Genomic DNA, 72,089 nt, shown 5'->3' with positions numbered 1-72,089 from the left:
AATCTAACAAGGATTCCAATAGTTCTGCTTCTAACAAATTAAAGTTCCATGAAAGAGGACTTTCCTGATATCGTTGTCCATCAAGACTTCTCATTAATGGCTATTTACAATTATAATCCTAAACATGATGCATGTCTCAATGCCATTGTCTTTGACAGTTTGTTTCTTGTTGAGAGTGGTGCTTCTAAGCGTATATTTTCTCAAAGAAGTTTGGTCAAACATATGGAGACTGCACAAAGTGTACTCTACATGTGCCAACAATGCCTCTTACCTTGTCAAAGGTATTGGTGAGATAGTTTGCTACAAGAAGTGGTGAGAATCTTAAATGCAATTTTTGTTCGAGGAATTAAAGAAATCTACTTTTTGTGCCCGCTCTAGCAAGGGGGGGTCATAATGTTGAATTTACACATGATAAATGCATTGTTTTACGACAAAGAACAGAACAAACATGATCAATAGATTATGCTTACTTGGATATTTATCCAACAGTGGTTTGTGTAAATTGGACATATAAAACAAGTGTGTTGTTGCTTGTTTGATAATGTAATGAAAGATGCCCAATTGTTGCAAGCACTTCTAATGCAATAAGGGATACACAGTTGTGGCATACTAGGTTTGGCCACACTCTTATTGGTGGTTTTATGACATGGGATGTTAGAGAATCTTCCTTAACTTGATCTACCACCAAGATATGTTTGTGAAGAATGCATTCTTGGCAAACTTGCATGCCAACCTTTCCCAAAGAATGTAGCAAATATAGCTGATCACAAATTGCAGTGTATACATAGTGATGTGTGTGGTCCAATGATGAGAACTATTTCTTTGGGAGAAAACTTATATTTTGTTACATTCATTGATGACAACAGCAAGTACGACCGGTATTACCCTATGAAGGAGGTATTTTGTTGCTATAGTAAAAAATGAAACTAGCTTAAAAATATAAACTCTCCATTTAGACAGAGGGGGGTGACATATGTCCAATGCATTTACAGATTTTTGGGTACAAAAAGGAATTAAGCATTAGTGTAAAAATCCTTATACACCACAACAAAATGGTATTGCTGAGAGATAAAATAGGACTCTAATGGTGGAGATGGTTAGATGTATGGTTAAAGGTCAATAGCTCCCACACAAGTTCTGGATAGTAGTTCTTTATGCTACCTATATGCTAAACAAGTGCCCCACTAAAGCTTTAAAAACTATAACTCCTTATGAAATAAGGCACAAAAAGGCTTGATTAGAGTCTAATTGCTTTAAATGTGAGAGAAATGAGTGATTTTGGACTATGACTAGTGTTTTCCACTCCCCTAATCACTACCTATGACTCACTTAACTCAAATTAAGCTCATTGTTTTGGCTTTTAAAAATGTTTTCCTCTCTTTAACTCTTCACTAATTATAAAATAGTGATAATTATTGAAAACTTGAAGATTTATAACACTTTATTTTGATTTTTTTAAAATTTAAGCACACATATAAAATCAAACAACAAACAATGAGAAAAACACACCAAAATAGCAAAAAATAAGTATTTTTTTATCTAGAAAACACAAAAACATTAAAAGATAGAAAATCCTTAGGAAAGAATTATTGAGAGCTCTATTTGATACATTATGCTGCTCCATTTCTCCAAGGTTTCAACATAATTAAAAAAACAACAAAAATTAACTTAGGCAGGTTGGTGGATTTGCATTCTAATAACTAGGTTACTTTTAGTATAAGCTAGGATACTTCCCCAACAATGATGCCAAAGATGTTCACCAAATACTTGTGCCTTGCATGAGGGAAAGAAAGGAAGGAATGCAAGGGACTTTACCGGAGGTTTATTACCCTAATCATTGAAGATTCCATCTCTCATAGAGAAGCTAGGGTCCTCTACCATTAGTGTCACCCCATTGAAGCTATGCAAATTGGTAAGCCAGCAATGAGGGAAAGAATGCATGTAGGAGTGAGTGAGATACGGATATGGAGAGAAAGAGGGAGAGATAGAAAAAAGAAAGCACACACCACAATCCATAAGCATACAATCCAAAGAGCAGAGTAAGCATGTAAGTTACTTCTATCACACAAGATAACTACATAAGTAGATGTAAGCTGGCATGAGAGAGTTGTAAGGGTTCCTATACTTAATAAATGCTTTTAAGTGCTACTCTATTCTTCAGTTCCTCTCGGAGTTGCTCCTCCTTTTCTTCACCAATGTAGCCATAACTCTACCAAGTACCGATAGGGCGACTCCAATCTTCATGTTCCACACATAGATCTCCCGAGTTGATGGGCTCATCCGCTTAGAAGCTTGTCCCAAAGATTACGGGGCTCTATTGTAATTTTGAGATGCTCTTGCACAAATCCTTGCATGCAGCTTCAAGGGTATCCTTGAGAGTAGGTTTGGGGTGTTTGATTAAGACATGATGAGTGAGGGTAAAGGATAATGAGAGTAAGAGAAAGATAGATAATGAGGGAGAGAGTGAGAATGAGGGTGGGTGTGGTAGAGAATGATGGTGTGAGAGAGAGAAGAAAAGAGGGAGAGATAGGGAGGGAGAGAATGATAATGTGAGAGAGGGAGACTATGAGAGATGGGAGTGAGGGTGAGAGTAAGAGCAAGAGCAAGAGCAAGAGCAAGAGCAAGAGCAAGGAAGTCATATATATAAATAGAACATGTTAAAAGCAAAAAGTGATTTACGTGGATAATTCCTAAAGTTAAAAAAAGTAATTGCATGGATAAATTATTATTGATAATATATAAAATGGAGATATCAACATCAACATTAGAAAAAAGATAATATATAAAATGAAGATATTCCAACCATTGACATTAATAGAAAAAAATTATTTGTCATTTTCATTTGAAGCATTGTAATATAACCATATTGATTGTCCTAGAAAGATTTTAAAAAAAAGTGAAAAGTATATATAACTTCTTAGAGAGTTGATAGTGACATGTTATCAAGGACATTATATACTAGCAATACCAAGGACATTATATACTAGCAATATCTAGGATGTTATATACTTTTATGTGAGTTTAACTATATATAGCCCTTTCTCAAGTAAATTTGCAAGAAAACCAAACGTTCTAAAAAAATAGTCTTCTCATTAATATTGTTATCAACTTAAATACCAACTAAAAGGGCTTCTTTTCAGATGTGTTGAACATTCTGATTAGGTTCTTCTTTTTTAGAGTGAGTTGATATATAGATATATTATGGTTCACATCTAACCCAAAAATATGCAAAATATAGGTGGTTGCATGCGTAATATGATCTTTCAGTCCCAACCCTAATTTAAAAATCTAAACATGTACATGATGGATTCTTTTCCATAGTCACCCTGTACTACGTAGTAGTGATTCCTTGATCTCAATTATAAATACTTCCATCTTTCCAACCTTAATGATCAAATTCTCAAAGACTATAGGTGTATTCAAAATTACTGAATCTATTCTCTTGGCTGCCATATGTGATATGCCACTTGTATACCTTGTTAACTGATGGAATGCATCATTTTCTTCTTGGTGTAATCCCTATTGCAACATAAATCCTCTGGCCTCCAATGCTTAGATCTCATCCAAAGTAAGGCTTATACCTCTTCTAACTAGCCATACAACTGGGGGTCTTACATGTGATTGACAAATGGTATTACACACCCTCCATGTGTGACCAATGCTATTGTAGTAAAACCACATGAATTGACATCTCTACCCTCCTGACCACTCTCTCATACCATAGAAAGAAGGAGCTAGAACACCTCACTCATAGTTTTTGATGTTATTCTTGAACTTGCCACCATCTTGTCTACCTAACCATCCTTGGCAAGTGACCTTGCTATTTAGAGGTGTTCGATGTGTACCCACATTGAGTCGTGTATATCATTCTCAATAATTCCCTACACCTCATATTCAGTTGCAAATCCTTCTTCATTGTGTAGTTATAGTAATAGGGGATGGAAAGCCTCCTACCCTTTTTCTTGCATACCTGGTTTTCTATGACATACTCTAGACGATGTGATGAGTTATCATCCTCAAGGTTTATAATTGTTGGTTTTTGATGTCGAGTAACTGTAATGTTATCTCACCAATATAGTTTGACTGTGCACATGCATTGGTGTTCCAGTCACACTGCTTCTCCCACTAATCTACTAGTGGTTGATGGGCTTGGAGCTTTTGATGATCTATCCTTGTTTATTAACTTTGTTATCATAGAGCCTACTCCATGATATTCTTTTGCATGAAGGCTTGCTTCTTTGTGGATTGCAAGAGGCTAATAGCAAGATTTGAAATAGCAGCATCATGTAAACTGATGGTTCCCTTGAAACCCTCTCCTGCCAACCAACTTGCATGTTTTGTTTCAGCTAGATTGGTGGTTGGCATGTGTGACAAAGTGGCATCATCTACATCCTATAACAAAAGATTAAGTAAACATGCGAGGATCCAAAGTGTAAGCTCCATCCACATCCTATAACAAAACATCAAGTTAACATATGAGAATCTAAAGTGCTCCCAAAGTGCAAGCTCGTTTTGAAAACATAAAAAGTAATACTTACTCGTACAAGGTGCTTCCTCCAATGGGAGTATCTTATATACCACCAACTAAGTCAGCAATCCATTGCTGGTAAGTTTCCATCAGAGACTTTGTTATTCATCCACCATGACCTAATATACTTGTACTTCAAAAAAGCCTCTTCTTCACTCAATACACAATGCCATTGGCAGTAAAGTTGCTTGTGCTCGTCCTGAAATTCATTTACTACACATTGAACTGTATGGATATTTAAGCTTTGTTCCCAATGAAATCCACATGACCGCTCATGACCTTCCAATTTGTTTTCTAGTCCATTGTTGTAGATTATCCTTACTACCCTCCAATTAGCTCTTACCTCATCAGCCATAAAGCCATAAAAATCTGGTTTGGGAAAGCCTTTGTGTAGCACATCATTGATCATCTTCTAGAATAAAACTTGTGCATTTGTGTCTTCTTCTTTCATTTCATAAGAAGCAATTGTCAGAAGACCATCTTTTGTTTAATGTATACGGTTCACTAAGTCTAAACCTAATGTGGGTCCTATGGGTTGACATTTTAAATATGTAGCACCTCTTTGACTCATCCAAAGCTTCGTCTGGAAAATGATTACCATGGAAGAACTCAAAAGTGCATTGTCTCTTCAAATCTAGAATACTAGACTCTACACCTTACACTACTGTATCGTTGATTCTAGAATCATGTACCATCCTTCTAAATCTACAAGAGAATTGGATAACTTAACAATTTATGTAAAATCATGTTGAGAATCACAATCATGCAATAAACATGTATACGGAGTTAAACTTATCTTTGACATTGAACCAGGGGATGCATGTGTTCCAATAATTGTGACAACTCCATGTTGCTAATATTTGATCCATCCCTCATATGCTTTCTAACAACTATATCCAATACTAGTTGTTTTGTGATATCCATTTAAATCTTCCTTGGACCACTTGTAACAACCTCCTACATTGTCTCTTGTATAAGTATTCTTATCTTTTGCAATGCTTGCCTTGATGTGCCTCTTTGCACCTCATGCAAATGTTTCCCTTATTGTATCATTAGTCTACTCATATATAGGTCATTGGGTATACAATGGTACACTATAACTTCACACATACTTTTGCATACAGGTCTGGCCTTATAGTAGAAACAAGCCAGAGAGCCATATCCATCCGATGTTAAGACAAGCGAGGGAAGCTTTTATGTGAGCTTTCCTATTATTTAAAAAAATATAAAGTCCCAGTAAATACTCTTATCAACAATTAATGTTTATTGAAATTGAAGCAAGGTATAAAGTTTTACCAATCCATGATGTTCTATTCGGTGTGCCGTTCATAGTTCTGCTTCCGCACAAGGCATAAATGCACTTAAATAAACCTCCATAGGTACTCTTTCGGACTACTTTGAGAAACTTTACGTGACTCAACATTGGTTTCACCCAGCAATGCCCATCATGTGCTTGCTCCATTTCTTGCATTAGTGAGGATGAAGAATCAAGCCACATTGTCAATGTAAATTTGTCAAATCTCATCCACTTTTTCAATAAGTGTACAAGAAAATAGCATTTTGTAAAGAACACTTGCATGAGATTCCATAGAGAGTAAGTATTTCACCACACTCTTATAATAGGGTTTCTCAATATGCTTTATAAAATGCACGGGATTCTTCTCTTGTGAGATTAATAATTGGTTACATTGGTGTGCTTATTGTTTTGTTGCTTGACTCCCCTACTACTAATGGAATAGTAAGGTGTTCTGTTGTTATATTTTTATCAAAGATATAATATGGTTCTTCTCCAATGGGTCTAGCTGATTGGATTGGTATAAGATGATCCACACCATTCTCCTCCGGTTTGATTGCAAATACCTTCAACCTAGATTGAGTAGATAAAATTTTAAAATAATCATTAGATTTAGAAATATAAAATCGCCCTTGCAAAGTCCTAATAATAGGATCATATTCTAAACCCGATACAAAAAGGTGAAATGTTGTGTTCTCCATCTCAATAAACAAGAACATAAACCAAAAAAAGAAAGAGGAGAAGGAGATCTGTGTTTGAAAGGTACTATACCACCTACTAATAAACAAAAACACAAATCAAAAAGAGAGGAAAAGGAAATGTATTTGTAAGAAGATCTTTGTTTGTAAGGTCATATGACCTAGAAGTGCACAATGAAAAAGAGAAAATGAATTTAGGTTTAAAAGAATGGATCTAAACATATAAGTCAATTTTTTTTAAAATAAATATATAAAATAATATATTATTAATGATAATAACAAAAATGTCCAATCATTATAAGTGATGTCATCATTATGAGAATCTAATTTATTTTTAATGAGAATATTTGATATCAAATTCATACATAACTCATGCATTTATTATTTGAATTGTGAATATAATTTTCTAATATGAATTTGAAAAAAATATTAAATCTAGTATCTTATAATATATTGCTTGTTGTGATCATTGTATATCAAATTCAACACTTTTAACAATCCAAGTCTCTCTGTCTCTGTCTCTCTCTCTCGCTCTCGCTCTCGCTCTCTCCCTCTCATCATGGGAGGGCCAAAGAACGATAGGATAGGGGGAGGAGGTGTATGCAACCAACCAAGAGGTGAGGCGTGCTTGCGAGAGAGAGCAGGGAGGTAGAAGGCACCCACGGGTAGGGACGAGGCCATCCGCCACCACCAGTCGAAAGGGGAGAGGGGGTAGGGGGAGAGGGCGAGAGGCATACGAGATAGAGGGCATGAAGGCAGAGGTAGAAGGTGCTGGGGAGGTGGGGCGAGGTAGAAGGGACCAAGGGGTGGTGGTAGGGGCATCCGACGACAACCAGCCGAGAGGTGAGGGGCGCTAGTAAAAGGGCCGAGGGTGGCGGTAGGTGCAGCCCCCATGAATATGGTCGATGGCCACCATATTCGGGGCTTGATTCGACCGCACCTGAATATGGTCGTCGACAGCCATATTTGAGGTGCATGAATATATGCGCGTCAAAAATGGTCGCATGTGACTATTTATGCGTCTCGACGCGGGTAACCATATTCGGGGTGATATATATATATATATATATATATATATATATATATATATATATATATTTATATATATATATGTATGTATGCGAGAGGAAGGCAAGCATACACTATACATTGGTAGTGAAACTGTTGCTAGGATGGTACATAAACATCCATCTGTTAATTCAATCCGAGAAAAAAATAGTAAGCTTGCTTCTGAACACATAATAATATCTTTTCTAATAACAATTGAGGTGTCACCAAAACCAATAAGTGGCTTTTCTTTACGTCGAGACTTTGGACACAGGGAAAAATAAAGACATCGGTTAGTAACCCTGTAAAAATGGGATGGGCCATTATAAATTCGGAAGTAAATGAAGAATATATTAACCTCTTCGAAGTCCTTTAAGGTAATGCTACTATCCCGGACACCTTCACGATTCGAGGAATTGATTCAAGCATAGACTGCTACATGATGATCGTGAAGCTACCCACTGGTGGTCCCGTGTTTGGTATTGACACATCGAAAGAGTATTTCACCATAGTGTTTATGAAATACATTATAGAGGGTGATGAGCAGTATTTATTTGACCTTGCATCCACTGTTCTTAATGACAATGATGCATTTATTGTCATCGGGTCAATCTATCAAGTGACAAACATGTGCTCCAAGGTAGATGCAAAAGGATACAAAATAGGGTGCCTCCTTTTTGTACGTTGTAATACTGAAGTGGGGAGAATTCGTGGATCTATAGTGAGCCATTATATTTTCATGTTATTTGCATGGTTTAATAATATATGCTGATCACATTTGTAATCACTATGATTGTGTCCCTTGAGCAGGCCTACAGTCTCATGATTTTACAAGCCTCCTAAGAGAGCACAAGTTTAAGCATCCCAAGCTGGATTTTGTGTATGATACTAGCCATTCTACCCTTTGGAAGAAATTAATAGATGGAAGGGCTTTGCGAGGTACGACTTGAAGGGATTTAAAAGTACCCATTTTAGGAATGTAGCATTTGATGGCACTACATTCGTACTAATATGATGGTGATATTTGTAGGAGGGATGCAACGAGGTAGAGAGCTATGGACAGTAATTCTAAATACCTTTGTAAGAGAATCGGATTTAGTGCTGACCTATATGCTGGTGGTGGAGGTTTTGCACAGGAAGCTCATTCAAGAGGATTGCATGTAGTTTGTGTAGATTTCGATGAAGAAGTAGTTAAATGTACTCTAGATTGTAACACAATATTTACTTGATTGTAAGATAGTATTGACTTAATTGAAATTTATGTTTGTAAAAATCCTTTTCTTTTTCTTGATCTCTCTGAAATTCAATGGTATCGTAAACCATACCTCTGTCTCTCTTCTATTAGTGTCAAGAGATGTGGTTTTTGTAATGATGATATTGATCACTCTTCGATGATTTCTTCGTCTTTGTCCTCTTGAATGTGAAAATCATTTAAATGAATTCGCTTTGGCAAAATAATAATAATGTGGTCTCTTGACATGAGAGTAAAAAAAAAAACCAAGAACAAATGTTGCATATAACTTGTATACATAAATGAACGTAATATGTTGATCAAAGAGAGAGAGAGAGAGAGAGAGAGAGAGAGAGAGAGAGAGAGAGAGAGAGAGAGAGAGAGAGAGAGAGAGAGATGGTAGGATAGAGCAAAGAGAGGGAGAGATATAGAGATAGTAGTAGATAGAGGGATTAAGCAAATATATATATATATATATATATATATATATATATATATATATATATATAGAGAGAGAGAGAGAGAGAGAGAGAGAGAGAGAGAGGGAGGAGCTATGTTGGAGGGGAGAGGAGCTAGGCTCGGCTGGGTTGGGCTGGAGGCCGGGAGATGGTAGGAGGGGATTGTGTTGAGTTAGAGAGAGAGTGTTCAAAGTAGAGAGATAGAGGTATCCAAGAAAAGCTCCCTCCACCAAGGTCCCTCATTGATAACCCCCTAATATACTCCAATAGTTTACTCGAATATACTTCAATAATTCACTCTAATATACTCCAATAATTCACTCTAATATACTCCAAGAATCAATCTTATTGAAGGTAAATCATGCAAGTTACAAAAGCACAAAGAAGCATGCCCATTTTCAAGGCAAACATATTGAAGCATCATCAAACTCATTGAAAGAAGCCTTTCAAGGTCCACATAGCAAATTATGTTACCCAAAAACCTTATTACTTTTCATCACCCTCATCTAGCCCCCATCACTCTCAAGAATTTCATTAATGAAGAGTTCCTTCTATTCTCATTCCTTTTCTTAATCTTAAGTAATTCCCTCCATTCTCATTCTCATTCTCATTCTCATTCTCATTCTCATTCTCTCTCTCTCTCTCTCTCTCTCTCTCTCTCTAGCCATCTCCTTGTCTTATTTTGTCCTCCTCCTCTGTCTCTTCTCTCTCCTCCTCCTTCTTCTTGTCTCTAAAATGGCTTTTCAGAGCACCACCTTGTCCCCTTTAAGCTCAATTAGAGTTAATACTCTTCAAAGCCCTTGCTGAGTTGCTTTCTCATATCATTAGCTGCAAAGTGCTATTAGCATGTGGCCCTAGGTATGGACCACCAACTAAGTAATTCTCATTCAAGAACCTAGTTAGTCACACTCATGACACCATTCGATTATACCCAAGAAGGATGATGTAGAATGATGCTTGATATAACTAGATGCAACAATTGGCTTATCATGTGTTACAATTACAAGTTAATTGAATGTATAAAATTGATTAGTGCTTATCATGTGTTGTGACAATCGACTAGTGGCTTATCGTGTTACAATTAGAAGTTAACTCAATGTACAATGCTCTTGCTTTTATATGTGTGTTTTTGGCAATGAGAGTTCCTTCATTATGTGTTCCATCTAGTTATCTTTAAATTCTTATTCATAGGTCCAATCAATTATCTCTATGTGTGTGTTGATCTACTCTCTGTGTTGATGCCCCTAGCCGCCAATACTTTTGGCATGCCCGCGAGACCCCCAGGCCACACATAGCACTAATTGGGGAGCTTCATGATCTTGGTGGAGCATTTAAGGCACTAACAATAGCAAATATTTTCATCGACAATGGCATCAAACCATGGAACCAAAGCGCATAATCCTTGCTCTCGAGGTACACAATAACCATGTTAACTAAACTTTAGTTGCATGATGCTATTACCCTGCTTACAACAAAACACTAGAACGATGGAATGAGTTGACCCCAGAGGAGTAAACTAACCTACTCTAGCTCACCAAAACCTGCTATCATCTCAACAGACTAAGAAATTGGCTAGAGTTAAACAAGACGACAGAGCTGAGGGAGGCAATCCAATGCCTAGTACTTATGGTGCAGATGAAGAGGCAGTATCAAAACCTGCTTACCATGCTAATGAGTTGATTAAGCTAAGGGAATTAATGAATAAAATTTTGTATCAATAGGTTGGTACCACGAGACCTTAAAATGACACTGTGTAGGCCTATACACTGTGTAGGCCTATACACGTGTACTTCAACTAGGAGGGGGGAACATTAGATAGGCATCAGAGTAGGAGATCAACTATGTAGAATGGTAGCTTAGGTTGCACAATTGATAGTTATTTAACATTAGTGGGAAATATAAAGTATCAATATTATAATGGAAAAACCCATTGTAAGAAAGACTATCAATTTCACGGATGCAAAAGATGTCATGGGCAAGGGCACATACACAAATAATGTCTGTTTAACATATTAGAGGAATATGCAGCATCACGAAGAACATATGCAAAGCTAGTACAAAGCAAAGAATGAACTAAAGCTTTTTTAGAGTTCCTAAAAGAAGCAAGGAACTAGCATCAATAGTACAATAGAGGAAACCGTCAATCATATGCAAGTATCATCAGAATAACAGAATTGAAAAGCAATGTGGAAAGACTCCCGATAATAGAAAAAAAGATAGCAAAAATTATGTTAGCATGGATGAGATGAAGAGTTAGGTGAAAAGCCAGATGAAGAATCAAATGAGGAAGATGAAGCTAAAGATAATGACAAAGCTGAATCCACACTTAAAAAACAAGAAGATAAGAAAAACAAAACCCTCGTTGAAGTGTGCATTATTAGGAAGCAAGCCAAGGTCTCTAAAGTTCTGCCAGTAGGTAAGTGATGTCCCAAACCAACATGGCCATGAATTAAACCAAGAGAAGGAGAATCAGAATATGATAGGAGTTGAAAAGGGCATAGGAAGAGTAGAAAGGGAAGAAGATCCAAGAGAAGTCTTCTCAAATCTACCTAACTCCAAGACACACAGTTTTCAAATTTTGGTTTTTAATCATGGGAATATGTGGAATCAACAACGGCGGGCACAAAGGGAGGATCACATTCATCCAACACATCTATAAAAAGTAGACCCACGAGCAGTCTCAATCCATCATTTAGCACAACTAAATCAAACTAACGGGTCAACATATCAAGCAAGCAATTACATTCCCTTCAAAGATGAAGTGACTTAGATTGTGAGTGAAGATTCCCATGGTCAATAGCACAATCAGATCAAACCAATGGAACAACATATCGAGAAGGCAATTACATTCCATTTAGAGATGAAGTGGGATTGTGAGTGAAGATTCCCATGGTTAGGATGTGAGTGAAGATTCCCATGGTGAGAACTTGCAATGCTATCCAACTATGCAAATTCGATTGAGGAACCAAAACCACAAACTGATGAAAAGTACACTACAAATATAGATGATGATGCAATTGGCATAGAACATTGAAGCATCGAGGATGCCCATAAACATAGGAAGACTCGCGGTCTGACACTCACAGAAGAAGATGCTTACATATTGAGGATTTATGCCCAATGGAAAATCCAAACTGGGGTGCCTTCTCACCAACATTTGCACGAAAGGAAAATATCAGACTATAGCATTTCTGCCTCCAACCTACAACATCGATGGATATGGAATATGTGATTTTTCAAATACAGCACCGCAGCCATATGATTGTTCATACCGACATCTGCCTGCAGCTAAATTATAGATCAGGGAATCTGCTAAGATGTGAACCAACAACAAAAATGCAAAGCATGTGTTATAGAAAGTCGTGTATAATGGTTGGCCTAGGAAGGGTACCAATTGCTGGCCAAAATCTAATCTAGAGAAGCATATAGAAATAGTAGCCCTATAAAGTAGATAGCACCTCAGAACATCTCTTCAGATTTTACCACTCATTTGGCACTTTAGAGTTTTCTCTGGTAAGGACAACTCATATTACTGCTGTTCATCAACAAACGTTCTTAAAGTCAACCTTGACATACAACACGTGCACTCAATCATCTTATATGATTTAAAATGGCATGAATTGTGTTTGCTATAAGCCATATTTTACACTCACAACCATTCTAGGGGAGGATAGGTGTTGGCATAGGAAAGCACCTAAGGATGCGAGTGCCACACAAAGCTATGGACCATTACCTAAGTAATGCTCGTTGGCTATATAAACTTGTAAGGCTAGTAGGAGGGGAGCGTAAGAAGGGAGATGGAGGGTTGCCTAGTTAAGAGAGCTTAAGGGTGGAGAGAGGGAATATAGCATGCTGCATAGCAGCTTCAAAAGAAAATATCAAGGGTAAGTTGGCAAAGCCGGCTACCATGGTGGAGGTGGATTTAGGGGAGTTGGACACACTACCACAGATATGTCAACGGACATGCCGACGTCGCCTCTCCCCGGCCAAGGCCCTACACGGCTATGGTGTCTCTTCTAGCTATTTTGCAAAAGCAGCTAGAGAGTACTATCTTTATCAAGGAGTTGTAATGGAAAGAGGATGTCAGGTAAGATCATCATGAAACAATGGTGTTTTTGTTTGTGTTCATTTACAGGAGAAGAATCAGACACCGTTGTGTTGAGATTAACAGCATGAGTTCTTGGAGCAATTGCTTTCCGATGGATTAGGCTTTTGTCAATGCCATCCAAAATTAAATCCATGGGAATTTTCATCACTAATTTTTAAAAAATACCTATGGTTTTAGTTTTTTGTTTGTCTTTTTGAGTTGAGAGTAATCATTTTTTTCAAAGAGTAGAGTCATCAGTCATCAGTAAACCTTTACTAATATAACTTGAATTTGGAGTGAATTTGTTTACAAAATAGGGTATAAGCCCGGATCAAGTGTAGCCTTCATGAGATAAAAGATCATCAGCTCTTAAGGGCTTGATCTTGGATTGGATCTTTATTGGAGCTCGAGCAGCATAAACCGTTTTGCAGTAGTAGTAGTAGTATGAACATAAGAGTTGCAATCAGTAACAAGTAGCCATGCTTCATTAGCATCACATACCTTCTTGAGCATCCTACTTTCTCCCTGGCAAGGGAGAAAGAAATGTCATCAAGTGTCATCAATTGCTTCTTTAAAGTCTTAAGAGAATAACACTAGATTTGGAGAAGTATGCACCATTGAAAATATCACCACCATCATCAACAAAACAAACAAAGGATGGAGGAAACACTTGAGGTCCGGGCATTTGATTTGAGGCCACCATCTTGCCTTTGAATTACATTTATAGCAGCAGTAATTTCTCTCGAACATGCCGGATTTGGAGCTGATGCTACAACGATTTAAGACTGTGCAGGGCTATCTTTCCAACTGTATTCTTTGCCTTGTTGCGCTTGCGCAGAGAGAATCAAGCCGCTTGGTTGGTGAGGCATGAGCCTCTACATGTTCTGGTCTAACCAAGCCCGATTTGGGGCTTTTGGGTAACAACCCGCACATAGCTTCTTCGCATGGAAGATCTGCCCCATCATTGGGAGCATCCCCACTGTAGGCTTTTTAGAAACACCATTGGTTCCCTCTGCCTGTGATGATTGACAAGGAGAGAAAGGAGGCCTAGTAGAGTAGGGAACCATGAGAAGAGAGAGCCCCCCATATAGGACTAGTTGATACCATGTAGAAATCTAAGTAACCCCTAATCTAACCCATGGTTATACTCTAATCGACACCACACACAGAAAGAGATGCCATAGCTATGCAACACATGCACAAAGAGGAGAGAGACATGATGATGATATAATCATATTATTTTGTTGCATGAAAGATTACATTTATAAAGATTGCATGCCGCTTGAGTCCTCACCAATCATATTATTTTGTTGCATGAAAGAATACATTTATAAAGATTACATGTCGCTTGAGTTCTCGCCTGCTGGGCATTCATATATGGGTGGCGGACATCGTGGATTATATTCCAACATTCTCCAATGATGAGACACTTAAGATGACCACATAATAGTGAAGCCATCCAACCACTCTATGCCACACACTTGAATGGTGTGGTTTGTGGAGCCGACATAGAGGGTGTTTTCCATGACTGTTAATCCTATCTTGGATTGACAAAGATGCTCCTCCATTTATAAAGATTATATGTCGCTTGAGTTCTTGCCTGTTGGGCATTCATATATGGGTGGCGGACATCGTGGATTATATTCCAACATTCTCCAATGATGAGACACTTAAGATGACCACATAATAGTGAAGCCATCCAACCACTCTATGCCACACACTTGAATGGTGTGGTTTGTGGAGCCGACATAGAGGGTGTTTTCCATGACTGTTAATTCTATCTTGGATTGACAAAGATGCTCCTCCATTTGAGGACATTAATAAGTGTTATGTAAATGCACTATAAAGGTTGTACATTATGAGATACTGGCAAGCCAAGGCTTTAGTTAGTAAGTTTTGGGCACCCAAGTATGAATAAGGGCAGTTGTATAAAAGACATTCTCTAATAATGGAAACACACAATCTCCCTTTGTGGTATGAGAGCTCTTGATTTGTCTTGTGTGTGTGAGAGAGACTGTGCTTTAGTGCATGTTTCTCTTTTATGCATGTGTGTGGGAGAGTGAGAGGAAGATTGCCTTGCATTGTGGTGTGAGCGATTCCGGGGTGACAACATGGAGGAGGAGATTGGAGGAGTGGAGCTTCCAAAAGCGATCTTGGAGAGCCTTAAGGGACATGAGCTCAAAGCATTGGTAAGTATCCAATGATAGTTCTTGTCTATTGCTTCTTCTAACTGTGGATGTGTGGAGTTTCCTCTTAGGAGATGTAGCCCACAATATTTTTGGCACTACTGTTGGGGAAACAACCATTGTTTCTTCTATCCTCTTAGAGCTCCAGCTCCCACTATGCAAGATTCACTATTGCCTTTGCATTCTGAAGGTGCATTGTGAAAAACTGTGTAGATAAGATTTGTGTGGAAGAGAAGAAATTAGAGTAGTTGAGGAAAATTGTGTGTTTGGAAGTGTGGGTAAGTACTTGGTATTGCCTAGAGGAGGAAAGCTACACTAGGATTTTCTTTCAATTTTGTTATTTTTGTCCACCAATTTCACTGTTGTGAGCTAGCACTGGTGACACGTGTTGTTCTATTTTTTTTAAAATCACAAAAAATTATAAAAACAAGGAGCCATTGGTTGTGTTGGTGACTTGCATTGCATTCCAATTGCTAAAGGCACAACCTTTTTGGATCTTTTGGGCACAGAAATCACACTTTAATTCAATCAAAACGTCATGCTGTTGACTCGACTATTAAACAAGTGAAAGTGCAGGAATATGATTCACGGTGTGAAACACAATTCACTATGTGAAACACTATCCGCCATTAGCATCGAAATTTCAAGATTACCTTACTAAAGTTAGGGTGCCTTATCCTGACACGTCTGACACAAAGAAACGGAAAATCTTATCTCATGAAAGAGAACAAAAATAGTTTACGGTGTGAACCATATTCTAGTTTACAATGTGAAACACAAACTGCTACTTCACGATGTGAGTTGTAGTCTGCTATTTCATGGAGACTTGCTAGTTCACGAATTAAGGATTGTCAGATAAGAGTTAAGAGAGGACTATATTTTCACTATAGGAGTTTCCACGACTCAGATTAATGCAATTCTAAATTGAAACTTTGAAGTGTGAAACAAAAATAGTTCGGCGTGAAACACGGTTGACGACGTGAAACACAGACTGCTAGTTCACGACGTGAGCTGTAGTCTGCTATTTCACGGAGATCTCCTAATTCAGGGTGACGAGAAGAGTCAGTTCGACAGAAAACCAAGCATAACGGTTGGAGTAGTGTCTAACCTATTGAGTCATATTCTCATGCACTTGAGGTCAGGGAAACTCATTGGAGACAACCTTGCCCTTGACGACAGTGCATCAAATAACCGAGGTTGGTTCAGGCCGCTCAACGAGCACTCAATTGAGTGTTGCAACTTGGAGAAATCTGACCACCATAGAAACCAATAATGAAGAATCCATGGAAGAAGGGCTAAGATTCTTTGGCTTTGAAAAAGAAAAACCCAGCTTCTCCTGTGAAGTCTAGCGGAATCTTTGATATGGCCAGGGGATTTTTTGGTCTCCAGCATGGCACAGAAGATGAAGTGCAATTTATGGGTATGGGCCTGTCAACAAGCACTAGACACAGTCTAAGACCGGACTTACCAACCCAAACTTCTGGCTCCAAGAGTGCTAACATAGTGAGGATTAGTGGAATCACTCCTAGGGGGAGGGACAAGGAAAATGATCCCCATAGATGGGTCAAATCTTCTTTACCACATCGGAGAAAGCGGACATTGACATAAAGCTAGCTAAAACTGAGCACCAATTATGACTATTGGGCTCAAAAAGGCAAGAGCTTGATACTCGAAGAATGATGGTAGAACAGAGGGAAATTGATAATTTGAATTTGTTTTGACCACGTGGCAAAGGAACCCGAAACATCTAGAAATTCTACTGATAACATGTGGATGGGAATGATAGAAGGAAGAATACCAACCTTAGAACCCATAAGCGAGGAACCCAAGGTTGAGGAAGTCCTCGAAACACAAGAAGAACTGGACAATCTACCTAAGGCATCTGTAGGGGGAGAGGATCGGCTCTACATGACAGAGGATATACATGAAATGTTAAATGATCCCACATTCTTGCAAAGTATGGAACTTCTAATTCAACAAAGGCTAATGATGAGCCAGGTGATGAGGATGTGCTCAGACCCATGAATTGAATAGAAGAACCTATGTGGGAAGAGGATGAGGTCTAGGTAGGGGGTAGCTCCTCGAAGGCCAATTATGGATCCCAACACAGATCTAAATGCGATCACAAGGGCAGATCTATTGAATATGGATGCAGAATGGGAAAAGGCATGGTTAGGGAACTAGGTACTACCCTTGAATCTAGACCACATCATTTCGAAGTTTGTGCAAAAGTTCTCAAGAGATGGGAACCCGATCCAACACATAGAGATTTTTGAGTCATGTGGGAAGAGGATGAGGTCTAGGTAGGGGGTAGCTCCTTGAAGGCCAATTATGGATCCCAACATAGATCTAAATGCGATCACAAGGGCAGATCTATTGAATATGGATGCAGAATGGGAAAAGGCATGGTTAGGGAACTAGGTACTACCCTTGAATCTAGACCACATCATTTCGAAGCTTGTGCAAAAGTTCTCAAGAGATGGGAACCCGATCCAACACAGAGATTTTTGAGTCAACCTGTGAAACATGTGGGCTGGTAAGCGATGTAAATTGATACATGCTTTTTATCTGACCCTAGAAGGAAGGGCTCACCAATGGTATTGAACCTTGGGGATAAAGTCAATTTCACTTAGCTTAAGAATGTGTTCATACCGAGATTTGCTCGAAGTGGTGATAGATGGAGTTCTGTGGCAGCACAACTCCATAACATCAAGAAAAAAGAAAATGAGTCCATGCGAGATTATGTTTCTCGGCTCAAACACCTGAACTCAAGATGAAAATTGAGGGAAATGCAAATTGATGATCAGTTATTGCCCTACTTTTAGAGAGGAGTCCGAGATTATAAGATGCATGATTATCTGGTGTTAGCCCATCCGACTACATTAGATACGTGCTATAAGTTGGCGATTGAATATGAGGATAACATGCTTGAGTTGCCGCACTACTGGAAAATGCCAAGGCAACTTCAGTGGTAGCAACATCACGAGTCTCTAGTCATTAGGACGCGGGATCCAAGAACAAGCAAGTTGGCAACATGACAATTGAGGAACTCAGTACTACCATTTTGGAAAAGTTGAAAGTCAGGGATGGGAGGGAAATGCCCATCTCTACCCCCCGGAGAGAATTGATTTGGTGCTCAATCTGTAGACAAAATCATACGAGCACCGAATTGTTGGATAAACGTAATCCCAACTCCTTAGTCCAATTTAATGTGCGGTGGCTCGGCTAGTGGTCAGTGGTTGGTGTAAAGCCTACAAACGGTTGGTGCGTATGGTTCATGCAACTCATGCAACTAAAAATAGGGTAGAGGGGTCTCTAAATAAGGTACAAGTCGTGATCAAGTGATTATGTAAGTTTGGTTCATGCCTAATCATAATTAGAGTCTTTTTGTGTTAATCTTAAAGCAATTTCTACATATACTAGTTTTTGTCCCTCATGTTCATGATGTTTTGTAGTACAAGCTTTGATCCACCTTGAGTATGTTTTGATCAATATTCATAGTTGAATTATCATATCCAACATTTGGTATTAGAGCATGATCCAATTAGGTTTAGTTTATTAGCAAAAACCCTAATCTCTCTCTTAATTACCATATCCATTTGGTATTAGAGCATGATCCAATTAGGTTTAGTTTATTAGCAAAAACCCTAATCTCTCTCTTAATTACCATAGCCTATTTTTTCCCTGTTTGGACAACATGCTATAGATTGCCTCCATGCTTGCATCTAAGGAGATTATACTTAAATATTTTGATATAGGCCTCTTGCTTTGATCCCACGCAAGCCTTAAAACGAAGCTCGAAGGCGGGTTTGGTCGCTTCTTCACGAAATCATCATCGCCATGGCAGCGTTCTGCTAATCGCGTTCATTCGGCATCGTCTCTATGAATTTGCATAATTCCTCTTAGGTGCTTCAAGTCTATAACGTAAGGATTCAACATACCAAATCTTGTAGTAATTGGTCCATAGGAGCTGCTGTACGGAGCCTTTTTTCAGTCGCATGTTTTTTGCCTCTCTTGCTCCAACAACATGGTGCTTATTATTTTGATCTATATTGATGATATTATTATTATTTGGGCTTAAATCATCTATATGAGCAAGTTATCAACATCAAGCATCATATTGCATCATCATGAGCTCAAATTTCTTGACAAATTCAACGGAACTGGGTTTCATACCTGGCAAATCAAGGTGAAGGGCTACCTCATGAAGAAAAATCTGTGGAGTACGGTCAAGCCACTTCCTGAAGATGAAGTAGGTATTTTTGCTGCTGCAGTTACAAGAACTACAACGGCTGCACTTCAAGCAAAAGATGAGCAAGCACTTGGTATTATCATTACTTCTTTAGAAGATGATTTTATTCATTATATTGATAATGTTGAGTCAGCTATGGAAGCTTGGGAATTACTAGAGCATACTTTTGGTGCAAAGGCAAAGCATTCCAAGATCAGTTTGAACATGCAACTCTTTGATCTAACCATGGAGAGTAATGAAAATTTAACAGCTTTGATTAACAGGTTGAAGAGCTTAATGACACAATTGGTTTATGCTAAGTCTCCTGTTTCTGAAGAGGATGCTATTGCTATCTTGCTTAAAAGCTTACCTTCAAGCTTTAGGCAAATTGTGACGGTACTTAAAGAGAAGGAGCCAGTCCCTTCCTTGGAAAGTATCATAAATTCTTTTTCAGGAAGAAGACAAGAAGATTACAAAGGATGTGATAGATCCTTATTCACATGCAAAGAAGAAGTGTACTATTTGTGGTCGTACAAATCATCTTACTAAGGATTGTTTCTCTAAACATCCTTGTGAGTATTGTGGAAAGACGAATCATCCATCCGCAAAGTGCTACCAAAGAGATCAAAAGCTAGCAAAGGCACATGTGGTTGAAGAAGTCAACCAAGTGGAAGAAACAAATCTTTGTTCTAGTCTTATTATAAAAGATGTAGATGATGATTATGCTTTTTAAATTATGTCATGTATGTGGTTGAGTCAAGACTTATGTTGCTCCAACTTGACGAGTTGTAGAGGAGAGTACACCACCCTATGTTGTTGTTAAGGGGGGACTCTTACTCATTGTGTCAAGGAGGCATGTTAGACTTGTTCATGTTCTTGTAAGAAGTTGGTCTTAAGGGGGGATTGTTAGATAAATGTAATCCCAACTCCTTAGTCCAATTTAATGTGTGGTGGCTAGGCTAGTGGTCAGTGGTTGGTGTAAAGCCTACAAACGGTTGGTGCATATGGTTCATGCAACTCATGCAACTAAAAATAGGGTAGAGGGGTCTCTAAATAAGGTACAAGTCATGATCAAGTGATTATGTAAGTTTGGTTCATGCCTAATCATAATTAGAGTCTTTTTGTGTTAATCTCAAAGCAATTTCTGCATATACTAGTTTTTGTCCCTCATGTTCATGATATTTTGTACAAGCTTTGATCCACCTTGAGTATGTTTTGATCATTTAGCACAATGCCATGTGTAGATATCTACACCGCCATGTGTAGATATCTGAGGATCCAGCCTTTAGCACAATTGCCAACACACCCACAGTGCCTCTAGCCTTACCCACAGTGCCTCTAGCCTTACCAACACCATCGATGCAAACCAATGTGGCTGCATGGCAACCGAATATGTCCTACTTACCAAGAGGAATGTTCAGAATGCAAGACACGTCATCATTGCCGCTGCCTATTTTACCACCACAACCACCACAGGTGTTGATTGAGGAACCCTTGGAAGAGGGAAAAATGCGCGGAGTAGAAGTTAATAACGACTACTATGAGGAACTAATGAAGATCATACCGAAGTATTATGTCTTACAAAACAGTAGACCAGTACCAATGTTTCAAACCATGGTACAATGGAAGGGAAAAGACATAAACTTGACTATGAAAAGGGGGCCCATACAGTGTTTTCATTGTAATGGACCTCATCGAGTAGCGGAGTGTCCGCTAAAAAATGTGACTAATGCTAGCCAAACTCAGCCGATTGCAATGCAGACCAACACCATGCCAACTCTTTCATGTGTTAAGTGAGGTGTTCATCATTGACTGCCATATTGTGCGGCGCCAATGGCTCTGCTTCTACTTCGAACCATGCCACCATCATGACCATAAGTGTTCAGCCTAGAAATATCACACCACTGAATGTCCTAACATGCGCACAAGCGAAACAAGTGGAAAAAGGGAAGGACCCATGAGGTATTACAACCTCTAAGACTGGGAGAAGGACAAGAGTGAAAAAGGTGGAAGGGTGATACCATGTTCATAATTCAGGATGGATCCGAGGAAGATACCATTGACATCGGATCCACCTAATCAAAGGAAGGTGACGACTAAGTGCCAAAACCGGATGAGCAGCAAAAGAGAGACCAGCAATCCCCAAGGGTGTTGGAGAATATCCAAATGCTAAAGAGGAAATAAGGAAGCTTGAGGAAGCTAAGGCCCTTGTTGAGGAGTGTCAACGCAACCAGGAAGCCAAATTGAGGGCTAACAAAGCCTGAGATACAATAATGTACCCACGGAATGAGCTATTAAAAGAAAGGAAGTTGGATGTGCCTTCTCTAATTCCACAGGGGTCCGAGGAAGGAACTCATAGTGACCTGATGGGTGGCAAGAATGTTTAAGGAGGCAGATCAATAATTGTCGATCCATTCATTCCCTAGGATTGAATATGAGACAAACACGTGGAAGGAGCCCTCACTTTCTAGAGAACCTAGAGACATAGGTAGTCTCTCAACAATATTATCTATAACCATCAAAATGCCTCTCGGACCATTGCTACGTAACATGCCGACATTGCTATAACTGTCAAAATGCCACTAGGACCATTGCTACGCAACATGCCAGCATTGTGGGCAGATGCCAAGGACTGGGTAGAAGGAAGAATGAACCCAATGACCGCTCTACAGAGGAGAACCAGTCACCTCTGGGGCAGAGAAAAACCTATTGCCTGAGGAAGGGGGAACACCCACATTCATCAAAATACCTGTCAACCGATTGGGGAGGTATTATGAGAGTGATGATACAAACGTTACAATTCCAATCCACCATAATGGGTACCAAGCACTTGCTATCCTGGATGGAGGTGTGGATGTAAGCATTATGACCAAACGATGTTGGGAGGAGTGGGGAAAACCAGAGTTAGAAAGAGTGGGCCTAATAGTTAAAATGGCAGATGGAATGTCCTCAAGACCAATGGGGATATTGAAAACGTTAGGCTTAAGGTCTTTTCATTCCTCTGCCATCATACATTTGTTGTAATGGACCTTTTGTGCTAGCCAGATTCATATACATTATCTTGGGCAGACCCTTCATGAGGGAAGCTAAGGTGGTGCATGATTGGGTGTTAGACCAAGTGTATATTCGAAAGGGATTCACAAGTTCTAAAAATTGATCTCCATACATGATGGAAGGCACATCCCATGGAAGAGAAGTTGTTTGGGAATGATTTGGTCACCACTGAACAAACCACATCCTTATTACAATTAAGAAAAACTCATGGGAAGAGGAAGAGAACAACATGTACGCATCACTTCCACCTCCGGACTTTAGTGAAAATTGGATGCATGTGTTGCCGCCTAGAGGAACAAAGTATGTTGAATCAGGAGGAACAATTCCCACAACCTTAGTGCGCATGGTAGATGTGCTACTCAAAGAAGGGGAAATAGAGGATGAAGCCTCAAGCATAAAGTGCCTAGACCACATGATCACACAACACCCAACGCCTCAGGAAATGGTGGAAACAAAAGAGGTATATCGCTCAACACCATGCCCTGTTGGTGAAGTAAGCCCACGGACGCCCAATGGCTAAGATATCTTGAGGTCACTAAGGTGCATGATAAGTTTTCTAAGAACTAGGGTGAGGAGTTGAGTAAAATACCCTTGGAAGGAAAACAAGAGGAGAAAACTACGATTCAAGAGCTCTCTCTTCTTTAATATGAAATAAATCTAACAGAAGACCTCAGCTTACGAGATCTCACTCTCATACATCAAAATACGAAAAGGGATGCAGACCCAACACTGGTCATGTGGATTTTAAGAGGTGATATCATTCTTACTAACCCAGTTGACATATTGTTTTTTAAGTTACACCCCATAGTGCTTAACCTTCATAGTTGGTGTGTCGAGCCACAGTGTCAAAAAACTTGACCTATTCATTCTGGATGACAGTGTTGAAAAACTTGACCTGTTCATGCCAGATGACATGCCATCCATAACAACCAAGTACGAGGTTGTTACTAGGAGCTACCAATGGATTATTAGCCATGGGTGGGTTGAAGTTCATGACACACATCAATATTTAAATCTTTTTGAATCAACCTTGTATCATCCCCTTGGTATCATAAAACTATATAAAAAGATACATAAACATCTTGAGACCATGCTTACTAATGTTAATTATCATTTTGATCAACATATTGCATATCCCACTATAGCAATCTCCGACCTTCATGACTTTATGAAAACTGTGAAACCCCCTCAGCCCCCACCCCCAGTTCAGGGGAAGGTCAGGAAGATACCCCAAAATCCTCAACATCCGTAACTTACCCGTGGTTACTTCTCTTTCGAGTAAACTCCTAAATCCCTTTCCTAATGTCTCTCCTACTAACAAAACTGAGGCAAATTGTATATTCTCACGTTTCTCTTTAACCTTTTGTTGAATTCCCAACTAACCCTCTCAACCCCGAGGAGTTGTTGCTAGCTAATCTATCTCCACGACAGCTCGATGAGGTATGTAATCTATTGCCTCATGATGATGATTTACAAGATTTTACTAATGAAAATGAATCTTTATCAGCCACAGAATACAAGGGCCTCATCCGAGCAAGAAATCCCCTCCTAAAGCCCAAATTGATGTTCAAAGTGCTAATGTAGATTACACCCTTTGAGCCAACGAGAAGAATCTTGCCAGAAGGCTGCTCGACCATGGAATCCAAGCGGCAACCATATGTGCCATATCATCTAGGAGCCCCAATGCGCGAATTAGCGGAGCTGCTTATACTAATGGGAGGAGAAGGCACTTTGTGGGAAAATGTGTCGAAGCACACCAAACTAGCAAACCCACACTTGGACGACCTGCTGGAAATCTACATCGCCACATTTATGATCAGTTATTGTTGCCCCGCAGGTGGTGCAAGCAGCATCCAGTACATACACGGGGTGGATACGCAACAATAGTTACAGATGATACCAAGCCCTGCTTAGTGGACTTTGGAATATAGCGTGATTGGAGAAAGGAGTATCTCACAATGCAAGAATACAGCCTTCAGTACCAGTGCTCCCCGCCAAAACAAAGAGTAGATCCTCTATATATGCCAATCAAAAGGCAGCTCACTCCTTTACAGTTCCACGAGGTAAAGCAACGAGATTCCCACGCTTGCTATAACTTTCCTCAATTCTTGCCATCAACATTTTAGGATATTACCAGTCAAAGAAATCAGATGATGACGTGGATAAGAGCACGGTGCAAAATACCAAATCTCGACATGAGGTTGATCATAGTTCTTATCGATCAACCAAAGGAAAGGTATGATGGATATGAGGCAAAGCAATTATGCTTTGACATGAACAGAGGCCTGAATGAACGCGAAATGATGCTTTATCATCATCCAAGTGTATGCCAGGTTATATGCATGTCACATTCGAAGACATGGTAGACAGTAGATTATGGACATCACACTCAACATTCCAAAGAACCCTAAAAAAGCTTCAATCATGTCATAACTTCTATTGACATGAGTTCAGCCGACTAGGTCTTTCAAACTAGGTAAAGGTTCTGAGGACAGAACCTACATCAGGTAGGGGGGGATGTTAATCCCATCTTGGATTACCAAAGATGCTCCTCGATTTGAGGACGTTAATAAGTGTTATGTAAAGGCACTATAAAGGTTGTACATTATGAGATACTGGCTAGCCAAGGCACTATAAAGGTTGTACATTATGAGATACTGGCTAGCCAAGGCTTTAGTTAGTAAGTTTTGGCGCCTAAGTATGAATAAGGGCCAGTTATATAAAAGGTATTTTCTCATAATGGAAACACATGATCCCCCTTTTTTGTGCTATGAGAGCTCTTGCTTTGGAGAGAGAGAGAGAGAGAGAGAGAGAGAGAGGGAGAGAGAGAGAGAGAGAGTACTCTAGTGCATGTTCCTCTTCTATGCATGTGTGTGGGAGGGTGAGAGGAAGATTGCCTTGCATTATGGTGCGAGCGACTCCGTGGTGACAGTGTGGAGGTGGAGATTGGAGGAGTGGAGCTTCCAAAAGCGAGCTTGGAGAGCCTCAAGGGACGTGAGCTCGAAGCATTGGTAAGTACCCAATGATAGTTGTTGTCTATTACTTCGTCCAACTGTGGATGTGTGGAGTCCCCTCTTGGGGGAGGTGTAGTAGCCCACAACAATGACCAAGCAAGGAACCATGTGGGAGCAACAATGGCAACGACTCGTGCAAGGTTGATATCGATGATAGTAGGTGAGTGAGATTGGTGAAGGAGAGCTGAAGCTTGTTGTAAAAGTAGCACATATGGAGGTATCATTTTTGTTGTAGCATCACATGGTGCCAATCATTAAGAGTACTTTGGGGATCGTCTAGCCTTGACAAGGGTCCTTAAGACCCCGCATGAGATAGTGATGAGGGATGAAAGACCTGGCATGAGATAGTGCTAAGGTCATCGCTCAACACAATCACCTCACTACTATCTCATGCAAGGTCTTAAAAAGACCCTCGCGTCAATTGGGATATATGCTCATAGATTGATCCCACCATTTATCATCATTTTTGGGCCATTGGATCTTAGTAAACTAGGGATGGTAAATTAGGAGTAGTAAACTAGAGGTATCAATGTAACTAGATAAATTAATAGTGGCAGCTTCACCATACCGGTAGTTTTTTGAACTCTTCTCCGTCTTCGTCAACCTCAAGAACACCTTCTTCTTCTTTGCCTCACATCCCTCTCGATCGACAGCTCCCACAACAGGGCCGAACACCTCCTCCTTCAACACGTGGCACGGTGGGGCCTTTCTCCAAACCCGATGCTCTAGCTGGCCTTCAACCCATCTCCTTCAACTCATCTTCTCCATCTGCTGGTGGACAAGGCCCTCTTTGATAACTCTTGTCTCCGTCAACTTCCCCCATCTCCATCTACTACTCCTTTATAGTCAACCTCCAACATGCCAACACCCTCCTCCCTCCTACCGACATTGTTGCCTCTCTGTTGCCTTCATCCATCCTCGGGATACCAGGCCCCATCTCTGTCTACTTCCCTTTCCCCTCAACTCCCTACTCCGTCGAATCCCTGTCTCTACTGACTCTTCATACCCATAGCCACTGGTCTCATCCGCCACCTCCGTACCCATAGCCGTCGATCATCCGCCACCTTCGAACCTCGTTGTACCTATGACTATAGTTGCCTTTCGTTTCCTGTGCTCGATTGGTAGGCTAGACACCACCTCCATGCCCATAGCCACCATCTCCGTGGCTATAGCCTCTGCCACCACTGTGGAATCCACCATACCGCAACCCCCCTCCGTCTCCTCAGGCTTGGTCTTGGCAGATTCCTCCTGGGCAGCATGCATAGTAGGCTACTGGACCGAAGCGATGGTGCATTGCGTTCCCCTCTTTTATGAATCTCCATCAACCCCTCACCAAAACTTGTAACATTTAATTTTGTTTCCACCAAATCCTTTAAAAAAATCTAATTCAAATCACCTTCCAACCTTTTCCAACATTTGAATTTACTTAGAAGTAATTAATTGATTTTTTTTTAAAAAAAAAAACTCATTGTAGTCTCGTACTATTAGCTTAGGATGCAACAAAGGTGTTTCACGACACCTTACAAAAAATGGTAACCATGATCATGTTGTGTACGTTCATAGCAATGTTCCCTTCGTTAGACATCATGCCTTACGGGAGAGTAATGGAATATAATCCATGCTGTCCGCCGCCGCCCATCCGAACGGGCGAGAACTCAAGCGACATGCAATCTATATAAATGATGCAACAAACAATATAACCGAGTCTCTCTCATCTCTGTGCGTGAGTTGCTCGTGTGTTGCATAGCTATGGCGTCTGTGTGTATAGATTAGAGTATAACCATGGGTTAGATTAGGGCTTACCTAGATTTCTACAGAGAGTACCTTTCGGCATAGTACACGACGCCAAAGTGCGTGGAGCGCTCCTTATTAGGCAAGATGATGATGATCGAAACAAGTTTTCGTTGATGCAATAGGAGGCTCTAGTTGATTGCCAGCGTGGCTTTCAACTTGCTGATGTGGCGTTCAAAAAGGCACAATGATGTGGCGCAGTGGGTTAAAAAAAGCTTTCACCTTTTTTGTCCTTCCTCCTCTCTCAAGCGTGCGGCCGCCTCGTTCTCTCTCTGGTGTGTGAAGGCCAATTCTGCTGTGCGCATGACTGCTGCGCGATCTTCTCTCACGAGTGTGTGGACCGACTCTGTCGTTCTCTCTCTAGTGTGTGAAGGCCAATTCGGTTGCGCGATTTTCTCTCACGAGTGTGTGGACCGACTGTGTGAAGGAGCAGCAAGCAAAGGACTCCAAAGGACTCCATCAGGGTTCAAGGTACACTCATTACTAATTAGGGTTTAGGGAGTGTACTCTCTCTCTCTCTCTCTCTCTCTCTCTCTCTCTCTCTCTCTCAACATGCAAGATGGGCAGCAATATATTCTAAGCATTTCAAGTGGCGAGGAAGAAGGGGAAATTGAGGGCTTTGAAGGGATTAAAGGGCCGGAAAGGGCCGCCTGCATCAAGTGGTGAGGAATGGGAAATAGGCAAAGGGCCGCCTCCATCAAGTGGTGAGGAATGGGAAATAGGCATAGGAGACAGTGGAAGTGAAGAAGGAATTGAGGGCCTCTTCCATAGTGGCAGTGAAGGGGGATTGGAGGGCTCCTTTGATAGTGGGAGAGAGGGTTCAACTAGGGATTCATTTGGGGCAGCAGGGCAAGCTTTCCTAGACCCGATGGTGACCACCCGAAGTGGAACGTGCACAAGCGGCAACACACAATTGCATGCGTCTTCAAGCATTCACAAGGCCCGCCATCGCACCTTACGAAGATCAACTCCAGTGAGCCAACGATTGCCAACAAAGAATGGCACCGGTGAGCCAACACATGATGAGAAGGGAGCCGATAATGAGGGCTTTGTACAAAAAGAGCAATTGGGAGATACATTTCCGGGCCATCAAGATGATTACACTATTGTCAGACGGGAAGAAGATGTAAGTACCGAATGTTTTTTTGTTGGTGTGTGTCATCCAATTATATTGTCTTTTGCAAATGTCTTTTGTTGAAAACACATGCACTTGTAGTTTTGTAAGAATGCCATTCACATATTTGCATGTGCTTCCCGCATGCCCGCATGCGCAAAGAAAAGAGAGAGAGGCACGCACTTGCATGCCCGCATGCGCAAAGAAAAGAGAGAGAGGCATGCACTTGCATCCCGTATGCGTAAAGCTTCCCGCATGCACAAAGAAAAGAGAGAGAGGCACACTCTTGCATGCCGTATGCGTTAAGATTGGCACACACACTCTTGCATGCTCCCCGCCCGCATGGGCAAAGAAAAGGGAGAGGCATACACTTGCATCTCGTATGAGGGTGGACACACATACTTGCATATGCTTTGATGGTGGGCACAGACTTGCATCCCTAGCATAATAGCATCTTTAAAGGTATGCATGTTAGCATAATAAACTTTAAGCTATATGTATGCACACACTAAAATGTACGTGGTGTGTGTAGTGGGAGTTGAGGCTTCGGCATGAGCGTGATAAGAGAGGAAGACAAAAGAGGTCCTTTGTTTGTCTCTATCGTACTTGCATGGATACTCATGGGAATCAAAAATCCTTTTCTCGCTTAGAGCTATTGAACAACCACCGCATGCAATATCACAAAGGTTCAACAGTCATCATCTCCGAAAAATGGGATGCCAAGGAACGAGTCGGGAAGTATACAGGTTTTTCAATTTCCAATACTAATGATAGAGAAGTCAATGCTATATACTTTGCACAGTATCGCTTGAAAGGTCAAGCTCAAATCTTATTTTAAGCTCACCTGCAACAAGCGTGCTCTATGCATAGGGAGCTTTGGGAGTCACAACGCATTTCATGGATACATGACTTCATAAACCGCGGGCTAGATGAGTACAGGGCTAGGAAGGAGGGAAAATATGTGAAGAGAAGCCACAAAACTCCAGATCACTTTGGGTGCACTCTATGTAAGCAAGAGTCTCCATACAAGGCACCTCCATGTAAGCAAGAGCCTCCGCAACCAAAAGAAGAAGAAATCATTGATATCTCATCCACAGGTATCGGCTTGTCTCGATGTAGTAGAATGTATGTAGCTATTTATTTATCTTCTTTAGGGCTGAAATTTTACATTTTACATAGATGTGGATGATGAGAGCGTGCCCCTCGATGAGAGCGTGCCCCTCAGCCCACATAGAGGTATTGTCTACACCCATGCATAGGCATATTTCATGCATTTTGTCGAAGTCTTAATTTACTGGTTTTAATTTCAATAGATGAAGTTGAAGTTGAAGGGTAAGTTGATATCTCATCCACAGGTATGTGCTTGTCTCGATGTAGTAGAATGTATGTAGCTATTTATTTATCTTCTTTAGGGCTAAAATTTTACATTTTACATAGATGTGGATGATGAGAGTGTGCCCCTCAGCCCACATAGAGGTATTGTCTACACCCATGCATAGGCATATTTCATGCATTTTGTCGAAGTCTTAATTTACTGGTTTTAATTTCAATAGATGAAGTTGAAGTTGAAGTTGAAGGGCAAGTTGAAGAAAATTTGAATGAGGAGCATCAACGCACACCCGCTACAATCACTTTTGATGTCAATGTCGAGGTCGACAAGTTGTGTGAGCAATTTACTAAATCTCTACCGCGAACAAGCAAACGTAAATATCTTGCATCATGTACTACTTCTATTTATAGTCCGTAAACAAGTATGTGCGCTTTGTTGATTGACACCCTCGATTGATTCATAATGTGCAGGCTTTAAGGTCCGCTTGGTGAGCTACTCATCATCAAGTGAAGGAGAGGAGAATGAAGGCTTGGATTTGAATGACGACGCTTTTGTGGAGACTATTCTAGGGAAGAACACATGAGCTTAAGGGCTGCCTATCTCTATTTATGGCATTTTGACATTATGATGACATTATGTACTTTTTTGCCATGGGGTTTACGTTTTGGATGACATTTTGAAGACCCTACTTTTTTGATGACATTTTGATATTATGTACTTTTTTGATGAATCAGTTTATGGTTCAATTTAGTTTTCAGTTTTGCATCATACTTTATGGTTGAACTCAGTTTTCAGTAGGCTGAAAATTTTATTTTAATTGTAGGCTGAAAATTCAGTTTTGCTAGTTCATTTCAGTTTGCGGTTCTGTACCATACTTTATGGTTCAATTCAGTTTTCAGTATGATGAAAATTCGATTTTGCTGGTTATGAAAAATTTGATTCAATTTTGCTGGTTCTAAAAATTCAGTTTTGCTGGTTCAGATCAGTTTTCAGTTTTATGGTTATGGATAGTTTTGCTGGTTCTAAAAATTCAGTTTTGCTGGCTTAGATTAGTTTTCAGTTTTCAGTTTTATGGTTCAGATCAGTTTTCAGTTATCAGAATGTAGACAAGGGAGATAGAGAGAGCCTACATTGTACATTACCAAACCTTAGAACAACAATTTGTAAATCACAATAGAGAGCCTATATAGATTTGAAAATCCACCTTCATGTAATATGGGCTTCATGATACAATGGTTATACATTCATACATATAGATGCCATCATGTAATCTGGGCGTCATTGCCATCTAGCTCGATTGTTGCTTGCATTAACTCTTTAACTGCACGTGCATCCAATTTGGCTTGCATGGAGGGGCGTCTACCCTTAACTGTAGCAATGAAGGAGGTGCCAACTTGATTGTCATCCATTGTTTTGCGCTTCTTCCCGTTGATCCCTTTCTCAATGAAAGACTTTTCTCTCTTCAAGCTATTCCCAAAGCCATCCCTAGTTTATACAAAAGACTTTGCAAGCTCAATGCCCTCCTCTCTTTGTGCTTTCAATGTATGTAGTTGCCCAAGTGTCTTCTTCATGCTAGTGGTAGCCTCATGAATAAGCTCGGCATCATCCTGCACAAAATCCACAAGTTGTTGGAAAGTGTCATGTAAATGATTCAAGCTTGAAAGACTTTGAAGATGCATCCTCACAATTGTGCCCTTCCTCCAAGCTCGCATCATCCTCAAGTGGCACTCCGATGTTGAGGTCATCAGGCTTAATCTCAAGTAGTCTCCTCGGGACCATCTCCAAGGCACTATCTTCATACATGCTCACACAATGTGACACCATACCTTGCTCCTGAACACCGGCCATGAGCATCACCTTGATTTGATGCTTGCATATGTTGCCAAGCTCGGACCAATGGCATGTACAACATGCCCATTGACAATCTGAGTTGTAGACAGTGTACACTTGGTTTGGATTGGAGAGGCTTCGAACATAAGCATCTGCCTTCATGTTGCTACCAAAATGAATGACACATAATCATCTGGAATTTTGAGAGCTCGTTCATGCGAGCTCTCCACTACCTTCTCAATGGCATTGTTTCTCTTAAATCCCCCTTCCTTCACAACTTGTATGTACCAATAATGAGGTACACAAGCTGTGGTTAGCTTGTAAAGAAGCCAATCCACTCGACGCCCCACCATTTTCTTTGAAGATCCTAGAAATCTGTACTTCAAAACTCCATGGTACGCCTCAATTGCACCATTCGTGTCTTGATTGGAATGTGGCAATGTCCTTGTCGCACGCACCCACATGTCTAACATGATGAAGACTTGTAAGCATATATGACCATAAGAGAACATAACACATTGGGAACACATTGAAGCAAGAAAAATAGCTCATAGTCACCTATTTTAGGCTGCCACTGCATTTCAAAGTAGTGGAGGAACTCCTTCTCACTTTGAAAATCTTCCTTGAACTTGCATATCATTTCCCTAGCTTCATCCTTGGTGAGCTCATATGAAGACGAGGACCCTCCCCGCATATTCATGATGTTACCAAGCATCCGAAACATGGCCGCACGTGTTGGCCAATCTTTCACCTTTCGAATGAGGTGTTTTAGCCAACACCTTCGTACATGCCATAAGCACAAGTACACCGGCAAATTGAAAACGACCCTGAGAGTACAAATCCAAGTATTGAGGGTACAAATCCAAGCAATGGTCATAAAGCATTGTCCAAGCATCATGCATTATGTTAGGAAAATTACCTCAGTGCATCAATTTCCCTCTCCGCATCATCCACCATGAAAGCATTTGGCTGCCACGATTTATGGTGATCAAGCATGCGATCTCGAAACTTTGTCAACCAATATCGCACAGCCTCAAAGGTGGCACTTGAGGCCAGAACCCACGCAATTGGGATGCCATTGCGATGTGTGTCAAATACGAGAATTGTATACAAATGGAACTACATCATTTTAGGTATAGTAAGTACAAGTACCTTGACTTGAACATGGCAGAAAACAGACAAGAATTGAAGCATACCTTGTACTTGTTCGTTCCAAATGTGGAGTCCATAGCCAACAAATTTCCATTTCCGAACTTGTCACAAATCTCTCTTTGCCATGGGGTTTGGATCCCTAAAAAGAATTCCTTCTGTACTTGAAGATTTTGCTCTTGGTAAACAAATATCATATCCGCATTTTGTGTACACCATCGCCTTGTACTCTCTGCATCATCATCATGTAGTTGATATGTCTCCATAGCATGTTTCCTTTCAATATTGAGTATATCTTGGAGCAATAAGTAGTCATCCCTCACCATTGGACATTTGGGCTCTTTGCTTTGTCGTATATGCAAACTTTGAATGTGTGCATCGAAAACTTGTTGTGGAGTAAAGCCCTTGAACAACAAGTTAGAAACCTATACTTTTTTTTCCAATGAAATCCATGGAGAGAGGAGAAGAAGGGTGTTTCCCTCATTCTTACAAGGCTCCCCATGGCAGATGATATCTTCTTTATTTGTGTGAAAGGGATTAATATAAGATATAACTACGATGCTAGGATCCAAGTATAGACGATTCACCATGAAATGGCATTGACACCCTCGAATGCGCTGTCCTGCTGCCTTGGGTGGCCGCCTTGGCTTAGTCTCTTTCTTGATCAAATTGGCATTTAATTTGGTAGAGGCTTTTACGTTGTCTTCATTGATGGTAGGACAACCATGTAACTCCCCATCGTCAAGCTCATTTTCATGCACATTACTCTTGCTCTCTACATCTTTTCCACCCGATTGTTCATGCACATGGCATACACGTTTGGAAGCACAACGTGTCCCAAAAGCACACCAATATCTATTGGCAATGATAATTGGGTATAAGTCTAAAGCCTTGCATGCTAATCATTTAAATAAGGTAATGGAAAATAAACACTTACATGGTGCTCTCAAGCCATGAATCCTTGAATGGCCGTATTAGCGAGCATGGTGTGCGATGATGGTAGGAGTACCTCGTAAACGTTGTAGGGAAGTCAGGATTTTGTGCTTCTCTATTCACAAACTCGCCAACATGAGCCCATGGAATATGAGCTTCCCTTTGCACTTTGTACTTCGACCTTTCATTGTGTACCAGTCTCCATTGTATTCTGGAAACATCAAAAAGACCATGCGTGGGAACAGGGGTGCCTATCGATTGTTGCTAAATGTGCTAAAATAAACCTGCACAGTTTGCCAGGTTATTGATAATGGGGGTTTGATAATGGGCTGTTTTCTTTTTCGCGTCTTTCTGTTTCGTTTACAAGGAATAACTATGAGGTTGGTGGCAGCAGGCAACGACATGCGGCGGTGGACCCACGAATTCAAAGCAATTTTGGCCGTCATTTTTTTACTAGTAGCTGCCAGCGTGGCCATTACTTTTTGCCACATAAGCTCGAAAAAAGCCTCCACGCTGGCAATCACTCCGAAATCTAACTACAGCCCCGTGATCGCTGGTCCCTGATTGGTCCTGCAGCAAGTACGTTGTGATAATAAAAACTCCCCTTGATCACTGGTCCCTGATTGGTCCTGCAGCAAGTAGGTTGTGATAATAAAACAATATCAATTCCGGAAAGTAAGCACACGTTTTTTTCGAAAATCATATTGAACTCCACGATTTTCTGCATATTTTCTTCTTCACGGTATTGCCTTTTGCTGTTGTTGCATCCTCGATCTATATTGTGCGCCATCCGCTACCGCTGCTTCATCGACCTCTCGGCTGTAGTTAGATTATCACAACCTACTTGCTGCAGGACCAATCAGGGACCAGTGATCAAGGTTTATCACCTCAGCTACGCAACCTCTGCCTTCCTACTGCTCTCCCTCTTTCGCCCATTTGCGGTACCAGAGTCCCGTATGCCTCTTCTATCTCCCTCGAAATTAATTTTATGCCTTCGGTCTACTTAACATCTTCATGCTTAATTAATCAATCGGACTTAAGAAAATTGCGAAGGGCACATAGAATAATATAAGATTCAATCACTAATCTAATGTGATTCGACACCCTCAAAATTGGAAATGCAAACGAGCCTGAACCCTCTGAAATACGATAATACAGACATGCTTCGATTGCTTGCTAGAGAGAAGCAGAGATTAGTCTTAGTCACATCGTCATAAAAAACCACTTGCATACAATTAAACATTACTAGTCTCATCAGAGAACACTGGGGCATACAATTAAACATCACTAGCCTCATCAGAGAACACTGGGCAGAATCAAGCTTAATTTGTACATATGATGGAATTTCCCAATTCTGGTGTGAGTAGCAGAAATGTCATTGCTAGTCGGAGAGAAAATTCCTCTCTTCCAACTTGGTCTACCACTCTCTTTGCTAACTTGCCCTTATACACTCTTAGCTTAGATCCCACTTTCTTCCAACTCCGCCGCTGCTTCTGAACCAGTACTGCTGCCACCCACTGTCATGGAAGCTTAGAGGCAACTTTCACAGTTGCAATCAGTTCCCTTTGCAGCAATTGCAGCTGCTAGTTCCTCTTCAGTGGAAAATTTGGAGTCTGCAAGCTTCACTATTGTGGACTGACGTACACGCACACTGTCTTGGACACATACACTGGAATGATAGACTTCAAGCTGCAGCTCTTTCAAAGCCATCATGACCCTCGCCACTGGATGATCCTGTCGTGAGCTCTCTACCCGAATCAAGGCTTCTCTACCAGGAAGAAAATGGACATCCACTTCCAAGTTATGATGTGGGCAAGGCAGAGAATTGATGACTTTTGCATCTAAGCTTGTGCAGCTGCTCTGTTCTGTAATTGCTCTCGGTTGATCAGGGCTTGGCATGGCCTCTGAAGATGCATTCTCTTTGCCATTGGGCTTTGCCACAGAAATGAGATCCTCCTTCTCAAGCTCTAGCTGCTGGACCTTGCACCTGAGCTCCTCTATGTATGCTACAGCGTCTCCAAGCAATGAGGCTTTGTCCATCTTGGAGACATTGGGTACCACTGCCCTCAAGGCGTAGAAGCGCCTGTTCAGCTTCTCCCTTCGCTGCCGCTCGGCCTCCACATGAGTTAGGGGCTCCTCTCTGCCATTTGCAGGCTTTCTTCCTCTTTTGCGTGGCTTGCTTTCAACAACCGCAGGGCTATTCTCCACTTCTTTGAATGAGGTATCCATGTCAGAAAGCTCTGACTCTATGCTAGAAGGAAGGGGTCCGGTCACATGCATTCCAATCAGGTCGTCTCGCCTGGCAGCACCATTGGCCATGCCTTGTGATGGTGCTTGCTGCTGACCTAGCGCTTGAGCACTGGGCCCCAGCTGCGAAAGATTCACAGCAGCATGGATATGGCCTGCAGACTTGGGCACATCCGAGACCTGCATGGATATGGCCCGCATAGGATCTAGCTTTTCTGGTCCTCTCTGCATGGAGATGAAATCCCCCGAGCTTATGGTGGATTGGCTGAAGCTCTGCACAGGGCTAGGAAGATGGATTTTTGCAGCAAATTGAACAGGTTTCTGGGTGGCCCCCTTGGGTGCAGTAGCCACACCCTTGTTATACATCTGGGCGGTGGGGGCTTTGGGGAAGTAGCCGTTGATAGGATGGCTTTCTATGGAGTGGGAGATTTCAGGAAAACCCAAGCCTTGTTTGCGGCTATGCAGATCTGCCAGCAGGAGCCTAGAGTCTCCCACCTCGCTGTTTTGGGTCAAGAGGGAGCTTTCGTCAGAGAGAGAGGCCTTACTGAACTCGCTCAAGGCTGTGAATTTGTCCTCGTCTCCGGTTCTCGTGTTTGAGGGAGGCCATGAGAGCCAATCCCTGTCGTTAGGAGGGGCAAACCTCAGGTTTTGAGGGCCCGCCCTTCCTTTGGGAGCGAAGCTAGGGACGTTGGGCTGAGGGAGGCCAGAGCCGAAACTGTGAGGCATGGTGAAAGGGGAGACATGGTGTGTGGCGTAGCTGCTTTGGCCGGAGGAAAGGGCATCGCTGTGGCTGGGCACGCAGCTAGCAGAGAGCTTGGTGTAAGATGATGAAGAAGGGGGCAGAAAAGCGTTGGGAAGGGGGCGATAGCGGTTGGAGAAGACGGAGCTGATGCTGTGCACCAGTGCCGGGTCTTCTTGCATTAGGTCCGTGGAGCCGAGCTCCACCACACCGTTGGCGATGGGGATGCAGAGAATTGTGCGGATGCCGAAGCGCTGCGCGAGCTGGGCCCTCGGGCAGTCGCGGCTCTGCGGGCCGCGCAGCCACAGATGGCCGGAGCTCGCGAAAGCTTTGCCCGGCGTGCCCGTCCCCAGCGGGAACGAGTACATCATGGAAACCAGGTAGAACCACTCCGTGTCGGTGACGTCGGTTTCCAAGGCGTCGAACCCCGCCGCTGCGGCGCCATCCCCTCCGATGAGCGCCTGCAGCTCGCGGAGGATCCTCCGCCTCAGCTGCTGGTCCACCTCGCTCACCATCGTCTGCTGGTGCTCCTCCCGTGGGTTGAAGTATCCGTCGCCCCACCCCAGCACTTGCTCCCCTTTGTCGGAGAAGGTGAGCTGCCAGAAGATGGCGTACGTCCACGCGGGCGAGCAATTCTCGACTACTATCTGCAGGCGCTGCTGGAAGCTGTTGTCGGGAGCGGCGGCGGCGCCTCCCGCCGTTCCCGCCAAGGCGGCGGCGGAAGAAGCAGACGGGGCAGGCGCACTCACAGCGGGGGCAGAGGCAACAGGCCAAAGCTGGGGGTCGTCGTAGGAGCCAATGAAAGCTTCAAGGAAGGCATGGTCATCGTCACAGAGCTGGAAGCCAGCCATGAAATCAGGCGAGGCGGCAATTGCGGCAGAGGCAGCCATGGCGATCCTGCTCCTCCTCCTCCTCCTCCTCCTCCTTCTCTTCCTCCTGGTATTCCGAGCTAATAATTGAGAGAGCGAACAACTGAGGCGCACACGGACTCAAGGGGCCATGATAATGGTGTTGCCCCTGGCCCTCGGATTGGGGCTCCCAAAAAGGATCGGTACTGCTGGGACCCCTTTGATGAGGGGGCCACACACGCGGTACGGGGACTAATGGTCTGCACTCTTCTGTCGCGAGTGGTGACGCCTTCCCCACCAATCAATGGTCTTCTCACTACCATACATTTCAGGTGCTCCTCCGCGTTGGCTTTGTTGCCATCCTCAGGTACTTTGAGGCTCTGTTGCTATCCACATGTGCTTATTAGCACAAGCGAGCTTTTTTCAACTACGATGTACCAAAGTGATGTTAAAGTTGCACACTTATTAAGCCCCAACCCCCCCCCCCCCCCCCCCCCAAAAAAAAAAAAAAAACTATGTGAAGGTACTACACTAAAGGAAGTTGGAGGAGATAGGGACTTTTGCCCCTCCTTTTTTGAAAAATGGACTTGCACCAAGGCCTGTAAATAAGAAAGAGGAGCTCCCAGCTTATTTTGTAATTGCACTTACCAACAAGAGAATCAAAGTTAATAAGAAAAATAGCCACCCCATTTTAAAAAATAAAAATAAAAAAGCACATCTTCGAAGTATAGATATCAAATCAAGCATCCCAGATGAGGTTGGAAATCACAATTTTAGGGAAAATGAGGTTTGCTTTAACCTAGAGCCGCGGTTCAACATCATGTCAAAATAGCGGGAGAAGGAAATGCACCTCCTCTAATTTGTCAAGGTTCCGGTTATAATTGGATGAAACTACGAATAAAAATTGCATGTTCAAAATTATCATTTCACGGGCAAGTGGCTCATTCTAGAGGCAAGGCCCAAGGCCCAATGCTAATAAGAAAAGCTCACAGCCTTGTGCTCTCCTCGTAAATATCCCTTTCTTTTAATAATGCACTAATGTCTAGTGTGTCCACCTATTCACATTGCCACTTTTTAGTGACATCACTCCTTATCAAAGCATCTAAATGTTTTAGCACAATCAAGTCTCATCAAATAATTATTGGATTCCATGTCATTCATAAATAGTTTTTGCATGTGCTTCTTTAAATTTTATGAGTCCAATCAGGCTTGATTTTTTTTACGTACATCCTTGCCCTTCAAAACTGACGGGTTTGGTGAAATATAGCAAGTTTTTTGTATTTTAGTGTAAATGTTTATGGGTATTTTAAATTTTTACAAGTAATTTACGGCCAAAATGCTCAAATATGGGCATGACAGCCGTCGTCTCAAAGCAACTATGAGTCCAATCTCTAACCTTTGGCTTAGCCTCTAGGCTTCACTAGCTATAAACATATTTTTTCAAGCCAATCAATGTCCCAAGTGCCAACTTTCTCATGAAGACAATCAAGCTTGTGATATCTACTTCACTATGTTACAAGCCACCTTTAAATTTTTTAGTTAACCTCCAGATATATGCTCATTGAAAACTTCTTAAACAAAGAAGAATGCTCTCGGAGAGGCAAATGCATCACCTCATGTGCCTATTTTGAAGTCATCAAGTTAAAAGAAACAAGCTATGTTCAACTCACAAAGTTCCACTTCATGTGGAGAGCTAGACCAATATTAATGGGTGCAAACATTAAAATTTTCTAAAAAATATCAATTTTATCCTTGAAGATTATCCATCTAGCCATTTGTTAAATGGATTAAAGGGAACCAAAAATGCTTATTATGAAATTTCTGCCTTATCTTGACTTCTCAAAGGGTTTCTGGTGGTAGAGACATGGACCATGATAGGTCTTGATCCAATCCCCTAATTACATCCAAGCATATATTAAATAGGAAGCACTTGACAATTGCATTTAAAAGAAAGAATCTTGCCATGGTCGGCCATAGCTATGTTAGACTCATTGAATAAAAGAATCTTGCCATGGTAGGCCATAGCTATGTTAGACTCATTGAATGAATCACATGTGCTAGTTTTGAAATTTGATGGGCGCAAAGGAATATTAAAGTTATTCTTGTGTGGCCCCTTTATTCTACCTTTTTCAAAGGACTAGATAAATAACTCTTTCAAAGTGCATAAAACTATATTTTATTACCCTTTGCATGCACTTGATAATAGAGATTCCTATAATAGTTGATGCCTTAAGGCTTTGTGATACAGAAATAGGCTATGTCTTCGACTTTTCCAAATATAACTCCTTGTTAATGTATTATGTTTTTGTATACATTGCGCTTGCTAAAAGAATCAACCGCCCACTTCTACGTGTAACAACACTCTTGATGTGTGTTAAGAGTCAAGATACCATTTGATAATGACACCAGCTTCAAGCTATTAAATCATGCTAACTGGTAAAGGTATTTATCAATTTAAACCATTTTCGAGAGCATGTTTTTAGCATGACTCCCTAAAAATGCACGCCACATCATTGTGAATGTATGATCAAACCCTAAATGAAAGTTTGCATCATGTTCTATTTATATTGATAGCTCCTTAGGTCACAAATATGTAAAAGATTCAAACCTTAAGCCAATAATTACATGGGGTCTTAATGGTCACCCTTATCTCCAATCCACCCGTGTCGTCATATATGATAACATCAACCAAGCCAATTAAATGTGAATGATGTGAGTGTAAGGTTGTAAAGAATTTCAAGGCACATTAAATGAAATTGAAGAATGAAGCCAACACGAGAAACATATGTAGGGGTTAGTGCTCGAAAAAAACTATTTTCTAAAAAATTGGAATACCTTCATATATAAAATTAAGAAATTATCAATGAAGAGTTTTTTTAAATTTTTGAAGGTAATTGTACTATACTCCCTCAAATTTTGCAAGTATTGGCACCTTCAAGCTATAAATTTGCAAGTATTTCGTAAAATTTGAAGGTGGTATTAAACTAAACCCAGGTTTTTTTCGAGCACTAGTAGGGGTCCAAAAGTGCATATCCTAGAAGTCTTAACTCATCTTCAAATCACTAAGTCAATAGAGAAGAGGAGATAATACTATGTGCAATCTTAGTTAACCCTTATTTTTGATAGCCTAAAATCATCAACCCATGTATTAGTAATAGTTTCTTTACATCGTGTGAATATATATGATATTCAAACAAAAGAATGCTATATAATATTTGAAAATTTTGCAACAACAAGGGAAAAAGGACACATAGGATTATAAATCAAGCTCTTATTACTTTAATGTGTTGATTTATATTAGATGGCCCATATTCCTATTTGTTGTTGAGACGAAAAGTAAATAATCATGCATCTGCCATGTGAAATAACAACGTGCAAAGGTCGTGACCCGTGGGATAGTGGGGATGAGCATATCAAAACCCATATATGTAGTAAATAATGTGATGCAATGTAAAGGTGAAAATGTGCATATGTAATGGTAGTATTGACAATGAGGTTTTCAATTTTGTTTATTACATAATTTACCTTGACTTCTCTCCATGTTTTGAAAGAATGCATACTTGATGTTTTTAAAGGTAAGATGATGACCTTGCATGGAATTTAGAAGTAAAAAAGTTGGATCAAATGTCGAAAAGATAACATAGACATGGTGGGGTCATTTGCGAGTAATATGAGAAGGTTCATGCATGAACATCAAGAAAAATGCAACTGTACAAACTTTTTAGTCGTGCCATGGAATTCACCAAATGCTTCCATGAAATGAAGTCTATTTTTAAACTTTCAAAATGGACCTATGGGCAGATGCATGTTCGCTCCTTAAGAGTTACACCTTTTGGATCAAGCATCAACTATGTGACAAGGTTAAATTGTATTCATGCATCAATGATGTGCTATGATCATTAGTAAAAAATGGTAAAGTGGATTTGGTTATATATAAGCAATGTGCAAGATGCATGTAAAACAGAAAACTTGAGGGCTCGAGGGCCATAGTGAGGAGCTTAAATGAGTGACTCAAGTCTTTAAACAAGGATAATCTTTAAAAATATGTGTTAACCAAGACAAAGATACATGCACACATAAAGTGAAGGGGTTTGTTCCCTCAAAATAAGTACTATGGGAGGAGCACAAAAACTTTGATGGCAAACTTGATTAGCTTTACTAATATTTAACAAACTCACAAGAAATCCACAAAATGAATGATCATGCCTATCCTTTTCATTTAATTATGGGTGTATACATTGTTCTCTCCAAAATATACTAACTAGTAATGAAAATACCAAAATAGGGATAAAAGAATACTTAATAAACATGAATGAGATGAATACTGAACATGTAGTGCAATGCAAGGAAAATTTAAACTAATAAGAATTATCATTTATGGAGCTTTTATTAGTGGCTTTCTCTAGAAAACTATAAAAAGTAGATAGACTAACATGTTCTTAGTTTCACTATTCACATAGGTCTTTGGAGACTTTATTGTTATAAGACATTGAGTGCCTGCTTTCTTGTTTTGTATTATAAAAGATGCTTCAAAATATAATGACTTAATGCACATACAATGTTGATGCATGTGATGTCTAGTAAAGCAAGTTTGAAATCAACTTGAAGAGCTTACAAAATTGTTATCATAGGTTGGCAAAAGATAAATTGTCACTATTCAAACAATTATGGACCAAATTTGGCTATGAAACTATAAAAGAATAATGACATTTTAAAATTGATCAGGTGAAAGGAGCCAAAAGGTTCAAAACTTTGTTGGGAATCTTTGGGATATGAGAATAATGTAGACAAATATTGCCTAGCCTAGCATGTGCACATCAAGGATCACCACAAGGACCTCATACCTCAACAAGGTGTTGTGTTGTGAAGATGTTATTAAAGACAAGTAGGGTGGATTCTTGATTGGTTTTTTTTGCCTCATGTAGATTTTCTCTTTATAGAGTGAAGCATCCATTCTACAAAAACTTAATTGATTGGTTAGAGAAAGATAGTGGAAACAAATTGATTCATAAGGTCTTTAACCTTATGTGAACCACTTTAGCTAACATTGGCAACACTTTTGTAATGTGCCACACCACCTTTCTAGATTACACTCTCATATTATGTATCTTGTTATTGTTACTCATAAAGAGTTCAATCATATGCTAATTAATGGGGAAGTCAATAGACCTCATCGTGTCACGAAAAAGGAGCTTATTTTATTCTTTGTCTTACCTTGTCCCGATTCATGTGTTATGAGGCCTTCACCTAAGAGTCGAAAGATGAAACTTTTACTTGTGGGTGTAGCTATGTCCTTGTATGTGCCACCTCTTCATTGTCACATTGAAAAGCTCTGCCCCGCTGTGCCGTCGCTAGTGGGGTAGGGAGAGATTCCCTTGCCTTGATGGAAACAAGATGAGATTACCTTCACTTAGCTCATTTCAAAGGTAGAGGTGGAAAAGAGAAGCTCTAAGCAAAGAAGGAGACCAAACCTAATACATCAAGAAAAGATTGAATCAACACAAGGCACGTAAGAGAGTGAAAGATAGGAAGAAGAAGAAGGAGATAGCTTAGACACCAAGTTTTGCGATGGGGAATGACTTGTTGTATTGCTCAATGTCAAAATTTCTTATATACAAGAAGCCAAGGAGAGATCTCACACACAAACTAGTATTATAATGGGTAATGAATTGTTGAATGTCAAAATTGCTTATATACAAGAAACTATGTTCACACTTGACCAGAAAGACTAAAAATATTCCTTAGACCATATATTAGCTTCTAAAAAGTGTATGCAAGAAGTCCTAGAATTTCCCAAATTTATTTATTAAGCTCATGGTAAGGCTGCTTTATATATTCTAGGGCTATCTTATAAAAGAGAGGTTCCATTACAAATGATGGTGCAATTCCTTATTAAAAGGACAAGGTGTGGCCATATAACTGGAGTGGCTAATGTACCCCCCTTTCTAATGGTGATTGCAGCCGATTTGAACATGCATTTAGCTTTTCCCTCACCGAGATTCCTCTAAGGATGACTTCTTCTTTGATCATTACTTAAAGAAATGTAAGGAACTTGCAAACCAAAGGGCTAGCCGCAATGTGAAAGAACAACCTACATGAAACACCTTGAGGTTTAAACTTTTCACTTATCAGCCACTTAGGCATTGGTACTTATACCAAGAGAGTGTTAGCTTAGGGATACCCATGTTTCATGTTGAGATATCAAGCTCAACTAGTGTTGCACACACATTTATGACGCACCTAGGTGATTTGCATACTTATGTCCCTGGCGCATGGTTGGTGTGGGGGAGAGGATGAGCTTGAGCTTCTTGCAAGCACGCACACACACACACACACAAGAGGGAGAGATGGATGGATTAATTTTCTTCTATTCTCTTCTCTACAACCATAAAATAAAGTAATATAAGTACATACTATAAGGGAAAGTGTTCTCCTAAAATAACATACAAAGGTCGATCCATAGTGTGAACCTGACTATATGAGTTGGTACTATAACTATGCCATAACTCTAGTACACCAAAGTGGACTGTGACATAGCCTATAAACCATTAGTGGCATATCACCCATAATCTTACCAACCTAGCCAGTGGCATAAGTGTGAAAGCTATCACCCAAGCGAGTCATCAATGTTTACAACACTAGTTGAGCTAGATATCTCAACAACCTCGCCCTTCTTTGATCGTTTATTCATACTTGGGATTCAAGTGATATACTCTCTATTTGGATGGTTTCGTGCCTTCATGGGGAGGGATGGTGTGTTTCACCACTTCCGGAGGAATTTCCTTCATATTAGTGTATAATTTCCAAACATTCTGAAATACTTTGAGCAACCCTATCAATTCTCCTTCTTTCTCAGGGGGTGAGGTCTTTGTTGGCAAAAATAAACATTGGGCTTGGGTTCTTCACCTAGACAGTCGAGATTTATTTCTTTGATCTTAACGGGGGCGACATATGAAGCATGTGACTCTCTTCCTGGTCTTCTTTGAGCCTTCTCACCATGTACCACACTGTCTCTGACGTTATAGGACTTGAAGCATGTGACTCTCTCTGCTTGGGCTTTTTCGAGCCTTCTCATTGTGTACCACTCTGTCTTCAATGTTATATGACATAAAGTACTTGGGCACTTACCTTATATCCTTCTCTTGAGGCTAAGCAAGATCTTTATACTTTCCAAACTGTAGGCATTGACATAAAGTTGGGATTGCCTCGATCCATGGCCTAGGCTAAGTTACCCCATTATGTCCCTTGTGGTGATCAAGATATGTCTCTTTTGAAAACCCATCAGGGTCAAGCAACACAAGGTAATCCCCAAACTGGTCTACAAGCACACATAATGCAAGAAGGACAGTATAGTCTCTCAAAGGAGTCCACCTTGGAAGCTTCGTCATCACTGTGGAAAAACCAAGTACCATTTCCTCTTCATTCAGATGAGAAACATGGAATACAGGGAAAGTCCCACAAACTACTTCTGAGTTGGCTGTTTCATAAGGGCATGTGTCGTCAGCCGGCCATAAGCTTGTAGCCTTAAGGCCACATGCAAGTATAGGATCAGTTCCAGTGTAAACTACATAGCCCAACCCCATGGGGCATGAAACTTCAAACCTAGAGCTAGAAGGTATTGGGCGTCCATCCCGTGTTCTACCACCACATATGAAAAATGCATGCTAATAATAAGGATGGCCTTTAAAGTGGGAAGGGGGTTTGCCTTAAATGTAGCACCTAGAGGCCCATATTTGGCAAGACCAAGACAATCCACATCTCAAGGTTAAGGACCAAATTTGATGGAGATCCCATTCATAGTACCTAGAGGCCCATATCTAGCAAGACCAATCCAATCCACATCTCAAGGTTGGACCAAATTTGATGGAGCTCCCATTCATAGTACCTAGTTGACTTCAACCAAGTTTGCAAAAAGCCACTTAGAATCGGGCAGCTATGAGGTCTTGAGACATAACTTCATGGAGCCAGATGGAGCCCCATTTCTCAAATCTATAACCTTAAGTAAGAGGAAATAGAAACCATCTAGGACTACATTACCAAAGCTAAATATTGACCTCTATTTTCCTTACAAGCTCCATCCGCCACTCCTCAATCAGCACACGCTCCAATGCCCATTCGAGAGGTATGTACATACATCCACAATTTCTATACCCACCTTTAATATTACCGAACCAATTGGTTTCCCCCACCATGAATCGCACCTGTAAAATACAAAGAATCTCAAGTATGAGGTTTGTCTTATGAGCAGCAAGACCCACATGAGAGAAGTATGATCCTTATGGGTATCCATAACATGCTCTAATCATACAAGTAGTATGATCCTTATGGGTATCTAGAACAGCTTTAACCATAGATTACGCCTTCTTGTTTGAAGCTATGAGTCCAAAGTGCAATGGTTAAGTGCAAAAGAGAGCAAGAGAACTTAACAATATGGTGCCTAGGCTACTGAGGCAAAGGTCCATGTAGAATGCCCTCACAAGGACCCTTCACCAAGTCCCCCTAGTGCTCCAAGCACTTTGAATCTTATACCTAGCCCCAATGTCATTCCTTATGATGGAACATGCTACAAGTGTGGATTTGATGCTTATAAGGATTATCCCAATTGAGTGACAATCACCCCAATGCTAGAAGCATCATCCACTTCGACAAGCTTCATTAGTGCATAAGGAATCCATATTGTTCCCCTCAATGCCAAGACAAGAGTAGCAACAACCAAGGAAACATATAAGGTTGTGAAGAAAGAGAAAGCTCAAGATTTAACCTCAAAGTAAGTAGGGAAGAAGCATGAGGTATGCTAACCCATGAAAAGGCCAAAAGTCTAGAACTAGAGGTCCAAAAGAAGAAGACATCAATGAGCCTTTTCTTATTTAGTGTACACAAGGAATCCATATAGTCCTCCTCAATGCCAACATAAGTCCCCAAGACAAGATGAGGGAAGTATCCAAGGAAACATCTAAGGTTGTGAACAAGTATAAAGCTCAAGCTTCAACCTCAAAGTAAGTAGCTAAGAAGCCTGAGGTGCAAGTACCAAAGGCTATGGTAGCCCCTATGGTAGCCCCTAACAAGGTAAAAGGTCTAGAACAAAAGGTCCAAAAATAGAGGACATCAAAGAGAAAGCAAAAGAAAAATGCATGACCAATTGTCAAGGATAAGACCATTGAAAGTGGTTCTGACCGACGAGAGCTCCATACTTGCCTCCCTTAGGGATACAATAAGTGATATCTTGCTCAAGCTAGCTCTTCATGAGGAAACTAAACCTAACGATAATCTCCCCAAGAAACTAAAACCTAACGACAATCTCCCCAAGAAACTAAAAGAGTAACCCAACGTAGTGTTGGAGAGGGAGCGAATGAAATAAGCCCAAGAGCTTGTCAAGAAGGTGCAGCTTGAACTAGAGTCTATCCTTGATAGAATGGGTTGATTATAAATAACCGACCCTGCCTAAGCAATTCCCAAACCCCATTCTAGAGCCAACCTAAAAAGCAACCTAAGCACTAATAAGAGAAAACTCAGAGCTTGCCAAAGGCCTTGACCAAACCCATTATCATTCTCAAAAAAAATATCAAGTTTTGGAGCCCTCGACTCTAGAATAAATTAAACCAAACCCCAAATTACTAGATTAGCCATGGAGCACTCTCATGTGACAATGGAGTGATGGGGGCAAGCTAGTGCACCCAGATCAAGAAGTTGTAGCTCAAAGGCGCAGCAAGACCCAATGAGACACATGATTTGGTAAGGCTAAGGTAAGCTCTTGACTTGAGTATATTTGGCACTGCTGCTACCAGGGACTAGGCTAGGGCTTAGCTTTATTCCTAGCTATTGGGGTCACCCAACATTACCTCATGTTAATTAGGAGGTCACACTCTGAAAGGCATACAATTTTATAGCTTTGGATGTGTTAGTTTTATTGTTTTCTTCCTAGCTATTGGGATCACCCAACATTACCTCATGTCAATTACAAGGTCATACTCTGAAAGGCATACAATTTTAGAGCTTTGGATGTGTTAGTTTTATTGTTTTGGTTTTGAATCCTTATGCATTCTATTTTCATATCTTGGAATGGGAAACCCTGATTTCATTAGCCTTTTGCATGATTTTGAAGTTCATAATGTTTTAATCTTGCTACATTAAGCCAAGGAACACTTTAAAAGTTAACATGATTTCACTCGCTCGACCTACCGCTTTGCCATCCTAATCACTTTCAAATAGACATATATCTTTTGTAAGGTGACACTAGAACATATAAAGTTGCCTAGGGAAAGACTAAGGGATGCATATACATACTTGCTTAAGACTAGTAATAGTGGCCATACTATTTTTAAGTTTTGGTCAGTGTGAACACCAGTCACTTTTATATAAGTCAAGTTTGACAATAAGCAATACACATTCATTCCCTTGCAATACTTGTGAGCTCTCCTTCTTTTCTACTCTTGTTTGCATGTGTTCTATGGGATTCTTTCATAGATGGTTGTCTACTTGAATAGGTTTGCTTATAGGTTGCTCCCTCATCGGCGTCTTCTTCCCCCACCTTTTATGAGAGAGAACCACCACAAAGGCGACCTTCTAGTTGCCTTTATTTAGGCAAAGAGAGCTCTTCCTTCATCCCCATGGCCACCATGGATCACTCCATGATAATGAAGTGAGGGTGTGATGGACAAGCTAGTTATTGGGCCACGGACTGGACGACTGTAGGACGATCGGATAACCACTACGCCGAACAACTCGCCGAGCCGCAATGCCACTAGACCATCATAGCTGGCACACTTAACACCACTTAATTAGTTCATTACTTTTATAAATCAACTGTGCTCAGAGCACGAGGGTGCCTTTGTACCACTCTATGACTACACATTAAGCAATACATAAAAGATGTAATAAGAACCCTGTATACAGAGGCTATTTCGCTATATTATTTTTTCAAGGAGATCGTTCTATATCATCTCTATATATTCATTGTGTCTATTTGTCTTTTCTATATATTCATCTTATCTATTATTTCCTGTGAATATGCCTATTAAGTCTTATGTATCTTTTGTTTGGATTATATGCACAAGTGGATCAATCTTAAAAGTAACGTCCCAGTTGATTAACTGGTATCTTAATGACTCGAGTTTTCCTTGTGTGTCTCAAGGTTCTTTCTGCCAGAGGTGGCAAAGCCTCATCTATAGTATTGGCTGCCTTCTTCCCATCTTTTATGTCTGTCCATAGAGTTGGTGAAATGCGTAACAATTACCCTAATGGCATTTGTACAAGCATGGACAGTATAGCCGCGAGACTTCCTATGTCTCTGGGTTCTCCCCATGTATGTGCCTCATATTCCTCCATAGGGAAGGAATGGATGGACTCCCCCAACACATTTTCCTCAAACATTTTGGACAGTGTGTTTGCTTGGGACCCCTCTTCTATTTCTTTCGAAATTGGGGTAGTCACGTCCAATTCCCTCTCCCTGGTTGGCTCGTTTTGTGGATAAACTGTATCCCTAACCTGGTTAGCCCTTAGCTTGGCTTCATGAAGCTGTTGGCACTCTTCGACTATTGCCCTAGCGTCTTCGAGCTTTCTTATTTCCTCATCATCGACATTGGGGTATTCACCGACCCCTTTAGGAGTTGTTGGTGGTTGCTCCCTTTGCTCTTTTTGGTCCAGCCCCTTGTGATTAATCCTTTGATCCCCTTCTTCCCTCGATTGGGTGGATCTGGTGTCGATTGTCTTTGGATATATCTTGGATTGTGACCCTTGTGTTACCCTTACCCACTTTTTTCACTCTTCTTCTGCGGGGCTAGTTCTGGAAACAGTCGCATTCACTCTTCTTCTGCAGGGCCAGTTCTGGAAACAGTCGCATCCACTCGGTTCTTTCCCTTGTCTCCTAAGTGAGCTTGAGCTCTTGTTAGGACATTGAGTGGTGTGATATTTCCAGGTTGTATACTAATAGTTCGGATGGTAGCCTGATTGGTAGTAGAAGTCGAACTACTAAAGCGTCTTGTACCCGGAGCATCCCTCTAGGTAAGTAGGACGAGTTGGGTTGTCCAGTAGTAGCAGTGATCTAAGTGCTGGTGGCACAGGTAAAGCCAATGGGGCTCTAAGTGCTGGTAGCTATGCAACATTTTGAAATCTTGGATATCTACACATTGAAGTGTCATGATTTCCTAATTTCACATAGTGGGCACAATAGAGTAATGTCCTTGCTCTTAATTGTGGACACTCGGTGTGGTAGTGTGATTCAATCTGCACATAGAGCACCACACTAATTTCCTGCGGGGGTAAAGATGATTATGCCTATGCCCAAATGTTTCTCTTCCCTCCTTTACTTTCAATTTATCTAATATGGCATTACTGAGTTCATCCCCACTGTCATGTTTCCAACTTGCTTGCCCTAAGTTCCAATTTCTTAGTGACTCGAGACACACGAAGTCGTAGTTGTTGCTGAAGATGTTTTGACATCTTCTGGTTGTGGCAATTCCAACATATTATCTTCATATTCAATTTCCAGTTTGCAACATGCATCAAGAGTAGCATGTCGGGCTAGTACCAGGTAATAAAGCATTTTGTGGTCTCTAGCCCCTCTTCGGAAGCAAGGCAATAACTGTTCATTAGTTAACCTCTCCCGTAATTTAAGTACTTAAGACGAGACACATAGTTTCTCATCGACTCAACTTCCTTTTGTTTGATATTATGTAACTATGCCAAAGGGATCCATTTGTCACCACTTTGGGCAAAACTGGGCACAAAACATTCTTGAGTCTTGTGAAGTTGACCTTATCCTCAAGCTTGAGGGTTCAGAACCACTGATAAGATTTTCCTTCCAAAGTTAGTGAGAAGGCATGAATCATTGTCACATCACTGACAGGCCTACAAGTTTCACATGTGGATTCAAAAATCTCTACATGTTAGATAGGATCTCCGTCCCCAGAGAATTTTTGGATGAGTTTGGAAATGATATGTGGTTTCACTTGGGTGGGTCGAGATTCTAGAGTAGTGCCTAGTTCTCTGACCATTCCTTGGCCCATCTCCATAGTTAGCAGGTCTGTCCTTGTGGCTGCATTATGATCAATGGTTGGATCCATCCATGGCCTTTGAGGAATTTCTCCCCCCTTCCTAGACCTTGTCCCCTTCCAGTATTGGCTCTTCTAGGTATTTCTGGTCCATGGGATGGTCTTGCCACTGTACCTTAGAGTGGCTCATCATTAGTCTCCTTTGTACGTCTGCAGAATCAGAAGTTCCATGTCTTGTAGGAATGTAGGGTGATTAATCATCTGCTCAATATCCTTTTTGGTGTACAGACAGTCCTCTACTTTTCCTTCCACTCTTGCTAGGTTATCCTCTTCTTCTATGGTTGTAAAACCTTCCTCAGCTCTAGATTCCTCATTTATGGGTTCCAAGTTTGGAATCTCTCCCTCACTTCTTCCCAACCAATTCTGGTTCCTTACCCATAATTGGAGAGGGTTTAAACTTCCCGTTTCCTTTTGCTCAGCTCTCGCCCTTCGAGTATCGAGCTCTTGTTTCCTTAAGCTCAATTCTCGTAGAGCTGTCGTTCCACCTCGCTCCTTCTAAGATCTAACTCTACTTCCTTGGAGGTGGGGAAAATAAACACAACTGTCGTAGGGCACCTACCAATGCTCCAAACTTGAGTCCCTTGAGGCCTCCAAGCTCACTTGTTGTGCTCCAAACCTCGAAGCTCCACCTCCACACTGTCACCGTAGAGTCACTCACACCGTTGCATAAGGCAATCACTCTCTCTCACTCTCCCACACAAGCATGAATTATACAAGCATAGAAGAGGCACAAATGCTAGAATTCTTAAGTTAGTTTCATTTTTTACTATAGCAACAAAATACCTCCATCATAGGGTAATACCGATCGTACTTGCTGTTATCATCAATGAATGTAACAAAATATAAGTTTTCTCCCAAAGAAATAGTTCTCATCATTGGACCACACACATCACTATGTATACACTGCAATTTGTGATCAGCTCTATGTGCTACATTCTTTGGGAAAGGTTGGCATGCAAATTTGCCACACAAATGCATTCTTCACAAACATATCTTGGTGGTAGATCAAGTTAAGGAAGATTCTCTAACCCATGTTGCTGCAAAAGCATAAAACCACCAATAAGAGTGTGGCCAAACCTAGTATGCCACAACTGTGTATCCCTTATTGCATTAGAAGTGCTTGCAACAATTGGGCATCTTTCATTACATTATCAAACAAGCAACAACACACTTGTTTTATATGTCCAATTTACACAAACCACTATTGGTTAAAGATCTAGTAAGCATAATCTATTTATCATGTTTGTTCTGTTCTTTGTCACAAAACAATGCATTTATCATGTGTAAGTTCAACATTAAGACCCCCCCTTGCTAGAGCGGGCACAAAAAGTAGATTTCTTTAATTCCTCAAACAAAAACACCAAGGGCTAGGGTTATAGGCCAAACCTAGATCCCTTTTCCATCTACATGCCCACTTTATTTGGGGTGTGTTTACACCTACATGACCTCTTTCTCTCACCCTTTATCACTTGTACATCATATATTTCAACACCCCCTCTCAATGCCACCATGGGACAATGTCAAACAACATGGAGCAAGGTGAGAATTGGACATACAAGAACAAGATCACCCCCTCTCAACCATAGGATAGACGACAAGGTAGGTAGCCTTTTTAAATTAGGCTTTTACAAAAGTGATGAGTTATAGAGAAATGTGGTTCACTCCCAATTCTAGCAAACATGCTTCACTCCTCAACTAGAAGAGTTGCTTATCTGGAACATTTAAGGAATCTACATAATTTCCCTCAACCTTAGTACCATCTTTGGTACCATCCCTTCCATAGTGGCTTTGTACACCACCCTTGTTGCTCCTTTGCTTTGATGAAACCATCTTCTTGCAAAAGATACATTTCAAGTTAGATTTGGACATACCATGTTTCATCATCACAAAGGCTTGAGTTTTCAATGTAAATGTAGATCCACCATTTGCTTTGACCTTTAGTATATATCTTACTTGAACTTTCCATCAAACTTCTCAATCGAAGCTTCAGACTCCTTCGACATGATTGATAGGGGTAGGAGGGGTGTTACCACTTGCAAGAAACAAGGGCAGTGTCTAACTCCATTTACAAGGTAAAAATTAATTCAAGTTTTGAAGATTGATGCGCTTGAAGCGGGTTCAAGGATTTATAAAATCACCTTTAGCTTTGTGAGCCTTGGAGAAAAAAAGGGTTGAAAAACCTTAGAGAAAAGGTTTAAAAGAATCCTTGGAAATAAAGGTTTTAAAGAACCTTAGAGAAAAGGTATAAAGACCTTTGATAAGGGTTTTTTTCTTTAAAAATTGAAAGGTTTTGATAGAAAAAACACACATTGCTGGCGTGTGAGGATTACTAGAAACCGAGCGCGCAAGAACCGAGCGAGGACCAAAACCGAGTAACATGAGATGAAGCAAATTATTTTGACATTGTCATTTGTTCCATGGTAAACATGTGTTTTCATTAGAACTCATAGTCATAACTTGAAGTTTTAAATCTATAAAGAAAGTGCATACGTAAGCCTACAAAAACTCTGATTGTTGCAAAGGAATTCTCATTCACAGACAATGATAGCAGCATCTTAAAGACATTAGCAAAAGAAAATTATATTGTCTCGAGAAAGTGCAAACATAATTTCCTGCATTACATAATCTGCAATGGACATAAATCTAGAAGGCTTTGCATATCTGCAATGGACAAAAATATCCAACCAAAAGCCAAAAATCCCTAATACATTCCTTCTATATAACACCAATAGAAGGAATATTGCAGTGTCCCAAGAGTGCTTGATTGATCTCCAAATTTGTATTTTGGCACATATGACTCTTTTTTCAGATCCCTCAAAGCAAACTCTGGACACAAGAGCATCTTGGAAATTCACATATAATAACTGCATAGGAGATTCCAGATTTCTTTGAATCAATTGTTGTAATCCCAAAAATGAGTGACTCTGCTTGACTAACCACTATCTCACGCACTACCTCTCCTTCCATAATAAGTGCTCTATTTATGCAATCTTGGCTTGCCTTGCTTATCTTCTCCTTCCATCTAACAATGCGGCCATCACCTTTGCTCGTTCGGCAAACATTATGTGGTGTAGTGTGAATACTGGAGACACTTTGTTTGACACCCTCCAATTAAAACTCGCAGCTATGAGTTTGGTTGTCTCTTCTATAGGCAAACATGTGGCTCTAGGAACCTTCCAAAGAAGAGGAGCTAGCCCACAAGTCCTTCACTCTAGTTGAATGAATGACACTCAATGGACAAAAGTAAAACATCTACAAGCTCTCCTTATCTTTATATTATTGACGTCCTTTGAAGCAAGGTGCGGGAACACCCTTGAGTGGCCCTTCCTTCTTATCATAGGCAAATGTCTAATCGGAGATAAGATACTAACAAATTTATTTCCTGTGGTATTTCCAAACTAGAGAGATAGAGCTTTTTCATTGATGGAGTTCCCAAACTAGAAAGACAAGGCTTTTTTACTGATGAAAATAAATGCCACCATCCTCTCCACCATGTACAATATCCTCCACTAACTGACTACAATTTAGAGATGAACTAGAAATAGTGCATTCCGTTGGCTATGTTCTTATTACCCAAGGAGAAGTACTCTTGAAGCTCTCTCCCTGTCAAAAAAACCTCTTCTAAATCAAAACAAAGGGATAGAATCTTCACAAAGCCAAAGCATAGAATATTAGTGACCATTTTGCTTGCCAAATGCAGTTATTGATAAACTTTGGGAAATATATCCAGGAGGCCAAATTCAAAAGCATAGCCCTTCCTTTTCAAATATTGAGTACTGAGTAGAATGCATTTAAAATAGAATATATGTGCCACTATATATCCTTTTCAAATAGTGAGTATAATTCATTTATTGAATATATTCACCACTAATATATGCTAGTATCACTAATTAAAAACAATTTAATGCATAATATATATATATATATATAGAAATAATCAGACATAGTATATATATATATATATATATATATATATATATATATATACATACACATAAATATACCTATTTAACTCTAGCTCTCTCTCTGTCTCTCTCTCTCTCTCTATTCTCTACCTATCTCTTCTCTCTCTCTCTCTCTCTCTCTCTCTCTCTCTCTCTCTCTCTCTCTCTCTCTCTCTCTCATCTCTACCTATCTCTAACTCTCCCAGCGGCGGCCCCTCTCTCTATCTTGGACTCTATCTCTATCCATCTATCTATCTCTCTTAGCCAGCAATATGTCTCTCCATCTCTCTGACTCTATCGCTCTATCTCTCTTAGACATCCCTCTCTTTAACAATATCTCTCTATACCCCATATCATATCTCTGACTCTCTACCTACCATTATCCATCTCCCTCTCTTAATCTCTCTCTCTCTACCTGGTCTCTAACCTCTCTCTCATATCTCACTCTCTACCATTCTCTCTCTCTCTCTAGCTTAGGCTCACACTCTCCCAGTGGCCCCTCTCTTTCACTCTCTCTCTCTCTCACTCTCCTAGCTCTCACAAACATTAGATGAACGAGGAAAACACAAAACAAAAACACAGGCTCCTCTCTCTCTCTCTCTCGCTCTCTCTCTCTCTCTCTCTCTCTCTCTCTTCTGGGCTGCTTCTTCAGCCAATGTCCGATAGAACCCGCTCCTCCCTTTCACACCTCCACAGCTGCAACTTAGTATTAGATCCTTCTTCCTCAACACTAGCAGCACTCTTCCTCCTCATAAGCTTTGCTAGGGCTTTAGCAGCTTTGGACAGAGGTTTTGTGAACCCCATAACTAGATTGCTTAAGAATCCGGTAGTTGCTCATAATCATATAAGTTTCATAGCCATGCTGCACAAATTTTCATAAAGTTGCTTATCTTGCTATTGGGCTTATCCTATAACTTAGCTACAGCTGTACACAATCTGCTCGGGTCCTTGCATCGACCTAGCTCTGTGGTGAGCGTTTCTTTCCTTGCCCTCAAATGCACCTTAGGCAATCAACTAATTCTAATCTATCTCTTGGCTTCATCAAGTCTGACTGTGCCATGGTAGCTTTGTGGTGAGCATTTCTATCTCTTGCCCTCTATGGTGAGCGTTTCTATCTCTTGGCTTACCCTGCTGCTCTTTTGTTACTCCAGCTAATTCTGATCTGCTGCTCAAAAGAGCTAGATTCCATGAGATACACCTCAGCTCACGGCTTGTGTACTGCGAGCATGGTCGACTCTCTGCATGTACCAGTAGTACAGCGCCACGCCCTCCTCCACTTCATTTTCGTTGTTAATGCCTGCATGCTCCTTCTCTCACCTTTATGTTCCTGCAGTGCCTCTCTCTCTCCAAAGGTTTCACCTCCATGCAGTGCGCCAAACGACCAGATTCTGCTTCCAGCTGAAGCAGAAGCTGCTTATCAAGTGCTTGAGGCTATCAATGGTGACAAAGCTTGGAGAACTCTGTACCCAAGGAACCTCTGCATGGAAGGTCCTCACGGGCTCGTCTGTGATGCGGATGAGTTTGATGATGTTCTGCATGTAGTGGAGCTCAATCTAGGCTGGGTCTCTGAAGCGAACAACAACCCTCAATGTGGCAAACACGCAAGAATCAGCCCTGCGGTAACAAAAGAAGTTGACTCAACAACAGTCGCTGTAACTGCTTCTCATCAGCACTACACTCTCAACGCATGAGTATCCTGACCCAAATATCATCTCCACGCTGAAGACAGTAATCATGCACTTATTAGACATCTAGAAGACGCCGGCGTATGGGCTTGGAGGCCTGTGGTAGCCTTGAGAGAGGGGCCTTGAGAGAGGGGATATGACTTTGTCATATGCCCTCTGTCCACTATACTTTGCCTTATTGTGCATTTCAAGATAGCACTAAATCTCAGCAAGGTAGTAAAGAACTAGCTTCATAGTATAGAGGGTTAGTTGCAGACACCACTCCAACTCATCAAACATGAAGAAAGCTTAGTACAGTTTAAGCTAGAAGTTGAGACAAGCAATGCAAGCGACCACTGCAGTGTCTCATTAAAGCAACAATCAAGCTTCGGCTCACCTTCAGCATTTCCTCATAGCAGCACCAATAAGCTATTTGTTCTATTTCTAAGTCTTAAGAACTACTCATAGCATTTTCTGTAACCAAGGCAGAGAGCGTTTAAGGAGAGGCGATCGTGTTTCAGTTGCTTTGTTTCACCCCAGCAGCGTAAGCCAGTAACGCTCTGTATGATTCATGGCCACCATGGTGGGCATGAGGGCATATGACTGTTTCATATGCCCTCATGCCCACCATGGTGGTGGGCACGAGATAGAGGGCATATGACATAGTCATATCCCCTCTCTCAAGGCCACCCACAGGCCTCCAAGCCCATACACCAGGGCATATGACAGAGACATTGGTCTCTGTCATATGCCCTCTCTCTCATGCCCACCATGGGCCTCCAAGCCCATACGCCGGCATATGGGCTTGGAGGCCCATGGTGGGCATGAGAGAGAGGGCATATGATAGAGACCAACGTATGGGCTTGGAGGCCCATGGTGGGCATGAGAGAGGGCAACATCAATATGAGGGTCTATAGGGTTCTGTTTATAGGTCTTGGAAATGCAACTAGTTAAAGATCGGAATATTTCAACTAGGGAAGCAAAATGGGGAAGACGAAGAACAAACTTTTGACTAGAGGAGCCCAAAGTGGATTGATGGAGACAAAAAGGGTTAAATTGAGACCCACATATGATATGTGCATGTGCTAATGATGTGCATGGGTATAGAATACATTTACATAAAGACCCAATGGAATAGGGTATGGAGAAAAGATTGAAATTGTGATTTTGCTATCAGGTACATAGAGCCTTGATGGTCACAGCAATAGTAGATTGATAAACAAGTGTAATGGTATTATTAACATTATCAAAAGTCATTGCAAATGCATTGCAATGATATGGGTGATGCAATAATATATGCTATTGTTTGATGTTGATATATTAATTAGTGCAACCCAAGAGACTAAATCTTTACTCTTAAGCATTGCAAGTAATGATTTTGCTTTTGCACGCACAACACATTATAAATTCAAGGTCACAATTGCATTTGCACACTTCTCCAACAATCCAAATAGCGCATGTGCCCTCATGGCTCCATGCATTCAATGAGAAGGGAGACGTAGGCACTATGCTTGCCCAGAGAGAGAGAGAGACAAAGAGAGAGAGAGAGAGAGAGAGAGAGAGAGAGAGAGAGAGAGAGAGAGAGAGAGAGAGAGAGAGAGAGAGAGAGAGAGAGAGCCCCATACTTTCCATTCAAGTCCATACAAGGAGTGACCAACCTTTGGGTGGCTGTGTGCAATCAGTGCATTCCAAGTATGTGAGTGTGCATGCGCTTTGATTAGTGTATACATGTATGTGCATAGGTGAGTGCTCCTTGATTGGTGTATGCATGCACATTGGTGTAAGAGATTTAATTCAAATAAAGAATGAGAATGTTATGTCTCCTCCCCTACTCGCTACTCTCTCTCTCTCTCTCCGGTCCCTCCCTTTTTATTATAATGTGATGACAAGCAAGGTGATCAAATATTCATGTCCTATTACCTACATGATTCTATAGAGTTAATGCTTATTTTTTGTGTGATGGCTATAGGAAGGGGGAGATCCCAAGCTCCTAAGCATTGGTGACTAGTAGCAAACTACAAAAACCAAAGGGCAAATCAAGTAGCAGAGTGCTCTATTAAATGCACTCTTGTAGGCTGCGAACAAAATCAACCACACAATATGGCCGATCATTCTTCTACATGTAGTGGTTTACTACACCCTATATATCTTAGCATGCCCCTAGTAGAATGTACATAGCTCATTTAATCATTCACTTTCCAATCAATCGTTGAAAGTTCCTAGCCAGTTGTGAACAATTTGGCATAACTTATTTGTTCACTCACTATCCAATCAATCTTTGAAAGCTCTAGCAAGCCCCTAGCCATGAGTGATAGATGTGTTATAGACCATTCATTCACTCGATGACCAAACAAGGAATCTAGACTCCCGATCTCAATCCCTATAACATTCTTAGCTCACACCAAAAAGCTTGTAACAAATCCAAGCAATTTCCAAGTCTTGATGTAATCATCACTCGGCAACAAGCTCAATCTACACCCCTAATTGAGGCTAAGGTTTCTAGCGACGACCAGTCAAATGAAAAAATGCCTCAAGAAAAAGAAAGGGAAAAAAATTTTAGGTACTAAAGAAGACCTCGTGACCCTTAAAGAGATTAACAATAACCTAGATGAATCTTTGTTGTCTAAATCAGCTCAAAAAGAGTTACAGAAGGCTCCTAGATTTTGTTAGGTTTGTGGAAATGCAAACATATCTTGGAGAAGAAGAAGAATTTTGGAGCTTAACATAGTGGTGTATTATGAGTGCAAATGTGCAAAAGATAACAACCCCTAGAAGTGATGGGAATATATACAATGCACGGGGGAAAACCCTCCTAGTGAGGGAAAAAGTGCCCTAGCAGTCTCATGCTTCTTTGAGAATGTTAACTCTCTATGTTGGAAAATTTGTAGTCCTTCCTTGTAAAATTAAATTTTTTGTTTCTTTGTTTGTTTTGTATTAATTTGTAATATCCTTGTTTATGATAGTACACCTCCCCGCGATGTTGGTATGCATGGTAGCTTTCATAGTGGTATGCTTCTATTTATGCATTTACACAAGTAGATTGTTTTGTTTGATTCATTCAGTATACTTGTCATGATTGTTTAGGTCCATCCTCCCGCCCTAGACCAATGTCCCAAAAACTCTATGTGCCACCCTTGTCCACACAAGGGGGGATTTCTTTGGATCGCTCCATCTTTTTATTTGGATGTGGAGATTATACTTCTATGGATAAGGATTTTGCATCCTCTATTAGAAATGAAGATTATTCAAAGATCCATACATTTTTTCCCAACATGGATAAATTGGGGGTGGAGTATAAGAAAAAGAAAAAGACGATAGCATGGGCTTTTGAATTTGTGCTTTTGGATCTTCATATGGACTCTATGCATGGAGGGGAGGGTGTTCCATTGTGGAACAAGGTGTCGGAGGATCATATTTGGCATGGACTTAGAGTGGCGGTAGCTTGTTTGGCCGACTCAAGATGGTGGGTTGTTTGTCTTGCCTCTACTTTCAGGGGATTCTCCCTCATGGGTGGAGAAATATGTCCCACGGTGTGACATGGAGATTGTGCGTAGATTCATCGTTGAGGATGTAGCCTTCACATGGGTGAGGTTATGGTTGATGGCATTGCCATAGAGGTATTTGACATGGTTATTGTACACTAAGTACCGTGTTGTTCTTGAAAATTTTGTGAGATGTCTTGATTTTTTGTATTTATTATGTGATAGAAGGATGCCTTCTACCTTTACTACATGCTGCTACATCAAGGCTACATGGCCTCTTTGTGCCTTCAAGAGAGTGCCACATTGCAACATGCTCATGGTGTGTAGTTCTTGCAGCACATCATTTATCACTGTTTGCCAGATACTGCGAGGGTATTGTAGGCTAACAAGGAGGCACATTTGACATTAGGTGTGCGATTGAGTGTGGGTTTTGTGCGATGCTTTCTAGAGGCTCTTTGTCCTCCCCGAGGATTGTCTTTGGAGACGGGTAGTGGTAGAGCCCGTTTGATGCGTGCATGTATTGCATATGGCCACCCATGCTATTCATTGGATAATGACCCTAACATTGTTGGCTGCATTCTACGACCTTTGGTGGAGGGTACTAGGATAAGCTCAACTTGTGGTGACAAAGTGGTCCCTAGCTACTATGAGGCTTGCACAAATTGGCTAGACTGGAGGTCCCTAACACCTTAAGGTTCTAGGTCTAGATGGGTAGACCAATTTGTGGAAAGTTTGTTAAGCACGTATGCATGCACATAGATGGGTGACCTCTTGGGAGGTTGTTGCCCCCATGACCTACAGAGGGACCTCTTGCAAGTACTAGAGATCCGTCCACAGCTCCAATGAGGAGATTTCAGAGAGTGAGTTGGTGGATTATGCATATGGTTATCCTTTTGATTAGTATGGTTACTGCTATTGAGTTGTTTTGTAGTCATGGTTGGTCATGGCTACTACTATTGAGTTGTTTTGTAGTCATGGTTGGTCATGGCTACTACTATTGACTTGTTTAGGACATTATATGCACTCTGGGATGATATGCCATTGTGTGTGAGTTTTTGTAGTGCGCTTTGAAATTTTAATGAAATGCGGTTTATGAAATTCTTATTGTAGTGTACTACCATGTTATGTGGAGGAAGTTGCAAGCAAGATGAGCATGTACTATGATACAATCAATACCAAAACTAACAAAGGGATAAGAGTAGGATGTCAGTTTATAGACAATGAGAGTAGAGAAGAGAAGGTGTTAAGTGTTGGGTGTTGTGTTAAGACTATGACTATTGTGCTAAGACTATGACTATTGTATGGTTTGGTTTGGAAAAATTTGATAACCTCAGGTCTTCTAATCTCTTTCATGAATTTGTTTATATGGAGTAGATAAAATGTGTGCAATTAAATTTTCTATTGTATGGTTTAGTTATCAAATTTTTCATGACATGGATATAGAGATTCCTTCTACGGTGAGTGTTTTTTTGTAGCATCAAGTTGTAGTGTTGTAAGGTTTGTTATAGTGTTGTAGAGTTTTCAATAGACAATCACAATAGATAGGAGGTGTGAATTTAATCCCCTTCGTGCACACTCGCCTTTAAAGTTAAATCTTGGCGTGCTCGATGATGCGCATGCGCCCGGCCGGTTGCAATGCTACTGGGCTGACTATCGTTGAAGCTGCCATTTTGTAGAGGCTGTCTGTTGTTGTAGCACCCAAGCTGTTGCTTAAGCAGTAGCAACCACCAATACACAAAACACTAGCAGTCGACGAAACATGGATGGACATCGATGAGGGCTACCTGAGATGGCCATCGATGAGGGCTTCCATTTTGTTTACTGGGCTACTCTGGGCGGCTGCATGGCTGTAGTCATTGAAGGGCTACCACACATGCTGCTTATCAAGGTATTGCTTAAGCGACACCTACCACCATTCACAAGGGGCAGGCGATGGAAACAGCGAACGGACGTCAATGGAACAGTGATGTCGACGGAAACGCAGACGTTGACGGAATGTAGAGATGGCGGCAGCATTTTTTTTCACTTTGTATTCCACCTCCTTTGATTGTGAGGTTAAGAAAAAAACTAGCTTATATGCTCAGTCTCTTACCTCCTCTTTGCCACTCCAAGGCTTCAAAGAGAAACATCGATGAACGGAACTTTGTGTTTTTCCTATTCTTTTTCTTATTCTTCTTCTTGTTTGGTGATGAACAGAATCTCTTCTTTGATAAAGCTCTTTTGTTGCCTTCCTTCTTGATGCCTTTTTGCATCTCACCTTATTCTACCACCATCCTTCTTGATGAGGATGTGAATGGCGTATGATAGTGAGAGAGAAAGAAAAGGGGATTGAAGGGGAGCTTAGCCTTTGCAAGGCTCTAGTACCATGTCAAAATTATGGGGAGTATGCACAACGGAAGTAATAGTTGATGGCAAGATAGAGCAACATATATGAGATAGAGAAAGAACACAAGATGTATAGAAAGCTTCTATATTACCTTCTATTTCAGCCACTCCAAAATTGGCATAACCTTCACCTTCAAGAACACAAGATGTATAGAAAGCTTCTATATTACCTTCTATTTCAGCCACTCCAAAATTGGCGTAACCTTCACCTTCAACTGTTGTGTTACAAAAAGTGAGGCCTCCTGCCCTTTATATAGGGTCCACCAAGGGCTAGGGTTGGGCTAACCCTAGATCCCTTTTCCACCCACATGCCCACTTTATTTGGGGTGTATTCATACCTACATGACCTCTTTCTCTCATCCCACTTTATTTGGGGTGTATTCACACCTACATGACCTCTTTCTCTCACCCTTTATCACTTGTACATCATATATTTCAACATGGGTAGCACCAATGGAATGGAAAGGAGAAACACAATAAAAAGAGGCTTACATACTTCCGTGTTGCTTCTTCATCCTCGTGGGTCCAACTTATGTTGTGGAAATTGGGAGCAAGGCTTGAGAGCTTTAATCTTTGTTGTAAAGACCTTATCTTCATTCGTCCTTCCTCATATATTGTCATATTTTAGTGGCTCCATATACAATGGGGGTGACAAATCTCCTCACTCACTCATTCACTAGTCCTAGTGCATGAAAGAGTGCCAAAAGTAGAGAAAACACTAGTTTAATTGCATGAAAGAGTGACAAGAGTAGAGAAAACACTAGTTTAATTGCATGTATAGAGAATTGTGTCTTACAAAACATGAGAAGTTGGCTTTTGTACTTCGTAAGACCTTTCTCACTGGGCCGCTCGAGAGTAAGTGACCCAAGGTACCCACCATGACCAATTATCAAGCTTTTACAAGTGTTTGGCCTTTCTTTCTAGGTTCCTCCATGTTATGACCTTAACTTATAAGACTTGGGAGCATCTTTAGAGCACTCTACAACATCAAATGACATGATTACAATATTGTTACAAATGTGTGTGGACATTGTCAGTGAAGCTCCATGTTAACCAAGTGGTTAATAATCCTGCATTGCATTAGTGTGTACATGCATCCCTTTACCTAATTTCTCACCAATGTATCACAAAACCCAATTTGAACTAAATTGCGACCACCTAAGCTAAAGTCTATCCTTCAATCCCTTCAACAGCACAATTAGAAGCTACACCAAAACTATTTGCCATCTGTACATAGTCATAAATGTCCTCAAATACACAATTAACACATTTAAAAGAAAGCATTGAAAAAGGTCCAAATTTCTATGCTCCTTGTCATTGGTGTGGAAGGCTTTGCTCTTCAAATTCTCATATATATGAGGACCCAAAAGGTGGCCTCGAGGGCCTAAAAGGTAAGGTTTAGATTTAACTTAGTTAAATCTAACTTAGTTAATTTTAACATAATATGTTCCTCTCAATGGAATTTTATTATTAAATTTATTAATTTTGTATCGCTTTACGGTCTAAACTTTTAGCAAAGGATATGCATAAATGTTTTAGTATGAGATCTCAAATTTTTTTTTCTCGTGGCAAGCAGAGCATACATGGTTGTCATCGTCCATGCAAACAAAGGGACTCTCTCTCTCTCTCTCTCTCTCTCACACACACACACACACACACACACACACACACACACACACACACTTTTAGCAAAGGATATGCACATATTTTTTTAGTATGAGATTGAAAAGAAATCTCACTCATGGCAAGCAGAGGGTAGATGGTTTGTCGTCCATGCAAAAGAAGGGGCACTCTCTCTCTCTCTCTCTCTCTCTCTCTCTCTCTCTCTCTCTCTCTGGTTCATAAATTCGCTTTTTGTGTGTTTGTAGCTCGTAGCTTGCAAGATGCATCTCTCTTTCTCCATAGCATATCAATCATAGCTCTCTCTCTCTCTCTCTCTCTCTCTCTCTCTCATATGGCTCACAAATTCTCTGTGTGTGTGTGTCCAACTTGTAGCTTGCAGGATGCTCTTTCTTCCTCTATAGCACATTAATCAGGTGGAGGTGACAAAATCATATGTATACTTGGGTATTACCTTCGGTAGTAATGGGAGCCGTTTCTCCATGAGACAAGCATCACAGGATAGGCTCACCCGAGGTCATGTTACCCTTACATTGATGGAGAGACAGTGTCATCAGGCTCACTTCCAGGAGCCTTGCACCAAAGGATGGCTATTTGACACCTTAGTCACCCAAGCTAGGATGTATGCAGCACCGGTATGGGCCCTTAACCTCTCCACATATGATTGGCATCGAATGGAGAGATCACAGATCCTCATGATCTCCAAGATAATTCGTAGCAAATCATCAGTACCACATGAGATTGCTAGGGTAGAGCTTGCAGTGCCCCCCATATGATGGTAGAGACTCTATTTCAAACCATAGCCTACATTAGACGCATCAGAGCCATGGGTCAAGAGAGATTGACCCACTTAGCCACGGAGTCCTCACAGAGAGTATTGCCATAGTAGAGGGCCATCACCCATCATGGTATGCTATAGTAGATGAGTGGTTCTTAGCACATGGGCTCGACATGGATAGATTACTGCCCTTCTAGTATGATGATGACTCCCCATACTTCACACTCTCCCAAGATGAGAGGAATAGAGTTCTGAGATAGGATTTGATCCAGATGCACACCAAGGAGACTTGGTCGGGTCCCCTTCCCACCAAAATGTAGTACTACAGAGATCATTTCCTTAGATTCACAAAAGATGGATTTGTCAGACGACCAGGCTACATGGATGTACACATGTCTCATGCTATGTGGATGACTATTGGTCAAATCTCAGAGTTTCCTCTCACACTCTGGAGATTGAGGCAAGGGGAGCAGTACAGACCCCAAAAGAGGACAAAGTATGCAAATTATGCCATAGAGAGGAAGAGTTAGAGGAGCATTACATATGTAGATGTCCTGTATATTATGAGATCAGAGGGAGATACCACTGCTTGTTCAGAGAGGGTTTCAGTCCACTTAACCGGGTGATGGAGTATCCTGATCAGAGATACCTAGGCCTTTTCCTCGTTGAGCTACAATGACATAGAGAAAGGCTTCTTAGAGCCAAAGATTCTAGCTTCTTCAGGCCTATCACAACAACGAGCCACATCCCCCTCCCCCTGTATCATTTACCTCTCGATGAGGGCTCACACTACAAAGAGCCTCGGAGACGAGCTGCTAGGAGACCACGACTACTACCTAGACACAGACCACCACTACTCCATCAGGCCCAGTCTACCCAGATCTATGCATGATACCACACGCAGAGCTATGGAGGAGACAGTTCAGAGGCTACACTAGGGCACAACAAATGTGAGAGTCCTCCTCGCCCCATGTATGATGTACTACACTGGGTGGAATCAGTAATATACCACTTATCATGATTGTACATCTATAGCATGCTAGATAGTGACTGCATATAGTAATATACAGTAATATATCCCACCATCTCCACTGGGTGGAATTAGTAATATACCACTTATCATGATTGTACATCTATAGCATGCTAGATAGTGACCTACATATATGACTAGGTTTAGCTTTTCATTTCAGTTTTACTTTCCATGATACTCAAGACATGGACTTGTTGTATACAGATTTGTCTCATAGGCCAATCTGGCCTTCCGTAGATGTTAATATATCTTTTCTTTATCTCTCTCTCTCTCTCTCTCTCTCTCTAATTCTATTGTGAAGAGACACGTGCTACCAATGGGGGGTAGGGGTCCACAAGAGCACCATACATATATTTTCTAAGCAATGTCAAAAAATGTATGAATTTAAAATCATAAATTTTATTAATAATAGAACCTTAGGTTAACTCCTCAATCTCCTAGTAGTCAATGCATGCTCAACCCATTGTATTGAGATGTCCATAACCCTTTCTCCGCATATGGGGAGAGAGACAAAGAGTGCTTCTTTACCTACTACCGGGGGGGGTAGGGGGCCACAAGGGTGCCATACATATATTTTTTAAGAAATGGCAAAAACATGTATGAATTTAAAATCATGAAATTTATTAATAATAGAACCTTAGTCTAACTCTTCAATCTCCTAGTCAATGCATGCTCAACCCATTGCATTGAGACGTCCATACCCCTAGGCCAAGGTGTACACAAATACACCTTGAGGTTTGGAACCTTAGGCTAACTCCTCAATCTCCTAGGCAATGCATGCTCAGCCATGGCATTGAGACATCCATACTCCCCCTCAGGCCAAGCTATCCATTCTAACCCTCAAGCTTGGGTGAGGATCGATCAATATATGGTTCTATAACCATGATACGGCCTGAAGCACTTTAATCTCTTGTAAGCAAGTGATTGTGTGCATGAGTGAGAGAGGTAGAGCAGTTACATGTGTGAGCACAGAGAGGTAGTGACAATTATGTTATTAGTAATTTAGCTATATTAAGTTCAATATCCTTCTATATTAAGTTCAATATCCTTCTAAGTATGCCAGCTATTAAACTTGTATTTGTAAACTAATCAATTATTTTTGGTATTATTTTATACATTATCATAATGTTTACTAATGCTTAATGCCTCTAGGATTTCAAAAAATTCTTATCCCCCAAATAGCTACAACTATGAGAAATCTACTCCAAATATATTTTTTAAAATTATGAAGAAAATTCCTATAAATTCAAAAGTGTTGTTCTAGTGTCACGTGCATTGCATCTCCCTAGCTCCATCAAAAAAATGTTTGTGAAAAAGCTATGGAATCATCATACGATTGAATGTGGTGGGAGCATTGGTGAGATCAAAAGGCATCACCAAAAATTCATATAATCCAAAAGTTATCCTGAATGCAGTTTTGTGGACATCTTGTGGCACCACTCGTATTTGGTGATAACCACTCTTCAAATCAAGACGGCTTAAACAAGCCGAGCCATCAAGCTTATCCAAAATGTCATCAATACGCGGGATTGGGAATCTATTCTTGACGGTGAGCTTATTTAAAGCTCTATAATCCACACACATGCGGAATGACCCATCTTTCTTTTGAACAAGAAGCACGGGAGAGCAATAAGGTGAGGAATGTGGCTGAACCAAACCTTTCTCTAAAAGCTCATTTACCTGCTTCATGATCTCTTCTTGTTGTGCGGCACTCACACGATATGCGGGTTTGTTAGGTGGAGAACTGCCTGGCACAAGATCTATGCGATGATCCTCGGGTCTTTGAGGAGGTAATTCACCTGGCAATGCATCAGTAAAACAATCGTTGAATGCATGAAAAAAATTTAGCCTATCATGAATCAAAGCATCCACATTTTGATGACTTGGGTCAATGCTATCACGAACAAAAACCAAGTACAGAAAGACTCTTTTTCATTGCTTTATTAATCTGGATGTGAGATACAAGTGGGATAGAATCCCCTTCCTTGCCGGCATCAATGATATGCATGCGGCCTCTATGCATAAAAGAAATCATGTTTGTCTTGTACTCTTTGCGGGGCTCAAGCCTATGATGCCATGGCTCGCCAAGCAATACATCACATCCATTAAGTGGTGCAACTAAGAAATGCTCATGATCAAGGTAACCCTGGATATGTATGCTCAACTTCCCTATTAGTGGGGTAACCTGCACCTCTTTACCAACAAAGGCAGCTTCTGCTTCAATTTGAGGTCCCATGTTCTCAACCTCAATACCCAAGGTAGCTGCCATCTGAATAGAGATGAAGTTATCAGTTGCACAATCATCAAACATAAATAAGGTGGGCTGATCCTTGATTTGACCCCATGCTTTGCATACCATCCGCTCTTTTGCATCATGTTTTGTGTTTCCCTGCACATCGGGAACTACATGCACATTAGCCTTGGTTTGCTTGTCCTCATGCCTTGGTTTGCAGTCAGGGCATTGTCTAAACATGTGCTCTTTGTTGCCACAAGAAAAACTTTTCCCCTCCTTGGCATATTGCTCCCTTTGCTCGGGGGTCAAGCCAAATTTGTTCTTCTTTGTCCCATGATCTTTAGATGAGGTATTTTCAGCTTTATCTCCCTTTTGGATCTCCCGGAAGCTCTTTTTAGGTGGCTGTCCACCTTTTTGCAGGTTTGGGATAGCCTTATCTTTGCCCTTAGAACCCCATTGATCTTGCTTAATTTTGAGCACCAACTGCTCCGTAGCAAGAGCAGAGGCTATAAGCTGTTGCAAAGTGTGTTTCGGGTGCAATTCAATGCCCAAACGATAAGCTAGTTGCAATCCGGAGCGAAACTTCCTCTTTCTTTCATCCTCAGTGATTTGCATAAAGGGAGTTACCTCAAGCAACACTTTCCAAAACTTATTAACATACTATTGCACACTTTCATTATCTCTTTGCTCAAGTCTATCCCACTTTTGAGTGAGGGTTTGCTCCGCATTAGGTGGCAAGAACTGGGCATAAAATCTATCCTTAAACTCTTTCCAAGTGCAAACGGGGTCTTTGGTGGTCTTTTCACTGATCCACCAATGAGCGGCTGTCCCCTTCAAGAACATGCTAGCATGGCGTACTTTAGACTTCTCAGTGAAGTCCTCATCACTAAAAGCAATATCAAACTGTGCCGCCACAAATGCTAACACCTTGGAAGCATCATGCTCTCCATGAAAAATATCAAACTTAACGGACTTGTCACCTGCTTTAAATTCCTTGAGCTTTTTGGGATGAGGCTCATGGTCCTCTCTTTTTCTTTTCCCCTTATCCAATGTGGCAGCCCTATCTGCATGGGCTCCATGGGCCATCATGGAAGTTTCATGAAGCATGGTGGCATGTGCTCCACGAACCTAAGGAGGATCAGATGCATGTGACCTTTCTGCATAAGGCAATGTCACTCCATGAGACAACTCAGTAGGCAAAGCTCTTCTAGTGGGTTGGCAGACCTGTCACCCCCTCCATGGGATACATGCCTTGAATACATGTGACCATCATGCCCTCCATGAGCACTAGCATACATATACCTGTCACCCTTTGTGCCTTGTGGAGAAGATGCATAACGAGAGGTGGCTGTCACCTCTTCCCTTTGCATAAATGACCTCAACCTTTGAGATGCGGGATCTCCATGCTTCATTTCTGAATTTCAGCTCTCCATCTTCCCCCTCTTTGATATCACCTTTGCGGAGGAGGTAGGAAAGTGCCAACTCCCTTGGCTTCTTGCCCACTTCTCATGCCATGGATTCAAAAGTCATGTCCACCATTGCATCAGCTTTCCTTGCTCCAATGGCACTTTGCACATGGGGATCTTCATGCAAAAATTTCATCTCTTGCTCTTGTGCCTGCAAAAGCTCTCTCATATGCTCCAATTTAGCCCTCATTGCATTAGACTCTTCTTCTTGCATAATTGTCTTTCCACGAGACGGTTGTCCCCTCCTCGAATCACTATCATTCACCCTCTCAAGGGGCTTGTGCCTTCCCTACAAAGCATCAGAACCACGCGAGGCACTTGATGGGCCCCTCGAATTAGGCACTTCCAAAGGGTTGCCTTGGCTGTCCATTGTGTAAAGTGTGCTAGAAGCAGGGTGTCCAAAACACAGGTTGGTTTCCCCACTAAGAAGAGGGAAATGATCGTGCTCTGATACCAATGAAACCGATCCTGTCAAGTGGGAATAGACTCCATTGGACACCCACATGCATAAATAGCACAACTTAAATATCACAATATGAATGGACAACTCAATAACGAGACTGAAAACTTAAAATGAAATGAAATGATGATCAATGGACAACAGCACTGGGGCTGCGGAATGGGCCGACCCCCCCTCAATATATGATATATTATTGGGAGTATTTAAGTGATACAATGCTCCATGGGTTCAATGAACCAGATGATGTCCATGTATAACTGAGATGAATATAGTTACCAAACAAGAGACTTGTAGTAGACGTTCGAAGGAGTGCGATCCACTTGAAGAAGTCTAATCTCTACGGTCCTATGCCTTCACTGGAATCCGCAGAGAGAGCCCCACTGGTGTTCCAGGACCACGCACAAACAGGCGCTCCCGTACTAACACCTTGCTCTCCCGATCTTGGCACCCATGGACCGTGGTTCTCCAGAAGCTTGGACTACCCAGCACCGAACGGGTGTTAGTAGCAGAGAGTATCCCTTGTAAGATTTACACCAAAGACCTTTGCTTAAATCTCAATCCACTTACCTTGTAAAATAATGGTTATGGCCTTCGGAAGTTCTAGGCACCCACGTATGAAAGGAGAAGTCTCTATTACTGCTGTTGCTGCCAGCCTGCAAGTCAGAGAGTTGCCTGTAGCTCGCTAGGGGGAGAACAAGTATCAGAGGCGCCTGAGTGCAGCTACATAGGGGATAGAGAAGGACACCTGGGCACAGCGGCCTGTGGGCAAAATAAGGAGGGCTTGTGCGCAGCCGTCTGCAAGCAAGAGAGGGTGGCACTTGAGCGCAACCGCCTGCTAGCAAGAGAGGTGAGACCTGTGTGCAGCCACCTGCAAGCAAGAGAGGGTGGCACTTGGGCGCAACCGCCTGCTAGCAAGAGAGGTGAGACCTGTGTGCAGCCACGTGCAAGGTAAAGAAGAAGGTCGGCTAGGAGCAAGAGCAGGAACAGCTGCCTGTGGGTACGCGTAGAGAGAGAGTCACCTGGGCAAAGGTGGCCGAGCCACGAACAGGTGGCCGACTCCCCCTTTGCATGGGGGGCAGCCCCAGTTTAAAGGCTTCTAAGGGAGGGTGGTTAGGTGACCATGCACCCACCATCACACACGGTTAAGGGAGAGCTTCTCTCCCCACCATGGCCCAAGTGTGGGTGCCCATAAAGGGTGCCCACCCTAGAAAAAGGACACCATGAAGTATTGGGGAGGCCGCCCACTCATTAATGGGTGTGAACCTACAACCTTATAAAAACAAAGGTTAGAAATAATGCCATAAAATAAACAAATGGAATACACTTACCACTTGTTCACACGTAACAAAACTCGTCAGAAGACATATCAAACTTCACGACTCACTGGCAGGCATCCCCGCTCAGTAAGTGGCACGTCAAACAAGCAAACACAAGAATACAAGCCACGCGAAAACAGTTCCAAACATGCAAAACATGAATGCATGTGCAAACAGTATCATGGACATATCTCCCGTTCATGGAACAAGTACTAAACATTTATGTCGGGCACAATGATGGCACGACAGAAAACATAAATCCCGATCTTCCTATCGAGTGACAGTCCCATAGGTAAGACACAGATCTAGGCACGAGCCTCCCTATGGAGTGACAGTCCCATAGGCAAGACACGACACAAATACTAGCTCTTCCATGGCATGACAATCCCATGGATAGAACACAGTTCAGGTCATACACGGGTGTGGCACCAGTCTAGCTCCCATCCATACAACACCATCCTACTAACACGGGTGGCACCAGTTTGGCTCCCATCCATGTTATGCAAAATATTGGCCCCTTCACATGAGACACCGGCCTAGGTGGAACGAGACACAAATCTGGAGATGGACCAAATGGTCGGCCAATTGGTGACACATCCCGACGCATCTTAGGCCAATAGAATGACCTCTCTAACTTCTCCAAGGTACTGTTGATACCCCTATAACCGCCCAACCAGAGAATCATGGGCATCATGGAGAAGAACTTGATGCTTGTCTTTGAGTACACAAAGGCGGTTCTTGAAAAACAACCATCCATCCTATATACTATAATGGCCTGGGTCGGAGCTGAGGGCCAACTAATATTGAGTCCCGAACTCTGTCGAATCCGGATACTGTGCCTTCATACTGTCTA

The 72,089-nt window shown here is 41.3% G+C and overlaps 3 protein-coding genes across 4 annotated transcripts; 1 reads left to right on the top strand and 2 right to left on the bottom strand.

Moving 5' to 3' along the window:
• The first annotated feature begins 28,107 nt into the window (after positions 1-28,107).
• LOC147641452 (uncharacterized) lies at positions 28,108-30,772 on the top strand. 2 transcript variants are annotated; one of them, XM_086810619.1, is made up of 6 exons: positions 28,108-28,745; positions 29,266-29,479; positions 29,604-29,830; positions 29,913-29,969; positions 30,293-30,436; positions 30,534-30,772. In XM_086810619.1, exons 2-6 carry the CDS (start codon positions 29,445-29,447, stop codon positions 30,644-30,646), a joined length of 576 nt encoding a protein of 191 aa, XP_086666745.1. In that variant the 5' UTR covers positions 28,108-28,745; positions 29,266-29,444; the 3' UTR covers positions 30,647-30,772. The 2 variants fall into 2 exon arrangements, with proteins under 2 accessions (XP_086666745.1, XP_086666752.1); XM_086810626.1 differs by lacking the exon at positions 29,913-29,969.
• A 422-nt stretch (positions 30,773-31,194) lies between these two features.
• LOC147641451 (uncharacterized) lies at positions 31,195-33,461 on the bottom strand. Its single transcript, XM_086821678.1, has 4 exons — positions 33,090-33,461; positions 32,813-33,012; positions 32,452-32,720; positions 31,195-32,359 (listed from the first exon to the last, which is right to left on the bottom strand). Exons 1-4 carry the CDS (start codon positions 33,366-33,368, stop codon positions 32,052-32,054), a joined length of 1,056 nt encoding a protein of 351 aa, XP_086677804.1. The 5' UTR covers positions 33,369-33,461; the 3' UTR covers positions 31,195-32,051.
• A 1,725-nt stretch (positions 33,462-35,186) lies between these two features.
• Positions 35,187-38,803, bottom strand: LOC147641450 (transcription factor MYC2-like). Its single transcript, XM_086821665.1, has one exon. The coding sequence runs from the start codon at positions 37,849-37,851 to the stop codon at positions 35,506-35,508; it is 2,346 nt and encodes a 781-aa protein (XP_086677791.1). The 5' UTR covers positions 37,852-38,803; the 3' UTR covers positions 35,187-35,505.
• Positions 38,804-72,089: the final 33,286 nt, after the last annotated feature.

This window comes from Cibotium barometz, chromosome 2 (assembly GCF_041138505.1).
Source record: "Cibotium barometz isolate CiBa-2024 chromosome 2, ASM4113850v1, whole genome shotgun sequence".
NCBI classification, from domain to species: Eukaryota; Viridiplantae; Streptophyta; class Polypodiopsida; order Cyatheales; family Cibotiaceae; genus Cibotium; species Cibotium barometz.
The sequence above is the reverse complement of the archived record's forward strand: the minus strand, read 5'-3'. Positions and strand labels throughout refer to the sequence as shown.

Bases quoted from the DNA above. Each gene is read 5' to 3' on its own strand.
- LOC147641450 (XM_086821665.1), bottom strand. From the start codon at position 37,851: ATGGCTGCCTCTGCCGCAATTGCCGCCTCGCCTGATTTCATGGCTGGC.
- LOC147641451 (XM_086821678.1), bottom strand. From the start codon at position 33,368: ATGGTGAGGGATGACTACTTATTGCTCCAAGATATACTCAATATTGAA. The intron at 33,013-33,089 runs GTATGCTTCAAT...AAAATGATGTAG, and splicing joins TTGGAACGAACAAGTACAAG to TTCCATTTGTATACAATTCT. The intron at 32,360-32,451 runs GTGACTATGAGC...TCATCATGTTAG, and splicing joins GCAGTGGCAGCCTAAAATAG to ACATGTGGGTGCGTGCGACA.
- LOC147641452 (XM_086810619.1), top strand. From the start codon at position 29,445: ATGGGATGCCAAGGAACGAGTCGGGAAGTATACAG. The intron at 29,831-29,912 runs GTATCGGCTTGT...CATTTTACATAG, and splicing joins CATTGATATCTCATCCACAG to ATGTGGATGATGAGAGCGTG. The intron at 30,437-30,533 runs GTAAATATCTTG...CATAATGTGCAG, and splicing joins TCTACCGCGAACAAGCAAAC to GCTTTAAGGTCCGCTTGGTG.